Raw genomic sequence first — 60948 nt, 5'->3', positions numbered from 1 at the left:
AACTCAAAAAAGATTTCCACGTGAAATTCGAAGCGCCTAAGTAAGGCTTTCTTTTCTTTAAAAAATATAATTTTATTGAAGAAAATAAAGAATGCTGGGAAGTTGTGGGGACTTGGTCAAATAGGATTAGGGAGCTGATGAGATGAAAAGTGAAACAAGCCTTGGGAGGATATCCAAAATGGCCATCGGCCCCGCCCACCAACGTCAGGGGATGACGTTGTGAAAGGCCTCTATTACTTAGTATGGGAGGAGGTGGGGCGCGGGGGTGTTCCCACTACGCACGCGCCTGCCGTGATCGCCACTCCCAACATTCTTTGCTTTGACCCGTCGCCTAGACATGCGCAGTGGGCGTCCTTCGCCCATCTCCCTCCTTCCTTCACCAAGATGGCGGCCGAGAGCGGCGATTCCCTGGAGAGCGCCCTCCACCGGGAGCTGACCTGCTCCGTTTGCCTCGAGCTCTTCCGCGAGCCCGTGGCCCTCGGCTGCGGCCACAACTTCTGCCAGGGCTGCATCCTGCACGTGTGGGAGAGCCGCGAGCGGCAGCGGAGGGTGGCGGGAGGGGCCAGCCTCAGGGGACGGGGCACCCCCGGCCCAGAGGCAGAGGCTGGCAGCAGCTACTCCTGCCCCCAGTGCAGGCAGGTAGGTGTCACTCCCCATTTCCTGTCACGCCAACTTCCGGTCACACTGCCCTGTCACACCAACTTCCGGTCACTCTGCCCTGTCACACCAACTTCCGGTCACAGACTTAATGTCACGTCAACTTACGGTCATGCTGCCCTGTCACACCAACTTCCGGTCACTCTGCCCTGTCACACCAACCTCCAGTCATGCTGCCCTGTCACACCAACTTCCGGTCACAGAGACCCTGTCACACCAACTTCCGGTCATGCTGCCCTGTCACACCAACTTCCGGTCACAGACTTAATGTCACGTCAACTTACGGTCATGCTGCCCTGTCACACCAACTTCCGGTCACTTTGCTGCCCTGTCACACCAACCTCCGGTCATGCTGCCCTGTCACACCAACTTCCGGGCACTCTGCCCTGTCACACCAACTTCCGGTCACAGACTTAATGTCACGCCAACTTCCGGCCACAGACTTAATGTCACATCAAATTCCGGTCACGCTGCCCTGTCACACCAACTTCCGGTCACGCTGCCCTATCACACCAACTTTCTGTCACACCAACTTCCGGTCACAGGCTTAATGTCACGCCAACTTCCGGCCACAGACTTAATGTCACATCAAATTCCGGTCACGCTGCCCTGTCACACCAACTTCCGGTCACACTGCCCTGTCACACCAACTTCCGGTCACAGAGACCCTGTCACACCAACTTCCGGTCACACTGCCCTGTCACACCAACTTCCGGTCACAGAGACCCTGTCACACCAACTTCCGGTCATGCTGCCATGTCACACCAACTTCCGGGCACTCTGCCCTGTCACACCAACTTCCGGTCACAGACTTAATGTCACGTCAACTTCCGGTCATGCTGCCCTGTCACACCAACGTCCGGTCACTCTGCCCTGTCACACCAACTTCCGGTCCTGCTGCCCTGTCACACCAACTTCCGGGCACTCTGCCCTGTCACACCAACTTCCGGTCACAGACTTAATGTCACATCAAATTCCGGTCACGCTGCCCTGTCACACCAACTTCCGGTCACGCTGCCCTATCACACCAACTTTCTGTCACACCAACTTCCGGTCACAGGCTTAATGTCACGCCAACTTCCGGCCACAGACTTAATGTCACATCAAATTCCGGTCACGCTGCCCTGTCACACCAACTTCTGGTCACGCTGCCCTATCACACCAACTTTCTGTCACACCAACTTCCGGCCACAGACTTAATGTCACATCAAATTCCGGTCACGCTGCCCTATCACACCAACTTTCTGCCACACCAACTTCCGGTCACAGGCTTAATGTCACGCCAACTTCCGGTCACTCGGCCCTGTCACGCCAACTTCCGGTCACGCTGCCCTGTCGCACCAACTTCCGGCCACAGACTTCCTGTCACACCAACTTCTGGTCACAGACTTCCTATCACGACAACCTCCGGCCACAGACTTCCTGTCACACCAAATTCCGGTCATAGACTTCCTATCACGACAACCTCTGGTCACAGACTTTCTGTCACACCAACTTCCGGTCACAGGCTTAATGTCACGCCAACTTCCGGTCACTCGGCCCTGTCACGCCAACTTCCAGTCACGCTGCCCTGTCACACGGTCCCATCACCCCCAACTTCCTCCCCTACCGCCCTGTCTCATACGTACCTCCTGTCTACTATCGTCCTGTCACGCTTGCTTCATGTCGCACTGCTCTGTCACACGCATTTCCAGTCCGCTGACGCCCCGTCACGCTTGCTCCCTGTTAACTATTAACCCCATTGCACTTGCTTCCTCTCACACTGCCCGGCTGTGCACGCCACGCTCGTTTCCAGTCAACTACCATACTGTCATTCTTATTTCCTGTCACACCGCCCCGTCACACATACTTTCTGCCACATGGTTAACCTGTCACACCTTCAGCATGACATACGTTCCGTCACACCCTCATCTTGTCACACTTACCGGCATCACTTTCTCTCCCTGTCACTCCCAGCTTGCTTCCCTTTACCCGCTAGCCATCAGGCGTCACGTTGTGAGCAAATAGGACCGAGTTGCCTGGTTTTCCAGTGCTGCATCTGGCCTGTGGGATCCGAGGAGCCCCCAGTTTGAGAAGCTGCACTGTAAAGACAGTGTTGGAGTGACGGACAAATTGAGGGAAGCGAAAAAGAAGCAAGAAAAATGTGGAGTAAAAGGATTGCAGTGCAGGGAGTCACCAAGATTCAGCTTTACTGAAATCCCAGTATCGACCCGAAGCAGTGCCTACATAACTAGATTAGCGAAACACAACTTGTATGGAAATACAGACTTTAGCCTCACCAACACTCGAGTAAGTGCAGATCGTTTCTTTTCATTTTTGCTAATTTTCCGTCATCTTTGCGCGCAGGTTTTCCCAAATAAAAACTTCACCAAGAATTTCTTGGCAGCAAACCTGGTCGAGAAACTGCAGGAAGAGAAGTCCGTCTCCGGATCGCAAGGTCACTCGGCTCAGAGGAAGTGTGAGAAACATAAGAAGCCCATGACCATGTACTGCGCGACTGACCAGAAGATTCTCTGCGACTTATGTAGGGTGTCAAAAGCTCACAGGTAAAGGCAACTGATTAGCTATGGCATAGCGCCCTGGAACTTTGCGTTAAAATCTCAGCTGCCTGGGGCCCTAAGCTCTGGAATTCCCTCCCTAAACCTCTCCGCCTCTCTATCTCTCCTTCTTGAAAGGTGCCTTATAGGTGCAAGTTGTTGTAGTAAAAAGACCTCGAGGGAGGGAGTGGCCATTGAGTCAGTAGTGTTGTTCCCTCCCATTTCCTTGTCCCTCTCTCCTGCAAGTCCCTCTTTGAATCTCTCCAATGGGTTATCCATGGGCTTGCCTGCGGCCTTTGGCATGATTGACCACACCGTGTTTCTCTGCCAGGTCTCCTCTGGGAATAACCCGCGGCCAATTCAGGCAATACTTTGGGGGGGGGTGGGGGAGAAAATCTCTCCAACTTCCTAAGGTGGCTCAGTGGCCAACTCTCTCTCCTCTGAGGTTGTGGGTTCAGGACTCAAAGTACAAAGTCTAGGTGAACGCTCCTGTTGTAGCGCTGACAGAAAGGAAGTCTTGCATTTCTAAACGGCCTCAAAGTAGCGCCGTGGGATCTTCCACGTACCGCCTGAGCCTGCAGAAGGAGCCTCGGTTTTAACATCTCATGCAGAAGACGGCAGCTCTGACGGTGCAGCATTTCCTCTGTGCTGCACTGGAGCGTCAGCCTGGCTCGGGTGATCGGCAACCGGTGGCTCATTTGCAGCTCTCAACATTTTCCAGTTGGATCGCGCTAACATAAAAAGAAAAGTAAGACCCGTGTTTTTTATTGTGGGGATAACAAGCTAATTATTTTAACCAAAAAAAAAATCATTGAGCTGTAAATAAAGCTGTTTGAGTGGTTCTAGTTACATCATGGCTATAGATAAAGCTTTTGTTTGAGGAACAGCGTCTATGGTTTCTACCATCATTGTTTTTAATATCGCTGAGACAACAAATTATTCTGAATTTGCTTTTAGAAGCTAGTTACCACAATAATCGATAGCCAAAAGAATTGTCTTAATTCTACTCATCTTAAGTGATAGTTTCTTTTAAAGATGACTTTACCGACAAAATTATCGGGAAAAAAAGTCAAAAAAATGCAGTAATTAGAATTTTAGAATTAGAACATTACAGCGCAGTACAGGCCCTTCGGCCCTCGATGTTGCGCCGACCTGTGAAACCATCTAACCTACACTATTCCATTTTCATCCATATGTCTATCCAATGACCACTTAAATGCCCTTAAAGTTGGCGAGCCTACTACTGCAGCAGGCAGGGCGTTCCACGCCCCTACTACTCTCTGAGTAAAGAAACTACCTCTCACATCTGTCCTATATCTATCACCCCTCAACTTGAAGCTATGTCCCCTCGTGTTTGCCATCACCATCCGAGGAAAAAGACGCTCACTATCCACCCTATCTAACCCTCTGATTATCTTGTATGTCTCTATTAAGTCACCTCTCCTCCTCCTTCTCTCCAACGAAAACAACCTCAAGTCCCTCAGCCTTTCCTCGTAAGACCTTCCCTCCATACCAGGCAACATCCGAGTAAATCTCCTCTGCACCCTTTCCAAAGCTTCCACATCCTTCCTATAATGCGGTGACCAGAACTGCACGCAATACTCCAGGTGCGGTCTCACCAGAGTTTTGTACAGCTGCAGCATGACCTCGTGGCTCCGAAACTCGATCCCCCTACTAATAAAAGCTAACACACCATATGCCTTCTTAACAGCCCTATTAACCTGGGTAGCAACCTTCAGGGATTTATGCACCTGGACACCAAGATCTCTCTGTTCATCTACACTACCAAGAATCTTCCCATTAGCCCAGTACTCTGCATTGCTGTTACTCCTTCCAAAGTGAATCACCTCGCACTTTTCCGCATTAAACTCCATTTGCCATCTCTCAGCCCAGCTCTGCAGCCTATCTATGTCCCTCTGTACCCTACAACATCCTTCGGCACTATCCACAACTCCACCGACCTTAGTGTCATCTGCAAATTTACTAACCCACCCTTCTACACCCTCTTCCAGGTCATTTATAAAAATGACAAACAGCAGTGGCCCCAAAACAGATCCTTGCGGTACACCACTAGTAACTAAACTCCAGGATGAACATTTGCCATCAACCACCACCCTCTGTCTTCTTTCAGCTAGCCAATTTCTGATCCAAAGCTCTAAATCACCTTCAACCCCATACTTCCGTATTTTCTGCAATAGCCTACCGTGGGGAACCTTATCAAACGCCTTACTGAAATCCATATACACCACATCCACGGCTTTACCCTCATCCACCTGTTTGGTCACCTTCTCGAAAAAATGTGTTGGGTCTCTTTCAGTTTCAGTTTTTTCTTTTCTGTTGGTACATAAATTCAACGCATGTACTTTATTTATTATATGTGCAAATTATGCATTGCACCCTCCATTGCACCCATGGCAGCTTGCCAAGTATTTGGTTTGGAAATGCCGAAATTTTGTCTTCGGGCTCCCAATGGTTATCCCTCAACCAGCATCACTTAAAAAAAAAAAACCCAGAAGATCCTGGTCATTATCACATTGCTGTTTGTGGGATCTTGCTGTGTGTAAATGTGGCTGCCGGGTGTCCTGCACTACAACAGTGACCCACACTGCGCAAGTACTTCACTGGCTGCAAAGCGCTTCGGGACATCACGAGAAACTCAAGTTCTTTGTTTCTTAATCCCCTTTCAACCGGCCGAGCAAGACGCTCCCTTATTTTGGACAGGGTGGGAAATGCAGACAGGTCAGCATCACCTATACTGCCACAAACGAAAGCTTTAACCACAAAGTAGCAGCAGACAGAATTGATCTACTGTTGAGCGAATGTTTGACGTCTCTTATCTGTTGGTGTCTAGAACTTGCGATGTTCTTCTCGTTCATGAATTAACTGAAGAATTCCTGGTAAGCAGAACTGTCCGAAGTAGCCCTGGCTAATTTGTAATGTTTACCTGATAATAAGACATGCTGGTCGCTCCCAGCAATTGACTTGCCTGTCATCGACACTTTAGACGCGCTGTTAATTCAGACTTCCAGCTGCCCAGCCCGGTGTTTATGATTAATGTTGTGACAATTGCGAGGAGCTCTCCCACTATCCTGCTCAAACCTTCCTCCCATGCTGAACGCCCACTGGGGGGAAAAAAACAAAACCAGATTGACGGGGCGTTCATCTCCGTCTGGGTTTATGTGGTGCTGCTCATGCAAGAATGGCGTTCTGCGTTTGCCCACGTAACAGCAGTCACTTGGACTTCAGAAAGTTAATTCACTCAGCAAAGCACATTGAGAGGTTTGCATAAAGTAATAAAGGATTTTTGATGGGGGTCTAGACTGATGGGTTTGGACGGGGTCCAGACCAGGGATAGGCACCAACATGTTGCACCGCGGACGTTTGACAAAATTATTGACTCAGCCACAGACATGGGGATGATTAATCTGTCTATAGAGTGTATCGCCAACCTAATGCCATCAAAACACAGTCCGACTTAAACACATTTCTCCCTATTTAGTGAGATACCTGACATTGTTTTTGCTTGCACAAGTAGCTAATTTTGTCTTCCCGCACACCTGATGAACAATGCAGAGAATTCGGATCGATGTCCATCTGTCAAGAGTGATCTTAATCTCTCTCTCTCTGTCTCCCCATCCCGCTCCCCCTCTCCCCTCCTGCCTCTTTACCTCTCTCACCTCCTGCCCCTTCCCTCTCCCCCTGGGTTCGGACAGTGTCTAGACAGTGGGTCCTCTCCCCCCCCCCCCCACCCCCCCCCCACCACCTCCTCCCTGTCCCCCTTCTCTTTCCTTCTCTTCTACCCTCTCCCCCCTCACTCCCTTCCTCTCCCCCCATTTTCTTTCTCTCTCTCTCTCTCCACCCTCACCCCACACTCCCACACGCACTCTCTCCCTCTACCACTTCTCTCTCCCCCTATAACCCCCTCTCTCCCTCCTCTCCTTCTCTCCCCTTCTCTCTTCCCTCTGACTCTCCCCCGCTCTCTCTCTCTCTCCCCCTTCTCCCCCCCCCCCCCCCCCCTCTCTGTTTCCCTGTCTCTCTCGCTCCCCCACCCTGCACTGGAGGTGCAAACACATCGCTGCTCAGCACCAGCCCTGCACTCTGAGGGAAACCAGGGCCTTTGGAGAGCTGAGAACGTGGTTGGTCTTGCTGAAAGAAGTCTTGCCTTTCCAATTCTAGTGTTGCTTTCCTGTGTGCTATCCCATCTGTTCTACTCAACACCAGCACTCTCCAGGGCTGATTCCACAGGCTGGACAGGGGCAGGGAGCAGCTGATTGATGGCACCAGTCTTCCCAGCAAGTCCCGCCTCCCCCGCGCTCCGATTGGATTGAAGTCCGTGTACAGGCAAACCATTTGCGCTTTTGATTGGTGGATTGGCGGGCTGGATACAAAGCCTACAGGAACTAGCCTGACGCCCCAATCCTTTGCGATTACCTTTGCTCCTGATAATTATAAATGTCTTGCTCCAACGCTTTAAAGTTGTGTTTTTAGGACGCAAGTTGGCTTGGCGTGAGACTTTTAACATGACACGGAGCTCACAACTTTTTCCCACAGATGCTGGTGTCTGTGTACGGAGACGTTGCCAAGCCCTGGTTCAGATACATGGAGGTCGATGGGGTCGAGACGGACGGGTTTGGACGGGGTCTCAAAAGGGAACTCAGGAGATTGTTGGCAGAGAATGGGATAGAGGGGCTCGAGAGAGAGAGAGATTAGCATATGGCGTTCTTTCAAATATGGAACCTGAACAGATGGAGCAAATTGGTCCTGTTCCCGACACCCCACCAAACATACAACCAGCAACAATCCCTGGACCTTGAACTAGATAGATGATCAGCCAGAGTCCTACATCCCCCAAAAAGCCAACTGAGCTTCTCGAGAGTACAATGATTTGCCTCCATCAACTATTTCATAGAATGGTTACAGCACAGAAGGGGGCCATTCAGCCCATCGTACCCGTGTCAGCTCTCGGCAAGAGTAACTCTGCTAGTCCCCACTCCCCTCCCTTTTCCCGTAACCCAGCAATTTCTTTCTTTTCAGCTGCTCGTCCAGTTCCCTTTTGAAAGCCACGATTGAATCTCAGGGGGCAGTGCATTCCCGATCCTAACCAACCGCTGCGTAAAATAACATTTTTCCTCATGCCGCCTTTGGTCCCCTTTTGCCAATCACCTTAAATCGGTGCCCTCCGGTTCTTGACCCTTCCGGTTCTTGACCCGTCCGCCAATGGGGACAGTTTCTCCCCATCTACTCTGTCCAGAGTCCCTATGATGTTGAACAGCTCTGTCATACGTCCTCTCAACCTTCTCCTCTCTAAGGAGAACAGCCCCAACTTCTCCGATCTATTCATGGAACTGATGTCCCTCATTCTTGGGACCATTCTTGTAAATCTGTTCCGCACCCTCTCAAACCTTCACATCCTTCCTAAAGTGTGGTGCCCAGAATTGGACACAATACTCCAGTGGAGGCTGAACCAGTGTTTTATAGAGATGCACCGTAACTTCCTTGCTTATTTCTCTACTTATAAAGCACAGGATCCTGTATGCTTTCTTAACCACTTTCTTAACTAATCTATGTTGATAGAGGCACTTTCATTTCATTTTCTGCTACGTTTTACATGGACCTTAGGGACGATTCTTCCAAATAAAAGCTCGGCCCAATGTGTAGTTTGGTCCAGGAGCATTTCCTTTCGGGAAGGAAATCTGCTGGCCTACATGTGACTCCAGACCCACAGCAATGTGGTTGACTCTTACATGCCCTCTGAAATGGCCTAGCACGCCACTCAGTTGTACCTAACCGCTACCAAGTCATTAAAAAGGAATGAAACCGGACGGACCACCCGGCATCGACCTAGGCACCCAGAAACGACAACGGCAAACCCAGCCCTGTCGACCCTGCAAAGTCCTCCTTACTAACATCTGGGGGCTTGTGCCAAAGTTGGGAGAGCTGTCCCACAGACTAGTCAAGCAACAGCCTGACATAGTCATACTCACGGAATCATACCTGACAGACAATGTCCCAGACACTGCCATCACCATCCCCGGGTATGTCCTGTCCCACCGGCATCACAGACCCAGCAGAGGTGGCGGGACAGTGGTCTATAGTAGGGAGGGAGTTGCCCTGGGAGTCCTCAACATCGACTCTGGACCCCATGAAGTCTCATGGCATCAGGTCAAACATGGGCAAGGAAACCTCCTACTGATTACCACCTATCCCTCTCCCTCAGCTGATGAGTCAGTACTCCTCCATGTTGAACACCACTTGGAGGAAGCACTGATGGTGGCAAAGGCACAAAATGTACTCTGAGTGGGGGGACTTCAATGTCCATCACCAAGAGTGGCTCGATAGCACCACTACTGACCGAACTGGCCGAGTCCTAAAGGACATATCTGCTAGACTGGGTCTGCGGCATTTGGGGGAACCAACACGAGGGAAAAACATACTTGACCTTATCCTGACCAATCTACCTGCTGCAGATGCATCTGTCCATGACTGTATTGGTAGGAGTGACCACTGCACAGTCCTTGTGGAGACGAAGTCCCGCCTTCACATTGAGGATACCGTTCATCATGTTGTGTGGCACTATCACCGTGCTAAATGGGATAGATTTCGAACAGATCTAGCAATGCAAAACTGGGCATCCATGAGACGCTGTGGGCCATCAGCAGCAGCAGAATTGTGCTCAACCACAATCTGTAACCACATGGCCCGGCATATCCCCCACTCTACCATTACCATCAAGCCAGGAGACCAACCCTGGTTCAATGAAGAGTGCAGGAGGGCATGCCAGGAGCAGCACCAGGCATACCTCAAAATGAGGTGTCAACCTGGTGAAGCTACAACACAGGACTATCTGCGTGCCAAACTGCATAAGCAGCATGCGATAGACAGAGCTCAGAGATCCCACAGCCAACGGATCAGATCTAAGCTCTGCAGTCCTGCCACATCCAGCCGTGAATGGTGGTGGACAATTAAACAACTAACTGGAGGAGGTGGCTCCACAAATATCCCCATCCTCAATGATGGGGGAGCCCAGCACATCAGTGTGAAAGATAAGGCCGAAGCATTTTCAACAATCTTTAGCCAGAAGTGCCGAGTTGATGATCCATCTCGGCCCCCTCCTGAAGTCCCCAGCATCACAAATGCCAGTCTTCAGCCAATTCGATTCACTCCACATGATATCAAGAAATGATATCAAGCACTGGATACTGCAAAGGCTATGGGTCCTGACAATATTCCGGCAATAGTACTGAAGACCTGTGCTCCAGAACTTGCCGCACCCCCAGCCAAGCTGTTCCAGTACAGCTACAACACTGGCATCTACCCTGCAATGTGGAAAATTGCCCAGGTATGTCCTGTACACAAAAAGCAGGACAAGTCCAACCCGGCTAATTACAGCCCCATCAGTCTACTGTCAATCATCAGCAAAGTGATGGAAAGTGTCATCAACAGTGCCATCAAGCGGCACTTGCCTAGCAATAACCTGCTCAGTGATACCCAGTTTGGGTTCTGACAGGGCCGCTCAGCACCTCACCTCATTCCAGCCTTGATTCAAACCTGGACAAAAGAGCTGAACTCAAGAGGTGAGGTGAGAGTGACTGCTCTTGATATCAAGGCAGCATTTGACCGAGTATGGCATCAAGAAGCCCTAGCTAAACTGGAGTCAATGGCAGTCAGGGGGAAAACTCTCTGCTGGTTGGAGTCATACCTAGCACAATGGAAGATGGCTGTGGTTGTTGGAGGTCAATCATCTGAGCTCCAGGACATCACTGCAGGAGTTCCTCAAGGTAGTGTCCGAGGCCCAACCATCTTCAGCTGCTTCATCAATGACCTTCCTTCAATCATAAGGTCAGAAGTGGGGATGTTCACTGATGATTGCACAATGTTCAGCACCATTCGCGACTCCTAAAATACTGAAGCAGTCGTGTAGAAATGCAGCAAAACCTGGACAATATCCAGGCTTGGGCTGATAAGTGGCAAGTAACATTCACGCCACACAAGTGTCAGGCAATGACCATCTCCAACAAGAGAGAATCTAACCATCTCCCCTTGACATTCAATGGCATTACCATTGCTGAATCCCCCACTATCGACATCCTCGGGGTTACCATTGACCAGAAACTGAACTGGAGTAGCCATATAAATACCGTGGCTGCAAGAGCAGGTCAGAGGCTGGGAATCCTGTGGCAAGTAACTCACCTCCTGACTCCCCAAAGCCTGTCCACCATCTACAAGGTACAAGTCAGGAGTGTGATGGAATACTCTCCACTTGCCTGGATGGGTGCAGCTCCAACAACACTCAAGAAGCTCAACACCATCCAGGACAAAGCAGTCTGCTTGATTGGCACCCCATCCACAAACATTCACTCCCTCCACCACCGACGCACAGTGGCAGCAGTGTGTACCATCTACAAGATGCACTGCAGCAACTCACCAAGGCTCCTTCGACAGCACCTTCCAAACCCGTGACCTCTACCAACTAGAAGGCCAAGGGAAGCAGATGCATGGGAACACCACCACCTGCAAGTTCCCCTCCAAGTCACACACCATCCTGACTTGGAACTATATTGACCGTTCCTTCACTGTCGCTGGGTCAAAATCCTGGAACTCCCTCCCTAACAGCACTGTGGGTGTACCTACCCCACATGGACTGCAGCGGTTCAAGAAGGCAGCTCACCACCACCTTCTCAAGGACAATTAGGGATGGGCAATAAATGCTGGCCTAGCCAGTGAGGCCCACATCCCATGAATGAATAAAAAAAAAGTGAAAGAATCAGATTCTCATTTGTAGGCTATAGAAATGTAGAAATGTACCCTCTCCATTGCATTTTAAGCCCTGATATCCTTGCACCACACATTTGAAGCCTGGCTCTCGGCACAGACCTCTCTCTCTCTCTCTCTCTCTGTTTCCACAGCTCAGTTCTGTGACCCTTCAATGGCCCTGGTGGGGCTCCTCTCCTCCTCCGCCGACTTCCACCAGGAGCTGAAACTCTCCCTTCTCTGCACAGGTTAACTTGGTATTGGAGTCAAACTGTCCGAGGCTCCTCCGTGAGGCACCGAGTGACTCAACCTCTGGACCAAGAATCATCGAGTGACACAGCACAGAAGGAGGTCATTCGGCCCATCGTGCCTGTGCTGGCTCTTTGAAAGAGCTATCCAATTAGTCCCACTCCCCCCCCCCCACCGCTCTTTCCCCAATATCCCTGCAAATTTCTCCCCTTCCAGTATTTATCCAACTCCCCTTTTGAAAGTTACTATTGAATCTGCTTCCACCGCCCTTTCAGGCAGCGCGTTCCAGATCACAACAACTCGCTGCGTTAAAAATAAATTCTCCTCCTCTCCCCCCCTCTGGTTCTTTTACCAATTATCTTCAATCTGTGTCCCTCTGGTTACCGACCCTCCTGCCACTGGAAACAGTTTCTCCTTATTTACTCCATCAAAACCCTTCCTGATTTTGAACGCCCCGATTAAATCTCCCCCTTAACCTTCTCTGCTCTACGGAGAACAATCCCAGCTTCTCCCAGTCTCTCCACGCCACCGACGTCCCTCATTCCCGGCACTGTCCTGGTAAATATCACCTTCTCCCTCTCCGACAGCCTTCTCGTAAAAGCCTCAAGTTTGACCACCTGGTCTCCGCTGAGTCACTTGATCTTGGTCATGGTGGACCTCCGGATTACAGGGGAGGTGGGGGGGGTTGCCAGTTCAGATCTCTTATCCACCAGCTCCCAATACAAAGTGTGCATTCGGACAGTGGGTTGCAGACTCTTGGTCCTTGGTTGTGTTTGCGTCCTGCCCTCCCCCAGGGTCAAACAGGTCGACACTTGCTGCACACACTCTCAAGAAGGATGATGCTGGGACGTGTCCTTTGCTCTCGGCCCCTATAACCACACTGCAGGACCAGGTGACTCTGGAAGAGGTGCAGGGCAAGACGGTACGTGAAGCAGCCTGAACCGGTTTTTTTTTGTGATTGGCGGGGGGGATGGTGGTTCCTTAAGGTTAGGGAATAACTGCGTGTTATTATAAAACAGAAAATGCTGGAAATGCTCAGCAGGTCTGGCAGCACCTGTGGAGAGAGAAGCAGAGTTAACATTTCAGGACTGTAGCTTTGCGTCAGAACTGGAAATTGTTAAGCGATGCAACAGGTTTTTAAGTGAGTGCGGGGGGATGGGGAAGGGGAGGAAAGAGCTAAAGGGAAGGTCTGTGTTCGGGTGGGAGGCAGGAGAGATGAAAAGAAAGAAGGAGACAGTAATGAGACAAGTACAGAAAGAAAAGATGGGTCCAGGGGAGGTGTAAATGGGAATTGCAAAAAACATTACCAACAGCTGCTGGTTCTTCTCCTGTACTTCCCTCCCTCCTTTCCCTCCATCTGTACCTGCGTAAAACCCGGTACATCTCCAGTGTTTTCCAGTTCTGCTGTGAGGTAATCAGACTTGAAACGTTAACTCTGTTTCTCTCTCTCCGCAGATGCTGCCAGACCTGCTGAGTATTTCCAGCACTCTCTGTTCTTATTTCAGATTTTCACCGTCTGCGGCACTTTGCCTTTACATTAACTTTCTGTTTTGTTTCCTTTAAACCTTTCTCCCGCTCCCCACCCCCCCACCACCGCCCCCCCCCCGCAAACCAAATGACAGAAGAGGAAAGAGGAGCTAAAAGCAAAAGTTAGAGAAGAATTTGCAAGACTTATAGAGTTTCTAATTGAAGAAAGGGAGATTTTCTTAGTGCAATTGGATGATGAGGAGCAGGCAGCTGTAGAGGAAGTGGAGGCGAGTCGGGTGGACCTGGGAGCTACCATCTTGGAGCTGGAGCAGTCCATTGCCGACATCAAGAGCAAGTTAAACCGCTCCGTCCCGCTGGAGGTAAAGATGGGTTTGTGCGGGTGTGGGGGGGGGGGGGGGGTGGGGGGTGGAGGTGGTTGTCGGAGGAGGGATACTGGGTGGTGAGGTGGGACTGGGTGGTGATGCTGGGTGGTGAGGTGGGACTGGGTGGTGATGCTGGGTGGTGAGCTGACTTTTTACCTTTGGAGGGCTGGCGGTCTAGGTTTAAAACCCAGCCAGACAGGTGGAATGCACAGCCTCCTTTTCTGCCTTTGCCCACCAGCTGTACAAGTTCCGTGATTGTGCAGTCCTCGATGAGCACAGAGCAGCCTGTTGGCACTGAATGGGCAGTCAGCACCCTGCAGTAGGGCGATAACTTTGAGAACATGGTCCAGCAGGGGTCACCTGATGTTGAGGGGGCCTTTATTCCTCAGGCCCCTTTAAGATACATATCTTTAAAATAACTATATTAAAAACTGGATAAATAAACCAAAAACTCAAATTAAAATGCCATTCTCGGCGTCGACGATGCACTCCAGTCCCTGCGGTGCCCACCGGTCGCGGAAGGCCTCAAGCGTACCGGCGGACACCGCATGCTCCTTCTCCAGGGACATCCGGGTGCGAACGTAACCGCGGAAGAGGGGCAGGCAATCAGGGAGGACGGACCCCCCCCCTGCGACGGCCAGCAGCCTGGACCTGTGAATTACCACCTTGGCCAGGCCCAGGAGCAGACCGACGAGGAGATCCTCCTCCCGGCCCACGCCCCTCCGCAACGGGTGCCCAAAGATCAGGAGCGTGGGACTGAAGTGCAGCCAGAATTTGAGGAGCAGCCCCTTCAGATACTCAAAGAGGGGCTGCAACCTCGCACACTCCGTATAAATGTGGAACACGGACTCGTCCAGGCCGCAGAAAGAAAAGGCGGCCTGGGAGTCCGTGAACCTATTTAAGAGTCTATTGCACGGGACTGCTCTGTGCAGCACCCTCCAGCCCAGGTCCCCGATGTAAAGGGGGAGGACTCCCGCGTAGAGAAACCTCCATCGGGGTTTCCCCTCGCCACCAGATGGCAACGCGGACCGCCAGGGCGTGTCCGGCCGGCTGACGAGGGCGAGGAAGTGGAGAGTGTGCAGGAGCAGCCCGTGCAGGAAACCCCTCCGCGCTGATTGGAATGGCACGGAGGGCATTTCCGAGAGGCGGCTTAGGTTGTGCGGGACCGGCTCCCGAGGAGGGTTTCGGGGCCTGGGTCCGATGAGCAGTTCCGGCCGAGCGGGGGTCAGCTCGGCCGGGAGCGCTCTGCGCTCCCAAGCCCCCTCGCCACCTGCAGTGAGGGTCGTCCTGGGGGCTTCGGCTACTCATCCGCCCACCGGTCCGTCCCCAGAATCGGCCGCCCGGACAGCCGAGGCGCTCTCCTCCGCCGGCGGGGGAGCGCCCTGACTGGAGGCGACCATGTTCCAAACTCTGAATAGATCCTGGTAAAAGACAGGCAACTCCCTCAGAGAAGCGCGGCTAACGGACTCCACCGGGAGCTGCGTGTCGTCTTGAAGGCTGGTGGAAAAATACGTCGCCAGCGCACACCATCTGGGAGGACGCTTGACGTACAGGTATCTCTGCAGGGTCCGAAGGCGGAGAGTCGCAGCCTGGGTGCGGACACACACCAGCGACTGACCGCCCTCCTCGATCGGGAGACTCAGGACTGTGGCAGAGAGCCAGTGTTTCCTCTTGTCCCAGAAGAAATCGACGAGTTTCTTCTGGATCTTGGTGGCAAATACAGGGGGCGGGGCCAAAGTGACAAACCGGTACCACAACATGGAGGGCACCAGTTGGTTTATGACCAACGCTCGGCCCCTGTAGGAAAGCACTCGGAGCAGTCCTGTCCAACGCCCTAGCCGAGCGATGACTTTCGCCTCCAACTCCTGCCAGTTTGCCAGCCAGGCTTCCTCAGCGGGGCTAAGGTGGACTCCCAGATAGAGGAGGTGCATGGTGCTCCACGCAAAAGGTGTCAAGTCCTCCGGCAGGGAGTCCACCCGGCACTGACCCACCAGGAGACCAGAACATTTCTCCCAAAAAGAAAAGGTCTGCTGGCAGTCGCGCATCCTCCGCAAGTCAATGGGATCTGTGACCGCGAGGAGCATGTCATCGGCGTAAGCAGAGAGGACGACCCGCATGGCCGGCTCGCGCAGAGCCAATCCCATCAACCTCCTGTGAAGCAGGAAGGGCTCCACGCAGATGGTGTACAATTGGCCGGACATGGGGCATCCCTGACGCGCTCCTCTCCCAAAGCGAAGGGGCGCCGTCAAGGACCCGTTAACTTTGACTAGACACACTGCGGTGGCGTATAAAAGTCGGACCCGGGCCAAAAAATGTGGCCCGAGTCCGAAAGCACGCAGAGTCCCGAAAAGGTATTTGTGATCCACCCTGTTGAACGCCTTCTCCTGATCGAGGGAGAGAAAGGCGACCGACTGACCAGTCCTCTGGGAAAGATGGATCAGGTCCCAGACCTGATCAGGTGGATGTTGTCCTGGATGGACCGGTCCGTGACCGTGTAGGACTGGTTGGGGTGGATCATGTGGGCCAGCACGGAGCCCAGGCGGGTAGACATAGCCCGGGCAAAGATCTTATAATCCGTGCTGAGGAGGGAGACCGGACGCCAGTTTTTAAGCAGGCGGAGATCGCTCCTCTTCGGCAGCAGGACGATGACTGCCCTGCGCCACGAGAGGGGCATCTCCCCGGTCGCCAGGCTTTCCCCCAGGACCCGCGCGTAATCGTCCCCCAGGACGTCCCAGAACGCCCTGAGGAACTCCACGGTCAACACATCCAGCCCTGGGGATTTGCCCCTCGAGAGCTGGTGGAGGGCGCCGGTCAGCTCCGCCAACGTGAGCGGAGCCTCCAATCCTTCGGCGCCCTCCGGGCTGACCTGCGGCAGGTCCTCCCACAAAACTCTGCGCGCATCCTCGCTGGACGGATCCAGAGAGCATAACGCACTGTAATAAGTACGGACCAGGAGGCCCATTCCCTCTGGATCCGTGATGGAGGATCCGTCGTCGGCCAGCAGCTCAACGAGCTGCTTACGAACCCCCCGCCATTTTTCCAGTGAGTAGAAGAAGGGTGAGGCACGGTCTAAATCTTCCAGGATCTGGATCCGCAACCTCTTCTCTTTGTACGCCTGCCACAGGGCCGGGTCCCCGACGGCATGACCGAGGCGGGACTCCAAGTTGAGCACCTCCCCCTCTCGGTGCCCGATCTCGGCTTCCCACCTCTTGGTCAACCCCTTTGCGTACTCCTGACAGAAGACGCGGATGTGAGTCTTTCCCACATCCCACCAAAGCCTCAAGGAGGGGAAGCCCCCCCGCTTCCTTCTCCAGTCGTCCCAGAATCGATGGAGTGAGTCCCGAAATCGCCCGTCCTCCAGCAGCCGGTTGTTAAAGTGCCAGAACGCGGACCCCGCCCGCGTGTGGAGTGGAGTGAACTCCGCCCACACCAGGCGGTGGTCCGAGCACGGCACCAGCCGCATGGAGGCCGCCGAGACGCGGGAGATGTACGCCTGCGAAAAGTAGAGGCGGCGATTCGGGACCCCCCTCCTCCAGACCTCCACGTGAAGACGCTGGAGTCGGGGTGGAGATTCTGCCAGACGTCCACCAAGTTAAGGGAGCTGATCAGTCCCCTCAACTTCTCCACCGACACTTGGCCGCACTGGGGACCGGAGCGATCCCCCACCTCGAGGGTACAGTTAAAATCCCCCCCGAGGATGATGCACTCGCCGCTATCGATGGAGCTCAAGAGAGCGGAGACTTCTTCAAAGAAGCGCGCTTGCAACGCGCCGGGCCTGGGCGCGTACACATTCACAAAGTGGAGCGGCACGCTACCCAGGCGAACGGCGAGGTGGAGCAAGCGGCCCGGCACTCGCTCCTTGACCCCCAAGATCTCCGGCTGAAAAGTCGGGGCCAACAAGATAGCCACCCCACTAGAAATAGGGGTGAGGTGACTCATGTAGACCCCACCCTGCCACTCCAGGAGCCAGGAAGCTTTGTCTCCCGGAACGGTGTGGGTTTCCTGCAGAAAGCTCACCGCGTATCTCCCTTCCCTAAGGACTGAGAGATTGTGAAATCTGCGGTGAGACCCTCTGCTGCCGTTGATGTTGAGGCTGGCTATGGTTATCTTCATGTCAAAGGTACGTAAAACCCGTCACCAACAGCTCACTGTGAGGAGGGAGTGGAAGTGCACCTGGCCCTCCACTCCCCCAGCAACCCATTGAGGAACACATTAAATTGGCAGCACAGACGGACTAAATGATCAGCGCCAGACTCAACCAACGGCTGAGGGCCAGCTGAACTTTATTGCGGCAACCCTTGCATTCTGCGAGGAAATCCCGGAGTTCCTCCTTGGGGATGAGAGGAGACTCATGGGAAGCACGAGGGACTCCACCACCTGACTGGCGATGGAATCAAGGTCGTCCTCCGTGCCCCACACCGAATCCCCATCCTCCTCCGGGTCGTGACACCAGCGGCCGACACACCCGTCACACACTGTGGGGCTGACGTCCCGGCTGCACCAGCTGGTCCCGCCGCCATCACGATCCCACCCCCAGGATCGATGGCGGAAGAGTTCTCTCTGGGTTGTACTGTGAAACTGGAGCCGATGGGCGCCAACGGTTCTGGACCCTCCTCCACCTCCGTCCCCAGGCCAATGAGCGGTCCAGGGGAGACGGAAGTTCCTGACTACGGAAATCCAGCCGGAGCCGAGACCGGAGGTGGAGAGAGAAGGCCATCTCCCGCTCCGCCAGCACCCACAGGGACAGCATTTTCAGTTATAACCGGGTCGGGTGTCTCCTGGTTGTGAGTGGATTCTCGCTGGGAGGGCCGACCCATTGGGGCCTCGCCCTCCCCTCCACTCCACTCAGGACACCCGACCCAGTGGCAGAATGGGAGGCGTCCCCAGGCTCCCCCACCACAAGCAGGGCTCCACTGGCTTCCCCCGGAGGGGCCAAATGTACAGGGGTCTCCCCCTCCCCTCCATCCTGAGGGGTAGGGAGCTCCTGCTCAGGCTTTACAGTCTTGATGGTGGTGATGGCAGGGGGCACCTGAGGACCTGAAACAGGAGACAGCTCCCCTCCAACAGATGGACCCTGCACCTCAGGGCCCTGTGTTACCTCTGTGGAGGGGTGCCTTCTCCTCTTTTCCCACTAGGGTGCGGAGACTCAGCGACCTCCATGTCATTAGAGGCCTCCGCACCCTCCTTTTTTTTAGTCACCCTGGGCCTGGGCCTGAGCCCCAGCTCTGGGGCAGGTGGATTCCTTGGGAACGGGCCTTGGGCTGAGCTCAGGCTCGGGTTGTGTCACGGTGTCCAGGGGATGTGCCTCTCAGTGTTTATTTTTGCTCCGTGCCTTCCTCCCACTCGGACGGGCACTCCCCTCCCTGCCGGAGGCCGTGTAAACCACAGCCTCCGGAACCGACTGAGCGGTGTCTGTAGGTGTAGGGGGAGTGGGAGAATGTGCAGCAGCACCACCCTGGGCCGCCGAGATGGAGTTGACAGCCGGGAGGTTGGGGCAGTTCTTACGAACATGCCCCACCCCCTTGCAGGCACCGCACCACTCCCCGTCCGAGGTCCAGAAGACACCGTAGGTAGGCCGTCCCCTGGAACTCCACATTAAATTGGCCCTCCGAGACCTCCTCCCACACCAGCTGCATAAATAGCTGGCGGCAGAAGGAGTACACATGCTGGAGGCTGTTTTCCCGAAGACCGAGCGGGATTGGGGTGATTCCTGACCTCAGCTCCACCAGGTGGTGCAGGTGGGGGAGGAGGAGCTCACTGGGAATGAAGGGCGGGACATTGGACAACATTATCCGCTGCGCAGTGGCCCCCAGAAGGACCCCCCCCACAGTGAGCCCTTTATTCGGGGCCAGTGACACTGCCCGCTCGGTCTTCAGAGAAAACACAGCCATCCCTTACATCTTTGATGCTGCAACAATGGCCGAGGGGCCGACAACCTCGGTCATTGCCTTTACGCAGGCCTCAATGGACATGTTGGGGTGGGGATAGCTCTTCACCCCATGGCTGGATGTTAGCAATTTAAAGGGTGACAGGGCCGTGTGGGCAGCCACAGAGGCTGCAGCTGCATAGGTAGTAGAGGGCCCCGCCACCGGTGATGAAGGGCTTGCCATGGGTCTAAGAGTTAAACCCACCCCAAATTGTAGGCTTGCAATTCAAATAACGTGAAAGATTCACAAACAAACAAACAACAGGTTAGGGGAGAGGCTGAGGGAATAGAGGAGAGGGAAAGATAGGCTGTGAGGGATGACTTGCTCTCAGGAAGTGCTGCACACAGCACACTTAAAACAGTCTTTGCCAGCACACTTGGTCTTCTGGTCTTATGGTTTGGGGAGGTGTCTTCACCTGGGTCAGCTGAAGCTGCCCAGACACTATCTATCCCCTTCCGTCTCTTTAGCCGGGCAGCTTCGGCTGACCCAGGCTGGGCAATTGGGGTGGGGAGGGAGCTTCCCTGTGTGCTTGTTGCAGCAGCACAGATTCCTGCTGAATTGTATAGCCCCCACCCCTTGTTCTTCCGGCCTCTCCAACCTCTCCCAACTGTCCAAATAAAAATAAGTCTGGTGCTTGACACCCACCTTGAACTGCACCTCATTGAGGTACTCAGGGTTCCCAATCAGAGAGCAGCCAAACCTGTTTTTTTTCTTCTTTTTTTTGGGGAGCTTTACTCTGTATCTTACCCCCGTACTGTACCTGTCCTGGGAGTGTTTGATGGGGGACAGTGTAGAGGGAGCTTTACTCTGTATCTGACCCCCGTACTGTACCTGTCCTGGGAGTGTTTGATGGGGGACAGTGTAGAGGGAGCTTTACTCTGTATCTAACCCCGTGCCGTACCTATCCTGGGAGTGTTTGATGGGGACAGTGTAGAGGGAGCTTTACCCCTAATCTAACCCCGTGCTGTACCTGTCCTGGGGAGTGTTTGATGGGGACAGTGTAGAGGGAGCTTTACTCTGTATCTAACCCCCGTGCTGTACCTGTCCTGGGGAGTGTTTGATGGGGACAGTGTAGAGGGAGCTTTACTCTGTATCTAACCCCCGTGCTGTACCTGTCCTGGGGAGTGTTTGATGGGGACAGTGTAGAGGGAGCTTTACTCTGTATCTAACCCCCGTGCTGTACCTGTCCTGGGGAGTGTTTGATGGGGGACAGAGTAGAGGGAGCTTTACTCTGTATCTAAAAGTAGTACGAGTGACCCCGAAGTCACAAAAATTAGCCAGCGGGAGGGTGTGCCATCCTGTCAAGCCGGGAATGTGACCCACTTTCAGAAGATTGAGGTTGAAGCCCTCCAGCAGGGATGGGGAGGGGCCGGTAGAGGGTTTCCTTGTGTCTGGCTCTGTGGTAGTCTATAGCCCTTTAATTCAGGATACAACCCCAGCTATTGTAGCTTAAGATAGAATGATGCAAGACGGAAGGGGGCCATTCAGCCCATCGTGCCTGTGCAGGCTCTTCTCACAGGATTAAGCTTTGCAAGAGGTGGTGGCTGCGTTACTGAAAATGATATTTTCTCCCCCTTCTTTCGCAGGAGTTGCTGGATTCCATATCCAGGTAAGCCTGTGTTCCTGGTTGTTACTTTCCCGATATAAAATTCGGTCGCGTCCTGATCTGGGCCAACTCTTCGGAGAGCCCGTAGAGTTCAGCCGCTCACTTGAGGTCAAGGGCGGTGGGACTGGCAGATGAGTTTACTGTGGCGTCTCGCCTAGCAATAAAGCTGCCAGTTTAGGGTTGACAAAGGCCTTGCGTATAGTTTGCCTCTGTAGGGAAGAAGTGACATCTGGCCCCTTAAATGTGTCCATACTGATGGGCTGCCAGGGCTTCACAGCTCCAGCCACTTCCGAATGCAAGTTGTTTTATTATGGCCGATTTGCACACAGCAAGGTGCCTCAATGGTCAGTTAATCTGTCCCTGGCGGAGGGTTTGTTTTTGAGGGACGGACATTGGCCCAGAAATGCAGGAAGGCTTCCCTGCCGCTCTCTGAGTAGTGATCGCAGGATCCTTTAAAGTCCGCTCTCTGGGGCGGACAGAACCTGGGATTAAAGTCTCTTTGCAAAAGACGGCACCTTCCAATATGATAAAGGAGCGCCAGCGAAGGTTATGAGCTCAAATCCCAGAATGGGACTCGTACCCACGACTGTCTAACGCAGGAACATAAGATCGTAAGGAGCAGGAGTAGGCCATTCGGCCCCTCGAGCCTACTCTGCCATTCAATAGGATCATGGCTGATCTGATTGTGGCCTTAACTCCACTTTCATGCCTGGCCCCCGTAACCCTCGACTCCCTTGTAGATCGAAATTCTATCTGTTGGCCTTGAATATATTCAATGACCCAGCCTCCACTGCTCTCTGGGTAAAAGAATTCCAAAGATTAACGACCCTCTGAGAGAAGAAATTTCGTCTAATCTCCACCTTAAAAGGGAGACCCCTTATTCTGAAACTGTGCCCCCTAGTTCTAGACTCCCCCACCAGAGGAAACATCCTCTCAGCATCTACCCTGTCAGGCCCCCTCAGAATCTTATGTTTCAATAAGATCACCTCTCATTCTTCTAAACTCCAATGAGTACAGGCCCAACCTGCTCAAACCTTCCTCATAAGACAAACCCTTCATCCCAGGAATCAGCCAAGTGAACCTTCTCTGAACTGCTTCCAATGCAAGTATATCCCTCCTTACATAAGGAGACCAAAACTGTATGCAGTATTCTAGGTGCGGTCTCACCAATACCCGGTACAGTTGTAGCAAGACTTCCCTCCTTTTATACTCCATCCCCCTTGCAATAAAGGCCAACGTTTTATTTGCCTTCCTAATTACTTGCTGTACCTGCATGCTAACCTTTTGTGATTCTGACCCGGAGGCAAATTGGCCACTAATGCGTGCGGGGTTTACCTATTTCTAGTCTCATTGAGTTGACCTGCCCAACTCTAGAGCTGGCATTGGTGTATAAAATGTTTCTGCTCTTTTCTCCCGCTGCTTTTTGCAGGCCAATTCCTGAGTTGGAGAAACCCACCATTGCGAAGCTGGCTCCACGCTGGGAGTTGTTTGCCAGACCCATTCAGCTCATTGCCTGGAAAAGGATGCTGGATGTCGTCAATCCAGGTACCACATGCACTGCGTTCCTTAGCTTAAGGGGGGTTGCGGCAAACCCTCAGCCACCTGTTGGGAGTCGTAGAGTGATACTCGGGACACTGGTCAGCAGGGGGGTTGGACTTGTTGGTTGATCCCTGTGCCCTGGTGAGCAGAGGGTTGGAAATCAGCATGCTGGAAATGACAAGGGCTTGATTAACAGTTTCAATGACAGGCTTGGTTGAAGGAGGGAGGGAGATGAGTGATATTTCAATGGTAGATATCGGTATCTGACACACAGCATTTTCTACTGTCCTGGAGTGGAAATACATGAAGGGCAAGGCTTATCCAGGGATCACTCATATCCATCCACTGTCTGTTCAAAAGGAATTGAAAACATATTGCTGCTGTTTACATCTATGTATGAGAGAATGTGGATGTGCATGTGTGTGTGTGTGTGTTTTATGCATGTTTAGGTCTTTATGTTAGTGTTATGTGTGTTTTGTGTGTATTTACATATTTGTGTTTTGCGTGTGTTTGTCTGTTTGTGGTGTATTTGTGTGTTCGGTGTTTTGTGTGTGTGTGTGTTTTGAGTGTTTTTGTGTGGTGTATTTGTGTGTTGAGTGTTTCCTGTGTGTGTATTTGTGTGTTGAGTATTTTGTGTGGTGTGTATTTGTATGTTGAGGGTTTCGTGTGTGTTTATTTGTGTGTTGAGTGTTTGGTGTGTGTATTTGTGTGTTGTTTTGTGTGGTGTGTGTGTGTATTTGTGTGTTGAGTGTTTTGTGTGTGTTTATTTGCGAGTTGAGTGTTTCGTGTGTGTGTGTATTTGTGTGTTGAGTGTTTTGTGTGGTGTGTGTGTGTATTTGTGTGTTGAGTGTTTTGTGTGGTGTGTGTGTGTGTGTATTTGTGTGTTGAGTGTTTTGTGTGGTGTGTGTGTGTGTATTTGTGTGTTGAGTGTTTTGTGTGGTGTGTGTGTGTATTTGTGTGTTGAGTGTTTTGTGTGGTGTGTGTGTATTTGTGTGTTGAGTATTTTGTGTGGTGTGTTTGTCTTTGTGTGTTGAGTGTTTTGTGTGGTGTGTGTGTGTATTTGTTTGTTGAGTGTTTTGTGCGGTGTGTGTGTGTATTTGTGTGTTGAGTATTTTGTGTGGTGTGTATTTGTATATTGAGGGTTTCGTGTGTGTTTATTTGTGTGTTGAGTGTTTGGTGTGTGTATTTGTGTGTTGTTTTGTGTGGTGTGTGTGTGTGTATTTGTGTGTTGAGTGTTTTGTGTGTGTTTATTTGCGAGTTGAGTGTTTCGTGTGTGTGTGTGTATTTGTGTGTTGAGTGTTTTGTGTGGTGTGTGTGTGTATTTGTGTGTTGAGTGTTTTGTGTGGTGTGTGTGTGTGTGTATTTGTGTGTTGAGTGTTTTGTGTGGTGTGTGTGTGTATTTGTGTGTTGAGTGTTTTGTGTGGTGTGTGTGTATTTGTGTGTTGAGTATTTTGTGTGGTGTGTTTGTCTTTGTGTGTTGAGTGTTTTGTGTGGTGTGTGTGTGTATTTGTTTGTTGAGTGTTTTGTGCGGTGTGTGTGTGTATTTGTGTGTTGAGTATTTTGTGTAGTGTGTGTGTATTTGCGTGTGGAGTATTTTGTGTGGTGTGTGTGTGTGTGTGTATTTGTGTGTTGAGTATTTTGTGTGGTGTGTGTGTATTTGTGTGTTTTGTGTGGTGTGTGTGTGTATTTGTGTGTTGAGTATTTTGTGTGGTGTGTGTGTGTGTATTTGTGTGTTGAGTATTTTGTGTGCTGTGTGTGTGTATTTGTGTGTTGAGTGTTTTGTGTGGTGTGTGTGTATTTGTGAGTTGAGTATTTTGTATCGTGTGTGTGTATTTGCGTGTTGAGTATTTTGTGTGGTGTGTGTGAGTGTATTTGTGTGTTGAGTATTTTGTTTGGTGTGTTTGCGTGTTTTTGTGTGTTGAGTATTTTGTGTGATTTGTGTGTAATATTGTGTTGAGTATTTTGTGTGTGTGTGTGATTTTGTGTGTTGAGTATTTTGTGTAGTGTGCGTGTATTTATGTGTTGAGTATTTTGTGTAGTGTTTGTGTGTATTTGTGTGTTGAGTATTTTGTGTAGTGTTTGTGTGTTGAGTATTTTGTTTGGTGTGTTTGCGTGTTTTTGTGTGTTGAGTATTTTGTGTGGTGAAAATCCGGAGCGGAACCCCGTAGGTGGTCATGTGTCACCTTTGGCATGTTTCCGGCAGTTCCTGCAGCCATACTGGTGCCAAACGTCGTGTCCTGCACTCCTTTGGACCCCACCAGAAAGGCCGAGAGGGGGGTTTTGACGACTGGGCAACTCTCAACCTCCATAAATTTGCCCAGGCATGCGCCATGGAGAGGTCACTCCATAGTTGCCTCATAGCGACTAAAACAACACGGAAGGCAGCAGTTACGGGTTATAAGTCCAGATAAATTGGTGTAGAAACTGGGCGCCACGGGTTGCCTTTGTCGGTGGGAGAGGTCATTGCACCTCACTGGACAGCTACCGCCCGCCTCAAACCGGGCAGCCCCCGGTCAATAAGGTTCTGTCCCGCCACAGTCTGCCTGCTTCAATGGGTGCTTGGAGCTCAGGGTCATTGCCCGAAAGGTGGACTGATACACCGCACCAAACAACATGAAAAAAGGAAAGAAGGTACCAGCCCTTCGCTTTGCAAGCTGGAACGTCAGAACTATGTGTCCTGGCCTGTCGGAAGACCTTACACAAATCAACGATTCTCGGAAGACCGCCATCATTAACAACGAGCTCAGTAGATTCAATGTGGACATTGCAGCACTTCAGGAGACTCGCCTCCCCGCGAGTGGCTCTCTAGCAGAGCAAGACTACACCTTCTTCTGGCAGGGCAGGGATCCTGAAGAACCAAGACAGCATGGAGTGGGCTTCGCCATCAGAAACTCCTTGCTCAGCATGATAGAGCCCCCCTCAAATGGCTCGGAACACATACTGTCCATCCGACTGCTCACCACCTCTGGTCCAGTACACCTACTCAGCATCTATGCTCCAACACTCTGCTCCCCACCTGAAGCTAAAGACCAGTTCTATGAACAACTCCATAACATCATTAGCAGCATCCCCAACACCGAACACCTATTCCTGCTGGGGGACTTTAATGCCAGGGTTGGGGCCGACCATGACTCATGGCCCTCCTGCCTTGGGCGCTATGGCGTTGGAAGGATGAATGAGAACGGGCAGAGACTGCTTGAGTTGTGTACCTATCATAACCTCTGCATCACCAACTCGTTCTTTCACACTAAACCCTGTCACCAGGTTTCATGGAGGCACCCAAGATCACGCCGTTGGCACCAGCTAGACCTCATTGTCACAAGACGAGCCGCCTTAAACAGTGTTCAAATCACACGCAGCTTCCACAGTGCGGACTGCGACACCAACCACTCCCTGGTGTGCAGCAAGGTTAGACTCAGACCAAAGAAGTTGCATCATTCCAAGCAGAAGGGCCACCCGCGCATCAACACGAGCAGAATTTCTCACCCACAGCTGTTACAAAAATTTCTAAATTCACTTGTAACAGCCCTTCAAAACACTCCCACAGGGGATGCTGAGACCAAGTGGGCCCACATCAGAGACGCCATCTATGAGTCAGCTTTGACCACCTACGGCAAAAGTGCGAAGAGAAATGCAGACTGGTTTCAATCTCATAATGAAGAGCTGGAACCTGTCATAGCCGCTAAGCGCATTGCACTGTTGAACTACAAGAAAGCCCCCAGCGATTTAACATCCGCAGCACTTAAAGCAGCCAGAAGTACTGCACAAAGAACAGCTAGGCGTTGCGCAAACGACTACTGGCAACACCTATGCAGTCATATTCAGCTGGCCTCAGACACCGGAAACATCAGAGGAATGTATGATGGCATGAAGAGAGCTCTTGGGCCAACCATCAAGAAGATCGCCCCCCTCAAATCTAAATCAGGGGACATAATCACTGACCAACGCAAACAGATGGACCGCTGGGTTGAGCACTACCTAGAACTGTACTCCAGGGAAAATGCTGTCACTGAGACTGCCCTCAATGCAGCCCAGCCTCTACCAGTCATGGATGAGCTGGACATACAGCCAACCAAATCGGAACTCAGTGATGCCATTGATTCCCTAGCCAGCGGAAAAGCCCCTGGGAAGGACAGCATTACCCCTGAAATAATCAAGAGTGCCAAGCCTGCTATACTCTCAGCACTACATGAACTGCTATGCCTGTGCTGGGACGAGGGAGCAGTACCCCAGGTACACCCTCTATAAAAACAAAGGTGACCGTGGTGACTGCAACAACTACCGTGGAATCTCCCTGCTCAGCATAGTGGGGAAAGTCTTTGCTCGAGTCGCTCTGAACAGGCTCCAGAAGCTGGCCGAGCGCGTCTACCCTGAGGCACAGTGTGGCTTTCGTGCAGAGAGATCGACCATTGACATGCTGTTCTCCCTTCGTCAGATACAGGAGAAATGCCGTGAACAACAGATGCCCCTCTACATTGCTTTCATTGATCTCACCAAAGCCTTTGACCTCGTCAGCAGACGTGGTCTCTTCAGACTACTAGAAAAGATCGGATGTCCACCAAAGCTACTAAGTATCATCACCTCATTCCATGACAATATGAAAGGCAAAATTCAACATGGTGGCTCCTCATCAGAGCCCTTTCCTATCCTGAGTGGTGTGAAACAGGGCTGTGTTCTCGCACCCACACTTTTTGGGATTTTCTTCTCCCTGCTGCTTTCACATGCATTCAAATCCTCTGAAGAAGGAATTTTCCTCCACACAAGATCAGGGGGCAGGTTGTTCAACCTTGCCCGTCTAAGAGCGAAGTCCAAAGTACGGAAAGTCCTCATCAGAGAACTCCTCTTTGCTGACGATGCTGCTTTAACATCTCACACTGAAGAGTGCCTGCAGAGTCTCATCGACAGGTTTGCGTCTGACTGCAATGAATTTGGCCTAACCATCAGCCTCAAGAAAACGAACATCATGGGGCAGGATGTCAGAAATGCTCCATCCATCAAAATTGGCGACCACGCTCTGGAAGTGGTTCAAGAGTTCACCTACCTAGGCTCAACTATCACCAGTAACCTGTCTCTAGATGCAGAAATCAACAAGCGCATGGGAAAGGCTTCCACTGCTATGTCCAGACTGGCCAAGAGAGTGTGGGAAAATGGCGCACTGACACGGAACACAAAAGTCCGAGTGTATCAGGCCTGTGTCCTCAATACCTTGCTCTACGGCAGCGAGGCCTGGACAACGTATGCCAGCCAAGAGCGACGTCTCAATTCATTCCATCTTCGCTGCCTTCAGAGAATACTTGGCATCAGGTGGCAGGACTATATCTCCAACACAGAAGTCCTTGAAGCGGCCAACACCCCCAGCTTATACACACTACTGAGTCAGCAGCGCTTGAGATGGCTTGGCCATGTGAGCCGCATGGAAGATGGCAGGATCCCCAAAGACACATTGTACAGCGAGCTCGCCACTGGTATCAGACCCACCGGCCGTCCATGTCTCCGCTATAAAGACGTCTGCAAACGCGACATGAAATCGTGTGACATTGATCACAAGTCGTGGGAGTCAGTTGCCAGCATTCACCAGAGCTGGCGGGCAGCCATAAAGACAGGGCTAAAATGTGGCGAGTCGAAGAGACTTAGTAGTTGGCAGGAAAAAGACAGAGGCGCAAGGGGAGAGCCAACTGTGCAACAGCCCCGACAAACAAATTTCTCTGCAGCACCTGTGGAAGAGCCTGTTACTCCAGAATTGGCCTTTATAGCCACTCCAGGCGCTGCTTCACAAACCACTGACCACCTCCAGGCGCGTATCCATTGTCTCTCGAGATAAGGAGGCCCAAAAGAAGAAATTTTGTGCGGTGTGTGTGTGTATTTATGTGTTGAGTATTTTGTGTGGTGTGTGTGTATTTGTGTGTTGAGTATTTAGTGCATTGTGTGTGTGTATTTGTGTGTTGAGTATTTTGTGTGGTGTGTGTGTGTATTTGCGTGTTGAGTGTTTTGTGTGGTGTGTGTGTGTATTTGTGAGTGTATTTGCGTGTTGAGTATTTTGTTTGATATGTTTGCGTGTTTTTATGTGTTGAGTATTTTGTGTGGTGTGTGTGTGTATTTGTGTGTATGTATTTTGTGTGCTGTGTGTGTGTGTATTTGTGTGCTGAGTATTTTGTGTGCTGTGTGTGTGTATTTGTGTGTTGAGTATTTTGTGTGCTGTGTGTGTGTGTATTTGTGTGTTGAGTATTTTGTGTGCTGTGTGTGTGTATTTGTGTGTTGAGTATTTTGTGTGCTGTGTGTGTGTATTTGTGTGTTGAGTATTTTGTGTGCTGTGTGTGTGTATTTGTGTGTTGAGTATTTTGTGTGGTGTGTGTGTGTATTTGTGTGCTGAGTATTTTGTGTGGTGTGTGTGTGTATTTGTGTGTTGAGTATTTTGTGTGCTGTGTGTGTGTATTTGTGTGTTGAGTATTTTGTGTGCTGTGTGTGTGTGTATTTGTGTGCTGAGTATTTTGTGTGGTGTGTGTGCGTGTATTTGTGTGTTGAGTATTTTGTTTGGTGTGTTTGTGTGATTTTGTGTGTTGAGTATTTTGTGTAGTGTGTGTGTGTGTATTTGTGTGTTGAGTATTTTGTGTGCTGTGTGTGTGTATTTGTGTGTTGAGTATTTTGTGTGGTGTGTGTGTGTATTTGTGTGTTGAGTATTTTGTGTGCTGTGTGTGTGTATTTGTGTGTTGAGTATTTTGTGTGCTGTGTGTGTGTATTTGTGTGTTGAGTATTTTGTGTGGTGTGTGTGTGTATTTGTGTGTTGAGTATTTTGTGTGCTGTGTGTGTGTATTTGTGTGTTGAGTATTTTTTGTGGTGTGTGTGTGTATTTGTGTGTTGAGTATTTTGTGTGGTGTGTGTGTGTATTTGTGTGTTGAGTATTTTGTGTGCTGTGTGTGTGTATTTGTGTGTTGAGTATTTTGTGTGGTGTGTGTGTGTATTTGTGTGTTGAGTATTTTGTGTGCTGTGTGTGTGTATTTGTGTGTTGAGTATTTTGTGTGCTGTGTGTGTGTATTTGTGTGTTGAGTATTTTGTGTGCTGTGTGTGTGTATTTGTGTGTTGAGTATTTTGTGTAGTGTGTGTGTGTATTTGTGTGTTGAGTATTTTGTGTGCTGTGTGTGTGTATTTGTGTGTTGAGTATTTTGTGTGGTGTGTGTGTGTATTTGTGTGTTGAGTATTTTGTGTGGTGTGTGTGTGTATTTGTGTGTTGAGTATTTTGTGTGCTGTGTGTGTGTATTTGTGTGTTGAGTATTTTGTGTGCTGTGTGTATGTGTTTGTGTGTTGAGTATTTTGTGTGGTGTGTGTATGTATTTGTGTGTTGAGTATTTTGTGTGGTGTGTGTGTGTATTTGTGTGTTGAGTATTTTGTGTGCTGTGTGTGTGTATTTGTGTGTTGAGTATTTTGTGTGGTGTGTGTGTGTATTTGTGTGTTGAGTATTTTGTGTGCTGTGTGTGTGTATTTGTGTGTTGAGTATTTTGTGTGCTGTGTGTGTGTGTATTTGTGTGTTGAGTATTTTGTGTGGTGTGTGTGTGTATTTGTGTGTTGAGTATTTTGTGTGGTGTGTGTGTGTATTTGTGTGTTGAGTATTTTGTGTGGTGTGTGTGTGTATTTGTGTGTTGAGTATTTTGTGTGCTGTGTGTGTGTATTTGTGTGTTGAGTATTTTGTGTGCTGTGTGTGTGTGTATTTGTGTGTTGAGTATTTTGTGTGGTGTGTGTGTGTATTTGTGTGTTGAGTATTTTGTGTGCTGTGTGTGTGTGTATTTGTGTGTTGAGTATTTTGTGTGCTGTGTGTGTGTATTTGTGTGTTGAGTATTTTGTGTGCTGTGTGTATGTATTTGTGTCTGGAGTATTTTGTGTGCTGTGTGTGTATAATAATGTAATGTCAGCCAAGAGCGACGTCTCAATTCATTCCATCTTCGCTGCCTCCGGAGAATACTTGGCATCAGGTGGCAGGGCCGTATCTCCAACACAGAAGTCCTCGAGGCGGCCAACATCCCCAGCTTGTACACACTACTGAGCCAGCGGTGCTTGAGATGGCTTGGGCCGTGGTGAGCCGCATGGAAGATGGCAGGATCCCCAAAGACACATTGTACAGCGAGCTCGCCACTGGTATCAGACCCACCGTCCGTCCATGTCTCCGCTATAAAGACGTCTGCAAACGCGACATGAAATCGTGTGACATTGATCACAAGTCGTGGGAGTCAGTTGCCAGCGTTCGCCAGAGCTGGCGGGCAGCCACAAAGACGGGGCTAAAATGTGGCGAGTCGAAGAGACTTAGTAGTTGGCAGGAAAAAAGACAGAGGCGCAAGGGGAGAGCCAACTGTGCAACAGCCCCGACAAACAAATTTCTCTGCAGCACCTGTGGAAAAGCATGTCACTCTAGAATTGGCCTTTATAGCCACTCCAGGCGCTGCTTCACAAACCACTGACCACCTCCAGGCGCGTATCCATTGTCTCTCGAGATAAGGAGGCCCAAAAGAAAAAAGACATTTTGTGTAGTGTGTGTGTGTATTTGTGTGTTGAGTATTTTGTGTAGTGTGTGTGTATTTGTGTGTTGCGTGTTTTGTGTGGTGTGTGTGTGTGTATTTGTGTGTTGAGTGTTTTGTGTGGTGTGTGTGTGTATTTGTGTGTTGAGTGTTTTGTGTGGTGTGTGTGTGTATTTGTGTGTTGAGTGTTTTGTGTGGTGTGTGCGTGTATTTGTGTGTTGAGTGTTTTGTGTGGTGTGTGCGTGTATTTGTGTGTTGAGTATTTTGTGTGGTGTGTGTGGTGTGTGTGTGTATTTGTGTGTTGCGTGTTTTGTGTGGTGTGTATGTGTATTTGTGTGTTGAGTGTTTCGAGTCTGTGTATTTGTGTGTTGAGTGTTTTGTGTGGTGTGTGCGTGTATTTGTGTGTTGAGTGTTTCGAGTCTGTGTATTTGTGTGTTGAGTGTTTTGTGTGGTGTGTGCGTGTATTTGTGTGTTGAGTGTTTCGAGTCTGTGTATTTGTGTGTTGAGTGTTTTGTGTGGTGTGTGTGTGTATTTGTGTGTTGAGTGTTTTGTGTGGTGTGTGCGTGTATTTGTGTGTTGAGTGTTTCGAATCTGTGTATTTGTGTGTTGAGTGTTTTGTGTGGTGTGTGCGTGTATTTGTGTGTTGAGTGTTTCGAGTCTGTGTATTTGTGTGTTGAGTGTTTTGTGTGGTGTGTGTGTGTATTTGTGTGTTGAGTGTTTTGTGTGGTGTGTGCGTGTATTTGTGTGTTGAGTGTTTCGAGTCTGTGTATTTGTGTGTTGAGTGTTTTGTGTGGTGTGTGGTGTGTGTGTGTATTTGTGTGTTGCGTGTTTTGTGTGGTGTGTGCGTGTATTTATGTGTTGAGTGTTTCGAGTCTGTGTATTTGTGTGTTGAGTGTTTTGTGTGGTGTGTGTGTGTATTTGTGTGTTGAGTGTTTTGTGTGGTGTGTGCGTGTATTTGTGTGTTGAGTGTTTCGAGTCTGTGTATTTGTGTGTTGAGTGTTTTGTGTGGTGTGTGCTTGTATTTGTGTGTTGAGTGTTTTGTGTGGTGTGTGTGTGTATTTGTGTGTTGCGTGTTTTGTGTGGTGTCTATGTGTCGATAATTTTTATCTCCTGCAGCTCCTCACTTGAACATTTGGTGGGGCTATTCCCTCTGGGTCAGAGCGAGTGGTTTAACTGAGTGCAGGAGGGAGAGTGAAGGTCGATGTGATGGGTTTGTCAGAGGCGGGGGAATGGAACTGGTCTGTCTCGCACTTCATTTTCTGTGCTCCCCCATTGACTCAGTGGGCTCGTACCTACCCCCCCCCCCTCCCCTCCCCTCCCCTCCTCACCCCGATGGTGGTGTTAAAGCCATCAGAAGGTTTGATCCCTAGTCTGTACAGAGCCAGCTGATCTGGACTGTGCCACAATGATCATGGCCTGCCTCAGTCTGTCTCACGCTGTCATATGAGGAATTGGATGAGATACAGCCTGCGGTGCTTCTATTCCTTTCTCCCTCATGCATTTATCCAGCTTCCCCTTAAATGTATCTCTGCTATTCCCCTCAACCACTCCCTGTGGTAGCGAGTTCCACATTCTTACCACTCTCTGGGGAAAGAAGTTTCTCCTGAATTCCCCATTGGATTTATTAGTGACTGTCTTATATTGATGGGCTTTGCATTGGGATATGGTGGGGGATGAGAGGGGAACGTAATTCTGATCCTTGCTACTTCCCAGGGCCGGAGAACCTGTACTTCGATCCACTCACCGCTCACCCCAACCTGTGCTTCAATAGCGACTACACGGCAGTGGAATTCTGCGGATCGCGGTCCGCCGACCCCGCCCTGGCCCCCAACAGCCCCGAGAGGTTCAACTGCTTCCAGGCCGTGCTGGCCACCGCCCACTTCACGTCAGGCCGGCGCTACTGGGAGGTGGACGTGGGCGACTCGGTGGCCTGGTACCTGGGTGTGACCTGTGTCCACAGCGCCCGCAAGGGCTACATCAAGCTGGTCCCCGCCAACGGCTACTGGAGCATCTGTCGGCTGCTGGACTACTGGATGAACAACGACCGACGGCGGCCGCTGGAGGTGGACTCTGAGCTGTCCAAAGTGGGCGTCTACCTGGACTTTGACGCAGGACAGGTCTCCTTCTACGACGCCTGCTGCATGGCCCTCCTGTGCACCTTCAAGACCACCTTTCGGTGCCCAGTGGTCCCCTTCTTCAGCCCCAGCAGAAGAACGGACGGCGTTCTCAGGCTTTGCCACTTCTAACAGAAGTTTATTATCTCTCACCAGAAAACACCACCACTCCCCCAGTCCCTCCACGCCCACCCCCCCCCCCCACCCCCCACCCCACCCACTACTTACATCCTCAACCCACCAAGAGAGCTGTCTTGTAGTCATTTAGTAAACACAATAAGGTATTGTACAGGTTGTTAGTCTTGCTATTTACTAAGAACTTCCACACCCATTTTCCACTCAGTGACGTCTCCTTGGAATCGATAACGCCTTTTGCTTAAAAAAAAAAGTGAATTTCTAAGGCGCCTTTCACGGCCTCCAGACGTCCCAAATGCGCTTTACAGCCAATCATGTGCTTGAGAAGGCGCAGCCACTGTTGTCATGTAGGAAATGCAGCAGCCAATTTGCACAGAGCAAGATCCCACAAACAGCAGTGGGATCATGACCTGATAATCTGTTTCAGTGACATTGCTCGAGGGTTAAATATTAGCCCAGCACACAGAGGAGATCGCCCTGTGCTTCTCTTCCAGTCCTCGCCGTGGGAACTTTTTGCATTCGCTCAAGAGGGCTGACGGGGCCCATTTGAAAGGCAGCATCAGGATTGTCAGCCCAGATTTGGTGCTCTGGAGTAGGACTGGAACCCACCGTTCACCAGACTCGCAGGCAAGAGTGTGATCCACTGAGCCACGCGTGACGCATTTTGTATTGCTGGGCGTGTAAGTGCAGTCACTTCTGATTGCGCGTTTTTCTGCCAGGCTGCATCCTTCAACACCCCTCAGGCGTAGCTCGTGTGCTACATGACAGTCAAGGTCACACTTCCATTCACCTCAAAGTAACACCTCTTGTACAATCCATCATGCAAATCGCTACCATCGCTGCTTCCACCCCTCGACACAGACCTGTACCTACCAGCCCTTTACCCAAGTGTTACAAAGACCATAGTTTTCTCGCTAAACATTTCTCGCTCGGACATCTAGAATTGTACTTCTGGGAGTTTGTCACAGTTTTGGCTAGTACCTCTCAGACTTTGGTGAGTGACTCGCCCCAGTGAATGCTACATGTGTTTATATAATTATACTAGTAAAGCTGATGAATACATATATAAGATGGCGGCAGAATTGGGAGAGAGTCTTCAGAAACTCACTCCACCTCGCCACCTGCTGGCTAGAGCCTGTCACTGTATTGTGACAGACAACTATTTACATACAGTATCTCCATTCCAAAAGTTTACATAGGCAGTCTTAGTTCTGGTGGAAAAGCGTGATTACAAATCATGGCATCAGGAAATTGATGAGTTTAAAAACGCATTTATTTATTAATTAATTAAAGTATTGAATTCTGATGGTTGTTGACCTCTCAGTTCAATGTATGTTATTTGTGTGTGGTTAGAATTTTTCCTGCGATGCTGATTTAATAATCATAGAGTGAATACCTCCCCCCCTGTTTGGATTAAGAAAGAATTTGCATTAATGTAGTGCCTTTCACATCCAGGGTGTCCCAGTGTTGCTTAACAGCCATTGCCTCATGGCCAATTATCGCCCCCTCAGCCAACAGCCAATCAGCAGCAAAGTGATGAAAGGTGTCTTCGACAGTGTTATCGAGCAGCACTTACCTGATAAGTGGCCAGTAACATTTTTTTTTTATTCATTCCTGGGCTGTGGGCATTTATTGCCCCATCCCTAATTGCCCCTTGAGAAGGTGGTGGTGAGCTGCCATCTTGAACCGCTGCGGTCCATGTGGGGTAGGTGCACCCACAGTGCTGTTAGGGAGGGAGTTCCAGGATTTTGACCCAGTGAGAGCGAAGGAACGGCCGATATAGTTCCAAGTCAGGGTGGTGTGCGGTTTCCACTTGCAGGTGGTGGTGTTCCCATGCATCTGCTGCCCTTGTCCTTCTAGGTGGTAGAGGTCGCGGGTTTGGAAGGTGCTGTCTAAGGAGTCTTGGTGAGTTGCTGCAGTGCATCTTGTAGATGGTACACGCTGCTGCCACTGTACGTCGGTGGTGGAGGGAGTGAATGTTTGTGGATGGGGTGCCAATCAAGCGGGCTGCTTTGTCCTGGATGGTGTGGAGCTTCTTGAGTGTTGTTGGAGCTGCACCCATCCAGGAAAGTGGAGAGTATTCCATCACACTCCTAACTTGTGCCTTGTAGATGGTGGACAGGCTTTGGGGAGTCAGGAAGTGAGTTATTCGCTGCAGGAGTCCTAGCCTCTGACCTGCTCTTGTAGCCACGGTATTTATATGGCTACTCCAGTTCAGTTTCTGGTTAATGGTAACCCCCAGGATGTTGATAGTGGGGGATTCAGCGATGGTAATGCCATTGAATGTCAAGGGGAGATGGTTAGATTCTCTCTTGTTGGAGATGGTCATTGCCTGGCACTTGTGTGGTGCGAATGTTACTTGCTACTTATCAGCCCAAGCCTGGATATTTCCAGGTCTTGCTACATTTCTACACGGACTGCTTCAGTATCTGAGGAGTCGCGAATGTTGCTGAACATTGTGCAATCATTGTGGATAGGTTGGAGAAGCTGGGTCTGTTCTCCTTGGAGAAGAGAAGATTAAGAGGAGATTTAATAGAGGTGTTCAAAACCATGGGAGGTTTGGACAGAGTAGATAGGGAGAAACTGTTCCCATTGGTCGTAGGATCCAGAACCAGAGGGCACTGACTTAAGGTGATTGGCAAAAGAATCAGAGGCGACATCAGGAAAAACTTTTTTACGCAGCGAGTGGTTCAGATCTCGAATGCTCTGGCTGAGTGTGTGGTGGAGGCAAATTCAATTGAGGCCTTCAAAAGAGAATGGGACAAATACCTGAAGAGAAAGGATTTGCGCCACACAAGTGCCAAGCAATGACCATCTCCAACAAGAGAGAATCTAACCATATCCCCTTGACATTGCCATCACTGAATCCCCCATTATCAACATCCTAGGGGTTACCATTGACCAGAAACTGAACTGGACCAGCCACATAAATGTTGTGGCTACAAGAGCAGATCAGACACTGGAAATCCTGCAGCAAGTAACTCACCTTCTGACTCCCCAAAGCCTGTCCACCATCTATAAGGCACAAGTCAGGAGTGTGATGGAATACTCTCCACTTGCCTGGATGGGTGCAGCTCCAACAACACTCAAGAAGCTCAACACCATCCAGGACAAAACAGCCCGCTTGATCAGCACCCCATCCACCACCTTCAACATTCACTCCCTCCACCATCGATGCACAGTGGTAGCAGTGTGTACCATATCTGCGGCAACTCACCATGCCTCCTTCGAAAGCACCTTCCAAACCCCTGACCTCTTCCACCTCGAAGGACAAGGGCAGCAGACGCGTGGGAACACCACCACCTGCAAGCTCCCCTCCAAGTCACACACCATCCTGACTTGGAACTATATCGGCCGTTCCTTCGCTGTCGCCGGGTCAAAATCCTGGAACTCCCTCCCTGACAGCACTGTGGGGTGTACCTACCCCACACGGACTGCAGCGGATCAAGAAGGCAGCTCACCGCCACCTTCTCGAGGGGCAATTAGGGATAGGCAACAAATGCCGGCCTGGCCAGCGACGTCTACATCCCCTGAAACGAATAAAATAAACCTGCTCACCAATGCTCCGTTTGGATTCCGCCAGGGGCACTTGGCACAAACCTCATTACAGTCTCGGTCCAAACATGGACAGAAGAGCTGAATGCCAGAGGTGAAGTGAGACTGACTGTCCTTGACATCAAGGCAGCATCCGACTGAGTGTGGCGATGAGGACCCCTTGCGAAACTGAATTCACTGGGGATCAGTGGGAAAACTTTATCGTGGCTGGAGTCGTAACTTGGCACAAAGGAAGATGGTTGACGTTGTTGGAGGCCCAGCATCTCAGCCCCAGGACATTGCTGCGGGGGTTCCTCAGGACAGTGTCCGAGGCCCAACCATCTTCAGCTGCTTCATTTCAGGGTGTGCGTGGTGGCTCAGTGGGTCGCACCCTCGCCTCTGAGGCAGGAGGTCCTGTCTTCAAGTCCCACATCGGAGATTTGAGCTCATAATCCAGACCGACACTGCGAGTCCAGTACTGACGGAGTGCAGCAAGTTGGAGGAGCCGTCTTTCAGGTGGAGCGTGAAACCGAGGTCCCGTCTGTCCTCTCAGGTGGACGTAAATGAACCCACGGCCACTATTTCGAAGAGGAACAGGGGGGAGTCCTCGACCAACTTACTCTCTCAACCCACATCGCAAAATAGAAATGATCTGGTCATTAAATTAATGCTGATTGTGGGAGCTTGCTGCTGTGTTTCCTGCATTGCAACAGTGACTGAAAGTGCTCCACGGGCTGTGAAGCGCACTATATAAATGCAAGACCTGGCTTGTGGAGGTTCCCTAACCGGACACAGCCCAGTCATTGACTGGGTGAGCGACTCAGTGCAGTAGTCCCACTCTGAATCTTCAAACAACTACATCCGACGTCGCACTCTGTCCCCGCTTCCCCTGCTCTCACAGCAACATTGGTTTCCCCCATCTTGCATGGTTGCGTGTACCCTGTAGAGGCTAACTGAGGAGGCATGGGATAACCATTCATAGACAGTGGGCTGAACTGATCATTCACACCATACGAGTGGGTTCTGGCCTGGAAAAGAGTGATATAGAATTGATAAGATAGGAAGTCTCTTTATAAGCCTCGGAATGTCCCAAAGTGCTTTACAGCCAATATGACGCCAACTTTTGAAGTTGGAACGTCAGCCGAGATTTTGGGAAGTATCTGTGGGTCTTGAACCCGTGACCTTCTGGCTGCAAGGCCCCAGCTGACCGTGACTCAAAGCCATTGAACCGCTTAACAAAATGCTGGGACATAGACGTCAGAAGAGTGAAACAGAGGCTACAGATTGCTGTGATCTGGAACGCGCTGCCTGAAAGGGCGGCGGAAGCAGATTCGATAGTAACTTTCAAAAGGAAATTTGATAAATACTTAAAAAGGAAAGATTTGTGTGGTTGTAGGATAAGAGGTGGGGGGGGGGGGGTGGTGGGTGGCGGTGGATTGCTCTCAGAGATGGGCTGAATGGCATCTTCTGTGCTGTATGGTTCTCTGTGTAGATTAAGCATGCAGCATCCTGTGTCAAACGGAGGGCCACGATTCTCCTTTATATGTGTGAAAGATTGTGGTTTGGTGGTTAGTGCGAGGCACAAAAGAGAATTAAAATCACCGTCTGAATAAGGAGATCAGTATCATAAGCAGAGAGAGAGGACATGTTATTAAAAGGAGATCACAATCTCAGAAGAAAGTAAATTTCAGAGACGAGTACTTTGTTCCAGTAATAATATATATATATTTTTAAACGTTGACAGCTGAAAGAAACACACAAACACACAATATTACAGTAAGAGAGAGCTGGGGAGGCGGCTGCTGACTGCTGATAATTTAAGCAGCTTTCAATTCACGTGTGGGAAACAGAAAAAGCAGACTTTCAGCTGTCAGTAATCGGCTGCCCAAGGGGTAACTGTGACGTTTCATTCCTCGCTCTTCCCACAGTTGCTTGGTGGTTCTGTGGGGTTGTGGGGTGAAGAAGGGGGCTTCCCTTTCTGTCATTCAGCAAACACTGGAATAACTGACTCAGTCGCAGACACAGGCAGGCAGCTTTAGGTGTGCGGCAGACATCTGGAGCTCAAGTCTGTTCTGGTAGAACTTGATTTTTTAAGGTTGCACGAGAAAGAAAAACTTGCAATAAAAACAAGAAAATGCTGGAACCACTCAGCAGGTCTGGCAGCATCTGTGGAAAGAGAAGCAGAGTTAACGTTTCGGGTCAGTGACCCTTCTTCGGAACTGAAACTTGAAACAATAAAAAACCTGCATTGCCCTGGCGCCTTTCACTGCCTCTGGCCATGCCAAAGCGCCTGACAGGCAGTGGCGTACCTTCGCGTTGTAATCGTAGTAAATGTGGCAGCTGATAGCGCACAGAAAGATCTTGCCAACAGAAATGTGATATTGACCAGATCGTCTATTTTTAGTGATGTTTGTTGAGGGATAAATGCTGGCCAAGAAACATTTTTTTTTATGAAACCGCGCCGGGGGGATTTTTTTTACGGCCACCCCAGAAAGCCAGACGGGGGCCCCCTGGTTGAACGTCTCACCCAAATAAATGTCAGTTCCATTAGTGCAGCACTTCCTCAGTGCTGTACTCGGATCATGGGCTCAAGTCTCCGGGGCAGGGTTTGAATCTCTGACCTCCGAATTCAGGGCCAAGATGACGTGCAGACTGCTGATACTAAATTGGTGCTCTGATTTAGAACTAAGAACAACATCTTTGCAAACCCCCTAGCCTCAAAAGAACAGGAGTATGCGCAGTAAATTGAACTGGGTTGCCTTGTCTCCACAGGCCAGATAAAGCAGGGCTCTCGGACAGTAAGTGGCTCACCTCAACCTGCATTGGCTCCCTGTCCGTCAGTGCTTCAGTTTTAAAATTCTCATCCTTGTCTTCAAATCCCCTCCGTGGTCTCTCTCCCCCCAACTCCAACTGTGTCACCTCCTCCAGCCCCCTACAACCCTCCGAGATCTCTGCGCTCCTCCAATTCCGGCCTCTTGCCCATCCCCCGATTCCCATGGCTCCACCATTGGCGGCCGTGCCTTCAGCTGCCTGGGGGGCCCTAAGCTCTGGAATTCCCTCCCTAAACCTCTCCGCCTCTCTCTCTCCTCCTTTAAGACGCTCCTTAAAACCGACCTCTTTGACCGAGCTTTTGGTCGCCCGTCCCCTTAGTATCTCCTTGTGTGGCTCGGGGGTCAGAATTTGATGTGAAGCACCTTGGGACGTTTTTATGCCATTAAAGGCGCTAGATAAATGCAAGTTGTTGTCGTGACCGCTCCCAGCGAGATACAAAGTGGAGCCGCTGGTTATCTAAGATTTCGCCATTCACAAAGAGACAACCCTGCCACTTCTCCTATCCATCCTCTGTCGCAAAATTCCCGAGAACGTCTCATCAGTGAGCGTCCTCCACATAATCCTGTGTTCATTGTGTATTCAAAATCATGAAGGGTCAATAGGATAAACAAACTTCAAATAATTGATAAAAGTACCCGAGGGGGAGATGAGGAGAATTTTTTTTTTAACGCAGCGAGTTGTTGTGATCTGGAACGCGCTGCCTGAAAGGGAGGTGGAAGCAGATTCAATAGTAACTTTCAAAAGGGCAATTGGAGAAATACCGGAAGGGGAAAAGATTAGAGGGAATGAACAGTATCGCAGAACCAATTGGATGACTTTTAGAAAGCGACGACACAGAATGATGGACCAAATGACCGCCTTTAGTGTTGTATGAATGTTTCAGGTAATGAATAGTGTCCCAGGATGACCTAATCCTCTCACTCGAAACCTACGAGCAGATTGCAGTCATCAAATTTCCTCTGTCCGTCTTTTGTTACTTTTTTCTTTATTCATTCTTGGGATGCAAGGTTCACTGGCAAGCCCAACATTTATTGCCCAACCCTGCTCGTCCTTGAGAAGGTGGTGGTGAGCCGCCACCTTGAACCGCTTGCAGCCTATGTGGTGTCGGTACACCCAGCGACAGTGAAGGAACGGCCGATATCGTTCCAAGTCAGGATGGTGTGTGGCTTGGAGGGGAACTTGCAGGTGGTGGTGTTCCCATGCGTCTGCTGCCCTTGTCCTTCGAGGTGGTAGAGGTCGCGGGTTTGGAAGGTGCTGTCGAAGGAGCCTTAGTGCGTTGCTGCAGTGCATCTTGTAGATGGTACACACTGCTGCCACTGTGCGTCGGTGGTGGAGGGAGTGAATGTTTGTGGATGGGGTGCCAATCAAGCGGGCTGCTTTGTCCTGGATGGTGTCGAGCTTCCCGAGTGTTGTTGGTTTTATTAACTTTATTTTTATTGTTGTACCCTGATAAACAAAAAGAATGTTACTGCAATGATGTGGCCAGTTTTCTGTCGGGTATGTGATATTGGTTTTTTCTGGAGTTAGGACTGTGAGTGTCAGTATTTGTAGCTTGGCCCCTGTGACTGTGGCACTATTTGCAGGGTGTCTCTGCGAGTATGTCAATATTTGCAGGGATTAAAAAAAGAAAGACTTGCATTTCTTTAGCGCCTTTCACCACTTCAGGATGTGCCAAAGTGCCTAACAGCCAATGAAGTACTTTCGAAGTGTAGTCATTGTTGTAATGCAGGAAACACGGCAGCCAATTCGCACACAGCAAGATCCCACAGTCAGTAATGTGATAATGACCCTGATCATCTGTTTTTTATGATGACGATTGAGGGATAATTGGGGTTACTGGGAGTGTGTGGGTATTTAAAGGGAATCCCAGGGAGTTTGTCAGTATTTACAAGGGGTCACTGGGAATGTGTCAGTATTTAAAGGGCATCCCTGCCAGTATTTGCAGCAGTTCCTGGGAGTGTGTCAGTATTTACAAGGAATCCCTGGGAGTGTGTCAGTATTTACAGGGGGGTCCCCTGGGAGTGTGTCAGTACTTGCAGGGGGTCCCTGGGGAGTGTGTCAGTATTTACAAGGAATCCCTGGGAGTGTGTCAGTATTTACAGGGGGGTCCCCTGGGAGTGTGTCAGTACTTGCAGGGGGTCCCTGGGGAGTGTGTCAGTATTTACAAGGAATCCCTGGGAGTGTGTCAGTATTTACAAGGAATCCCTGGGAGTGTGTCAGTATTTACAGGGGTGCCTGGGGAGAGTGTGTCAGTATTTACAGGGGTGCCTGGGGAGAGTGTCAGTATTTACAGGGGTGCCTGGGGAATGTGTCAGTATTTACAGAGAATCCCAGGAGTGTGTCAGTATTTACAGGGGTCCCTGGGGAGTGTGTCAGTATTTACAGAGAATCCCAGGAGTGTGTCAGTATTTACAGGGGTGCCTGGGGAGAATGTCAGTATTTACAGGGGTGCCTGGGGAGTGTGTCAGTATTTACAGAGAATCCCAGGAGTGTGTCAGTATTTACAGGGGTACCTGGGGAGAGTGTCAGTATTTACAGGGGTGCCTGGGGAGTGTGTCGGTATTTACAGGGGTCCCTGGGGAGTGTGTCAGTATTTACAGAGAATCCCTGGAGTGTGTCAGTATTTACAGGGGTGCCTGGGGAGAGTGTCAGTATTTACAGGGGTGCCTGGGGAGTGTGTCGGTATTTACAGGGGTCCCTGGGGAGTGTGTCAGTATTTACAGAGAATCCCAGGAGTGTGTCAGTATTTACAGGGGTGCCTGGGGAGAGTGTCGGTATTTACAGAGAATCCCTGGAGTGTGTCGGTATTTACAGGGGTCCCTGGGGAGTGTGTCAGTATTTACAGGGGTCCCTGGGGAGAGTGTCAGTATTGACAGAGAATCCCTGGAGTGTGTCAGTATTTACAGGGGGTCCCTGGGGAGTGTGTCAGTATTTACAGGGGTCCCTGGGTAGTGTGTCAGTATTTACAGGGGTCCCTGGGGAGAGTGTCAGTATTTACAGAGAATCCCTGGAGTGTGTCAGTATTTACAGGGGGTCCCTGGGAGTGTGTCAGTATTTACAGGGGTTCCTGGGGAGTGTGTCGGTATTTACAGGGGTCCCTGGGGAGAGTGTCAGTATTTACAGAGAATCCCTGGAGTGTGTCAGTATTTACAGGGGGTCCCTGGGAGTGTGTCAGTATTTACAGGGAGGTCCCCGGGGAGTGTGTCAGTATTTACAGGGGTCCCCGGGGAGTGTGTCCGTATTTACAGGGAGGTCCCCGGGGAGTGTGTCAGTATTTACAGGGGTCCCCGGGGAGTGTGTCAGTATTTACAGGGAATCCCTGGGGAGTGTGTCAGTATTTACAGGGGCCCCCGGGGAGTGTGTCAGTATTTCCAGGGAGGTCCCTGGGGAGAGTGTCAGTATTTACAGGGGTCCCCGGGGAGTGTGTCAGTATTTACAGGGAGGTCCCCGGGGAGTGTGTCAGTATTTACAGGGGGTCCTAGGGAGTGTGTCAGTATTTACAGGGAGGTCCCCGGGGAGTGTGTCATTATTTACAGGGAGGTCCCCAGTGAGTGTGTCAGTATTTACAGGGGTTCCCGGGGAGTGTGTCAGTATTTACAGGGAGGTCCTCGGGGAGTGTGTCAGTATATACAGGGGGGGTCCCCGTGGAGTGTGTCAGTATTTACAGGGGGTCCTGGGGAGTGTGTCAGTATTTACAGGGAGGTCCCCGGGGAGTGTGTCAGTATTTACAGGGGTTCCCGGGGAGTGTGTCAGTATTTACAGGGAGGTCCCTGGGGTGTGTGTCAGTATTTACAGGGAGGTCCCCGGGGAGTGTGTCAGTATTTACAGGGGTCCCTGGGAGTGTGTCAGGATTTACAGGGGTACCTGGGCAGTGTGTCAGTATTTACAGGGGTCCCTGGGAGTGTGTCAGTATTTACAGGGGTACCTGGGCACTGTGTCAGTATTTACAGGGGTCCCTGGGAGTGTGTCAGTATTTGCAGGGGTCCCTGGGGAGTGTGTCAGTATTTACAGGGGTCCCTGTGTGTGTGTCAGTATTTACAGGGGTACCTGGGCACTGTGTCAGTATTTACAGGGGTCCCTGGGAGTGTGTCAGTATTTGCAGGGGTCCCTGGGGAGTGTGTCAGTATTTACAGGGGTCCCTGGGAGTGTGTCAGTATTTGCAGGGGTCCCTGGGGAGTGTGTCAGTATTTACAGGGGTCCCTGTGTGTGTGTCAGTATTTACAGGGGTCCCTGGGGAGTGTGTCAGTATTTACAGGGGTCCCCGGGGAGTGTGTCAGTATTTACAGGGGTCCCTGTGTGTGTGTCAGTATTTACAGGGGTCCCTGTGTGTGTGTCAGTATTTACAGGGGTCCCTGTGGAGTGTGTCAGTATTTACAGGGGTCCCTGTGTGTGTGTCAGTATTTACAGGGAGGTCCCCGGGGAGTGTGTCAGTATTTACAGGGAGGTCCCAGGGGAGTGTGTCAGTATTTACAGGGAATCCTTGGGGAGTGTGTCAGTATTTACAGGGAGGTCCCCGGGGAGTGTGTCATTATTTACAGGGAGGTCCCCAGTGAGTGTGTCAGTATTTACAGGGGTTCCCGGGGAGTGTGTCAGTATTTACAGGGAGGTCCTCGGGGAGTGTGTCAGTATATACAGGGGGGGTCCCCGTGGAGTGTGTCAGTATTTACAGGGGGTCCTGGGGAGTGTGTCAGTATTTACAGGGAGGTCCCCGGGGAGTGTGTCAGTATTTACAGGGGTTCCCGGGGAGTGTGTCAGTATTTACAGGGAGGTCCCTGGGGTGTGTGTCAGTATTTACAGGGAGGTCCCCGGGGAGTGTGTCAGTATTTACAGGGGTCCCTGGGAGTGTGTCAGGATTTACAGGGGTACCTGGGCAGTGTGTCAGTATTTACAGGGGTCCCTGGGAGTGTGTCAGTATTTACAGGGGTACCTGGGCACTGTGTCAGTATTTACAGGGGTCCCTGGGAGTGTGTCAGTATTTACAGGGGTACCTGGGCACTGTGTCAGTATTTACAGGGGTCCCTGGGAATGTGTCAGTATTTACAGGGGTAACTGGGCACTGTGTCAGTATTTACAGGGGTCCCTGGGAGTGTGTCAGTATTTACAGGGGTCCCTGGGGAGTGTGTCAGTATTTACAGGGGTCCCTGTGTGTGTGTCAGTATTTACAGGGGTCCCTGTGTGTGTGTCAGTATTTACAGGGGTCCCTGTGTGTGTGTCAGTATTTACAGGGAGGTCCCCGGGGAGTGTGTCAGTATTTACAGGGGAGGTCCCAGGGGAGTGTGTCAGTATTTACAGGGAATCCTTGGGGAGTGTGTCAGTATTTACAGGGAGGTCCCCGGGGAGTGTGTCAGTATTTACAGGGGTCCCTGGGGAGTGTGTCAGTATTTACAGGGAGGTCCCTGGAGAGTGTGTCAGTATTTACAGGGGTCCCTGGGAGTGTGTCAGTATTTACAGGGGTCCCCGGGGAGTGTGTCAGTATTTACAGGGGTCCCTGTGTGTGTGTCAGTATTTACAGGGAGGTCCCCGGGGAGTGTGTCAGTATTTACAGGGGAGGTCCCAGGGGAGTGTGTCAGTATTTACAGGGAATCCTTGGGGAGTGTGTCAGTATTTACAGGGAGGTCCCCGGGGAGTGTGTCAGTATTTACAGGGGAGGTCCCAGGGGAGTGTGTCAGTATTTACAGGGAATCCTTGGGGAGTGTGTCAGTATTTACAGGGAGGTCCCCGGGGAGTGTGTCAGTATTTACAGGGGTCCCTGTGTGTGTGTCAGTATTTACAGGGAGGTCCCCGGGGAGTGTGTCAGTATTTACAGGGGAGGTCCCAGGGGAGTGTGTCAGTATTTACAGGGAATCCTTGGGGAGTGTGTCAGTATTTACAGGGAGGTCCCCGGGGAGTGTGTCAGTATTTACAGGGGTCCCTGGGGAGTGTGTCAGTATTTACAGGGGGTCCCCTGGGAGTGTGTCAGTATTTACAGGGGGTCCCCTGGGAGTGTGTCAGTATTTACAGGGAGGTCCCTGGGGAGTGTGTCAGTATTTACAGGGGTCCCTGGGGAGAGTGTCAGTATTTACAGGGGGTCCCTGGGGAGTGTGTCAGTATTTACAGGGAGGTCCCTGGGGAGTGTGTCAGTATTTACAGGGGGGCCCCGGGGAGTGTGTCAGTATTTACAGGGGGTCCCTGGGGAGTGTGTCAGTATTTACAGGGGTCCCTGGGGAGTGTGTCAGTATTTACAGGGGTCCCTGGGGAGTGTGTCAGTATTTACAGGGGGTCCCCGGGGAGTGTGTCAGTATTTACAGGGGGTCCCTGGGGAGTGTGTCAGTATTTACAGGGGGTCCCCGGGGAGTGTGTCAGTATTTACAGGGGGTCCCTGGGGAGTGTGTCAGTATTTACAGGGGGGGTCCCTGGGGAGTGTGTCAGTATTTACAGGGGTCCCTGGGGAGTGTGTCAGTATTTACAGGGGTCCCTGGGGAGTGTGTCAGTATTTACAGGGGGTCCCCGGGGAGTGTGTCAGTATTTACAGGGGTCCCTGGGGAGTGTGTCAGTATTTACAGGGGGGGTCCCTGGGGAGTGTGTCAGTATTTACAGGGGTCCCTGGGGAGTGTGTCAGTATTTACAGGGGTCCCTGGGGAGTGTGTCAGTATTGACAGGGAGGTCCCCGGGGAGTGTGTCAGTATTTACAGGGGTGCCTGGGGAGTGTGTCAGTATTTACAGGGGTCCCTGGGGAGTGTGTCAGTATTTACAGGGGGTCCCTGGGGAGTGTGTCAGTATTTACAGGGGGTCCCCGGGGAGTGTGTCAGTATTTACAGGGGTGCCTGGGGAGTGTGTCAGTATTTACAGGGGTCCCTGGGGAGTGTGTCAGTATTTACAGGGGTGCCTGGGGAGTGTGTCAGTATTTACAGGGGTGCCTGGGGAGTGTGTCAGTATTTACAGGGGTCCCTGGGGAGTGTGTCAGTATTTACAGGGGGGGTCCCCGGGGAGTGTGTCAGTATTTACAGGGTGTCCCTGGGGAGTGTGTCAGTATTTACAGGGGTCCCTGGGGAGTGTGTCAGTATTTACAGGGGTGCCTGGGGAGTGTGTCAGTATTTACAGGGGTCCCTGGGGAGTGTGTCAGTATTTACAGGGGTCCCTGGGGAGTGTGTCAGTATTTACAGGGGGTCCCTGGGGAGTGTGTCAGTATTTACAGGGGGTCCCTGGGGAGTGTGTCAGTATTTACAGGGGTCCCTGGGGAGAGTGTCAGTATTTACAGGGGTCCCTGGGGAGTGTGTCAGTATTTACAGGGGTCCCTGGGGAGAGTGTCAGTATTTACAGGGGGTCCCTGGGGAGTGTGTCAGTATTTACAGGGGTCCCTGGGGAGTGTGTCAGTATTTACAGGGAGGTCCCCTGGGTGTGTGTCAGTATTTACAGGGGTCCCTGGGGAGTGTGTCAGTATTTACAGGGGTCCCTGGGGAGTGTGTCAGTATTTACAAGGGCTCCCTGGAGAGTGTGTCAGTATTTACAGGGGCTCCCTGGGGAGTTGTCAGTATTTACAGGGGCTCCCTGGGGAGTGTGTCAGTATTTACAGCGAGTCCCTGGGAGTGTGTCAGTATTTGCAGGGGTCCCTGAGAGTGTGTCAGTATTTACAGGGGTCCCTGAGAGTGTGCCAGTATTTACAGGGGGTCCCCGGGGAGTGTGTCAGTATTTACAGGGGTCACTGGGGAGTGTGTCGGTATTTACAGGGGCTCCCTGGGGAGTGTGTCGGTATTTACAGAGAGTCCCTGGAGTGTGTCAGTATTTACAGAGAATCCCTGGGAGTGTGTCGGTATTTACAGGGGCTCCTTGGGGAGTGTGTCGGTATTTACAGGGGGTCCCCGGGGAGTGTGTCAGTATTTACAGGGGTCACTGGGGAGTGTGTCAGTATTTACAGGGGCTCCCTGGGGAGTGTGTCGGTATTTACAGAGAGTCCCTGGAGTGTGTCAGTATTTACAGAGAATCCCTGGGAGTGTGTCGGTATTTACAGGGGCTCCTTGGGGAGTGTGTCGGTATTTACAGAGAGTCCCTGGACTGTGTCGGTATTTACAGGGAGTCCCTGGGCAGTGTGTCGGTATTTACAGGGAATCCTTGGGGAGTGTGTCAGTATTTACAGGGAATCCTTGGGGAGTGTGTCAGTATTTACAGGGATCCCTGTGGAGTGTGTCAGTATTTACAGGGAATCCCCGGGGAGTGTGTCAGTATTTACAGGGATCCCTGTGGAGTGTGTCAGTATTTACAGGGAGGTCCCTGGGGAGTGTGTCAGTATTTACAGGGAATCCTTGGGGAGTGTGTCAGTATTTACAGGGATCCCTGTGGAGTGTGTCAGTATTTACAGGGAATCCCTGGGTTGTGTGTCAGTATTTACAGGGGCTCCATGGGAGTGTGTCAGTATTTACAGGGGGGGTCCCCGGGGAGTGTGTCAGTATTTACAGGGAATCCCTGGGTTGTGTGTCAGTATTTACAGGGGCTCCATGGGAGTGTGTCAGTATTTACAGGGATCCCTGTGGAGTGTGTCAGTATTTACAGGGAATCCCTGTGGAGTGTGTCGGTATTTACAGGGAATCCTTGGGGAGTGTGTCAGTATTTACAGGGATCCCTGTGGAGTGTGTCAGTATTTACAGGTGGTCCCCGGGGAGTGTGTCAGTATTTACAGGGAATCCTTGGGGAGTGTGTCAGTATTTACAGGGAGGTCCCTGGGGAGTGTGTCAGTATTTACAGGGAATCCTTGGGGAGTGTGTCAGTATTTACAGGGATCCCTGTGGAGTGTGTCAGTATTTACAGGGAATCCCTGGGTTGTGTGTCAGTATTTACAGGGGCTCCATGGGAGTGTGTCAGTATTTACAGGGATCCCTGTGGAGTGTGTCAGTATTTACAGGGAATCCTTGGGGAGTGTGTCAGTATTTACAGGGATCCCTGTGGAGTGTGTCAGTATTTACAGGGAATCCCTGTGGAGTGTGTCAGTATTTACAGGGAATCCTTGGGGAGTGTGTCAGTATTTACAGGGAATCCCTGTGGAGTGTGTCAGTATTTACAGGGAATCCTTGGGGAGTGTGTCAGTATTTACAGGGATCCCTGTGGAGTGTGTCAGTATTTACAGGGAATCCCTGTGGAGTGTGTCAGTATTTACAGGGAATCCCTGTGGAGTGTGTCAGTATTTACAGGGAATCCCTGGAGTGTGTCAGTATTTACAGGGGTCCCTGGGAGTGTGTCAGTATTTACAGGGGTCCCTGGGGAGTGTGTCAGTATTTACAGGGGTCCCTGGGGAGTGTGTCAGTATTTACAGGGGTGCCTGGGGAGTGTGTCAGTATTTACAGGGGTCCCTGGGGAGTGTGTCAGTATTTACAGGGGTCCCTGGGGAGTGTGTCAGTATTTACAGGGGTGCCTGGGGAGTGTGTCAGTATTTACAGGGGTCCCTGGGGAGTGTGTCAGTATTTACAGGGGTGCCTGGGGAGTGTGTCAGTATTTACAGGAGGTCCCTGGGAGTGTGTCAGTATTTACAGGGGTCCCTGGGGAGTGTGTCAGTATTTACAGGGGTCCCTGGGGAGTGTGTCAGTATTTACAGGGGTGCCTGGGGAGTGTGTCAGTATTTACAGGGGTCCCTGGGGAGTGTGTCAGTATTTACAGGGGTGCCTGGGGAGTGTGTCAGTATTTACAGGAGGTCCCTGGGAGTGTGTCAGTATTTACAGGGGTCCCTGGGGAGTGTGTCAGTATTTACAGGGGTGCCTGGGTTGTGTGTCAGTATTTACAGGGGCTCCATGGGAGTGTGTCAGTATTTACAGGGATCCCTGTGGAGTGTGTCAGTATTTACAGGGAATCCCTGGAGTGTGACAGTATTTACAGGCGGTCCCTGGGGAGTGTGTCAGTATTTACAGGGGGTCCCTGGGGAGTGTGTCAGTATTTACAGGGGGTCCCTGGGGAGTGTGTCAGTATTTACAGGGGGTCCCTGGGAGTGTGTCAGTATTTACAGGAGGTCCCTGGGAGTGTGTCAGTATTTACAGGGGTCCCTGGGGAGTGTGTCAGTATTTACAGGGGTGCCTGGGGAGTGTGTCAGTATTTACAGGCGGTCCCTGTGGAGTGTGTCAGTATTTACAGGGGTCCCTGTGGAGTGTGTCAGTATTTACAGGGGGTCCCCAGGGAGTGTGTCAGTATTTACAGGCGGTCCCTGTGGAGTGTGTCAGTATTTACAGGGGGGGTCCCTGTGGAGTGTGTCAGTATTTACAGGGAGGTCCCTGGGGAGTGTGTCAGTATTTACAGGGAGGTCCCTGGGGAGTGTGTCAGTATTTACAGGGGTCCCTGGGGAGTGTGTCAGTATTTACAGGGGTGCCTGGGGAGTGTGTCAGTATTTACAGGCGGTCCCTGTGGAGTGTGTCAGTATTTACAGGGGGGGTCCCTGTGGAGTGTGTCAGTATTTACAGGGGGTCCCCGGGGAGTGTGTCAGTATTTACAGGGGGTCCCCGGGGAGTGTGTCAGTATTTACAGGGTGTCCCCGGGGAGTGTGTCAGTATTTACAGGGGGTCCCTGGGGAGTGTGTCAGTATTTACAGGGGGGGGTCCCTGGGGAGTGTGTCAGTATTTACAGGGGGGTCCCTGGGGAGTGTGTCAGTATTTACAGGGGTCCCTGGGGAGTGTGTCAGTATTTACAGGGAGGTCCCTGGGGAGTGTGTCAGTATTTACAGAGAATCCTTGGGGAGTGTGTCAGTATTTACAGGGAGGTCCCCGGGGAGTGTGTCAGTATTTACAGGGGGGTCCCTGGGGAGTGTGTCAGTATTTACAGGGGGGTCCCTGGGGAGTGTGTCAGTATTTACAGTCGGGGTCCCTGGGGAGTGTGTCAGTATTTACAGGGAGGTCCCTGGGGAGTGTGTCAGTATTTACAGGGGGGTCCCTGGGGAGTGTGTCAGTATTTACAGTGGGGGTCCACGGGGAGCGTGTCAGTATTTACAGGGAGGTCCCTGGGGAGTGTGTCAGTATTTACAGGGAGGTCCCCGGGGAGTGTGTCAGTATTTACAGGGGGTCCTGGGGAGTGTGTCAGTATTTACAGGGAGGTCCCTGGGGAGTGTGTCAGTATTTACAGTGGGTCCTGGGGAGTGTGTCAGTATTTACAGGGAGGTCCCTGGGGAGTGTGTCAGTATTTACAGAGAATCCTTGGGGAGTGTGTCAGTATTTACAGGGGGTCCTGGGGAGTGTGTCAGTATTTACAGAGAATCCTTGGGGAGTGTGTCAGTATTTACAGGGGGTCCTGGGGAGTGTGTCAGTATTTACAGGGGTCCCTGGGGAGTGTGTCAGTATTTACAGGGGGTCCTGGGGAGTGTGTCAGTATTTACAGGGGTCCCTGGGGAGTGTGTCAGTATTTACAGGGGGTCCTGGGGAGTGTGTCAGTATTTACAGGGGTCCCTGGGGAGTGTGTCAGTATTTACAGAGAATCCTTGGGGAGTGTGTCAGTATTTACAGGGGGTCCTGGGGAGTGTGTCAGTATTTACAGGGAGGTCCCTGGGGAGTGTGTCAGTATTTACAGAGAATCCTTGGGGAGTGTGTCAGTATTTCCAGGGAGGTCCCCGGGGAGTGTGTCAGTATTTACAGGGGTTCCCGGGGAGTGTGTCAGTATTTACAGGGGTTCCCGGGGAGTGTGTCAGTATTTACAGGGGTCCCTGGGGAGTGTGTCAGTATTTACAGAGAATCCTTGGGGAGTGTGTCAGTATTTCCAGGGAGGTCCCCGGGGAGTGTGTCAGTATTTACAGGGGTTCCCGGGGAGTGTGTCAGTATTTACAGGGAGGTCCCTGGGGAGTGTGTCAGTATTTACAGGGGTTCCCGGGGAGTGTGTCAGTATTTCCAGGGAGGTCCCCGGGGAGTGTGTCAGTATTTACAGGGGTTCCCGGGGAGTGTGTCAGTATTTACAGGGGGTCCTGGGGAGTGTGTCAGTATTTACAGGGAATCCTTGGGGAGTGTGTCAGTATTTCCAGGGAGGTCCCCGGGGAGTGTGTCAGTATTTACAGGGGTTCCCGGGGAGTGTGTCAGTATTTACAGGGGTCCCTGGGGAGTGTGTCAGTATTTACAGGGGTCCCTGGGGAGTGTGTCAGTATTTACAGGGGTCCCTGGGGAGTGTGTCAGTATTTACAGGGAATCCTTGGGGAGTGTGTCAGTATTTCCAGGGAGGTCCCTGGGGAGTGTGTCAGTATTTACAGGGAATCCTTGGGGAGTGTGTCGGTATTTACAGGGAGGTCCCCGGGGAGTGTGTCAGTATTTGCAGGGAATCCCTGGGGAGTGTGTCAGTATTTACAGGGAGGTCCCTGGGGAGTGTGTCAGTATTTACAGGGAATCCTTGGGGAGTGTGTCAGTATTTCCAGGGAGGTCCCCGGGGAGTGTGTCAGTATTTACAGGGGTTCCCGGGGAGTGTGTCAGTATTTACAGGGAGGTCCCCGGGGAGTGTGTCAGTATTTACAGGGAGGTCCCTGGGGAGTGTGTCAGTATTTACAGAGAATCCTTGGGGAGTGTGTCAGTATTTCCAGGGAGGTCCCCGGGGAGTGTGTCAGTATTTACAGGGGTTCCCGGGGAGTGTGTCAGTATTTACAGGGGGTCCTGGGGAGTGTGTCAGTATTTACAGGGAATCCTTGGGGAGTGTGTCAGTATTTACAGGGGTTCCCGGGGAGTGTGTCAGTATTTACAGAGAATCCTTGGGGAGTGTGTCAGTATTTCCAGGGAGGTCCCCGGGGAGTGTGTCAGTATTTACAGGGGTTCCCGGGGAGTGTGTCAGTATTTACAGGGAGGTCCCTGGGGAGTGTGTCAGTATTTACAGAGAATCCTTGGGGAGTGTGTCAGTATTTCCAGGGAGGTCCCCGGGGAGTGTGTCAGTATTTACAGGGGTTCCCGGGGAGTGTGTCAGTATTTACAGGGGTCCTGGGGAGTGTGTCAGTATTTACAGGGAATCCTTGGGGAGTGTGTCAGTATTTCCAGGGAGGTCCCCGGGGAGTGTGTCAGTATTTACAGGGGTTCCCGGGGAGTGTGTCAGTATTTACAGGGGTCCCTGGGGAGTGTGTCAGTATTTACAGGGGTCCCTGGGGAGTGTGTCAGTATTTACAGGGAGGTCCCTGGGGAGTGTGTCAGTATTTACAGGGAGGTCCCTGGGGAGTGTGTCAGTATTTACAGGGAATCCTTGGGGAGTGTGTCAGTATTTACAGGGAGGTTCCCGGGGAGTGTGTCAGTATTTACAGGGGTTCCCGGGGAGTGTGTCAGTATTTACAGGGAGGTCCCTGGGGAGTGTGTCAGTATTTACAGGGAATCCTTGGGGAGTGTGTCAGTATTTACAGGGGTTCCCGGGGAGTGTGTCAGTATTTACAGGGAGGTCCCTGGGGAGTGTGTCAGTATTTACAGGGGGGTCCCTGGGGAGTGTGTCAGTATTTACAGGGAATCCTTGGGGAGTGTGTCAGTATTTACAGGGGGTCCCTGGGGAGTGTGTCAGTATTTACAGGGAGGTCCCTGGGGAGTGTGTCAGTATTTACAGGGAATCCTTGGGGAGTGTGTCAGTATTTACAGGGAGGTCCCCGGGGAGTGTGTCAGTATTTACAGGGGTTCCCGGGGAGTGTGTCAGTATTTACAGGGGTTCCCGGGGAGTGTGTCAGTATTTACAGGGGTTCCCGGGGAGTGTGTCAGTATTTACAGGGGTCCCTGGGGAGTGTGTCAGTATTTACAGGGGTCCCTGGGGAGTGTGTCAGTATTTACAGGGGTTCCCGGGGAGTGTGTCAGTATTTACAGGGGTCCCTGGGGAGTGTGTCAGTATTTACAGGGGTCCCTGGGGAGTGTGTCAGTATTTACAGGGAGGTCCCTGGGGAGTGTGCTAGTATTTACAGGGTGTCCCTGGGGAGTGTGTCAGTATTTACAGGGGGGTCCCTGGGGAGTGTGTCAATATTTACAGGGTGTCCCTGGGGAGTGTGTCAGTATTTACAGGGTGTCCCTGGGGAGTGTGTCAGTATTTACAGGGAATCCTTGGGGAGTGTGTCAGTATTTACAGGGAGGTCCCTGGGGAGTGTGTCAGTATTTACAGGGTGTCCCTGGGGAGTGTGTCAGTATTTACAGGGAATCCTTGGGGAGTGTGTCAGTATTTACAGGGAGGTCCCTGGGGAGTGTGTCAGTATTTACAGGGAATCCTTGGGGAGTGTGTCAGTATTTACAGGGAGGTCCCCGGGGAGTGTGTCAGTATTTACAGGGGTTCCCGGGGAGTGTGTCAGTATTTACAGGGGTTCCCGGGGAGTGTGTCAGTATTTACAGGGGTCCCTGGGGAGTGTGTCAGTATTTACAGGGGTCCCTGGGAGTGTGTCAGTATTTACAGGGAGGTCCCTGGGGAGTGTGCTAGTATTTACAGGGTGTCCCTGGGGAGTGTGTCAGTATTTACAGGGGGGTCCCTGGGGAGTGTGTCAATATTTACAGGGTGTCCCTGGGGAGTGTGTCAGTATTTACAGGGAATCCTTGGGGAGTGTGTCAGTATTTACATAGGGAGGTCCCCGGGGAGTGTGTCAGTATTTACAGGGAGGTCCCTGGGGAGTGTGTCAGTATTTACAGGGAGGTCCCTGGGGAGTGTGTCAGTATTTACAGGGAATCCTTGGGGAGTGTGTCAGTATTTACAGGGAGGTCCCCGGGGAGTGTGTCAGTATTTACAGGGGTTCCCGGGGAGTGTGTCAGTATTTACAGGGGTCCCTGGGGAGTGTGTCAGTATTTACAGGGAGGTCCCTGGGGAGTGTGTCAGTATTTACAGGGAATCCTTGGGGAGTGTGTCAGTATTTACAGGGAGGTCCCCGGGGAGTGTGTCAGTATTTACAGGGGTTCCCGGGGAGTGTGTCAGTATTTACAGGGGTTCCCGGGGAGTGTGTCAGTATTTACAGGGGTCCCTGGGGAGTGTGTCAGTATTTGCAGGGAATCCTTGGAGAGTGTGTCAGTATTTACAGGGAGGTCCCCGGGGAGTGTGTCAGTATTTACAGGGAATCCTTGGGGAGTGTGTCAGTATTTACAGGGAGGTCCCCGGGGAGTGTGTCAGTATTTACAGGGGTCCCCGGGGAGTGTGTCAGTATTTACAGGGAGGTCCCCGGGGAGTGTGTCAGTATTTACAGGGGTCCCCGGGGAGTGTGTCAGTATTTACAGGGAGGTCCCCGGGGAGTGTGTCAGTATTTACAGGGAGGTCCCCGGGGAGTGTGTCAGTATTTACAGGGAGGTCCCCGGGGAGTGTGTCAGTGTTTACAGGGGTTCCCGGGGAGTGTGTCAGTATTTACAGGGAGGTTCCCGGGGAGTGTGTCAGTATTTACAAGGAAGTTCCCGGGGAGTGTGTCAGTATTTACAGCGAGTCCCCGGGGAGTGTGTCAGTATTTACAGGGATCCCCGGGGAGTGTGTCAGTATTTACAGGGAGGTCCCCGGGGAGTGTGTCACTATTTACAGGGGTCCCCGGGGAGTGTGTCAGTATTTACAGGGATCCCTGGGGAGTGTGTCAGTATTTACAGGGGGTCCCGGGAGTGTGTCAGTATTTACAGGGGTCCCTGGGGAGTGTGTCAGTATTTACAGGGGGTCCCGGGGAGTGTGTCAGTATCTACAGGAGGTCCCCGGGGTTTGTGTCAGTATTTACAGGGGGTCCCCGGGGAGTGTGTCAGTATTTACAGGAGGTCCCCGGGGAGTGTGTCAGTATTTACAGGGGGTCCCCGGGGAGTGTGTCAGTATTTACAGGAGGTCCCCGGGGAGTGTGTCAGTATTTACAGGAGTTCCCAGGGAGTGTGTCAGTATTTACAGTGGGGGTCCCTGGGGAGTGTGTCAGTATTTACAGGAGGTCCCCGGGGTTTGTGTCAGTATTTACAGGGGGTCCCCGGGGAGTGTGTCAGTATTTACAGGGGTCCCCGGGGAGTGTGTCAGTATTTACAGGGATCCCTGGGGAGTGTGTCAGTATTTACAGGGATCCCCGGGGAGTGTGTCAGTATTTGCAGGGAGGTCCCCGGGGAGTGTGTCAGTATTTACAGGGGTCCCCGGGGAGTGTGTCAGTATTTACAGGGATCCCTGGGGAGTGTGTCAGTATTTACAGGGGGTCCCGGGAGTGTGTCAGTATTTACAGGGATCCCTGGGGAGTGTGTCAGTATTTACAGGGGGTCCCCCGGGGAGTGTGTCAGTATTTACAGGGGGTCCCGGGAGTGTGTCAGTATTTACAGGGATCCCTGGGGAGTGTGTCAGTATTTGCAGGGAGGTCCCCGGGGAGTGTGTCAGTATTTGCAGGGAGGTCCCCGGGGAGTGTGTCAGTATTTACAGGGGTCCCCGGGGAGTGTGTCAGTATTTACAGGGATCCCTGGGGAGTGTGTCAGTATTTACAGGGGGTCCCGGGAGTGTGTCAGTATTTACAGGGATCCCTGGGGAGTGTGTCAGTATTTACAGGGGGTCCCCCGGGGAGTGTGTCAGTATTTACAGGGGGTCCCCGGGGAGTGTGTCAGTATTTACAGGGGGTCCCGGGGAGTGTGTCAGTATTTACAGGGAGGTCCCTGGGGAGTGTGTCAGTATTTACAGGGGGTCCACGGGGAGTGTGTCAGTATTTACAGGGAGGTCCCCGGGGGGTGTGTCAGTATTTACAGGGGATCCCCGGGAGTGTGTCAGTATTTACAGGGAGGTCCCCGGGGAGTGTGTCAGTATTTACAGGGAGGTCCCCGGGGGGTGTGTCAGTATTTACAGGGAGGTCCCCGGGGAGTGTGTCAGTATTTACAGGGAGGTCCCCGGGGAGTGTGTCAGTATTTACAGGGAGGTCCCCGGGGAGTGTGTCAGTATTTACAGGGAGGTCCCCGGGGAGTGTGTCAGTATTTACACGGAGGTCCCCGGGGAATGTGTCAGTATTTACAGGGAGGTCCCTGGGGAGTGTGCTAGTATTTACAGGGAGGTCCCCGGGGAGTGTGTCAGTATTTACAGGGGGTTCCCCGGGGAGTGTGTCAGTATTTACAGGGAGGTCCCCGGGGAGTGTGTCAGTATTTACAGGGAGGTCCCCGGGGAGTGTGTCAGTATTTACAGGGAGGTCCCCGGGGAATGTGTCAGTATTTACAGGGAGGTCCCCGGGGAGTGTGTCAGTATTTACAGGGAGGTCCCCGGGGAGTGTGTCAGTATTTACAGGGAGGTCCCCGGGGAGTGTGTCAGTATTTACAGGGGGTCCACGGGGAGTGTGTCAGTATTTACAGGGGGTCCACGGGGAGTGTGTCAGTATTTACAGGGGGTCCACGGGGAATGTGTCAGTATTTACAGGGGGTCCACGGGGAGCGTGTCAGTATTTACAGGGAGGTCCCCGGGGGGTGTGTCAGTATTTACAGGGGGGTCCCCGGGGGGTGTGTCAGTATTTACAGGGAGGTCCCCGGGGGGTGTGTCAGTATTTACAGGGAGGTCCCCGGGGAGTGTGTCAGTATTTACAGGGGGTCCACGGGGGGTGTGTCAGTATTTACAGGGGGTCCCCGGGGGGTGTGTCGGTATTTACAGGGAGGTCCCCGGGGAGTGTGTCAGTATTTACAGGGAGGTCCCCGGGGAGTGTGTCAGTATTTACCGCGAGTCCCTGGCAGTGTGTAAAATAAAGAAGTTGCATTTCCATGGTGCCCTTCACGACCTTAGCACCTCCCAAAATGCTTTCCAGCCAATGCAGTCCTTTTGAATCATAGTCACTGTTGTGATATAGGGACACAGCATCCAATTTTCAACCAGCAAACTCCCAGAAGCAGCAATGAGTTCGTGACCCGGTCATCTGTTTTAGTGATGTTGGTTGAAGGATAAATATTGGCCCAGGAGAGCATTCTGCTTCGATATAGTGACCTTGGGATCCTTTGCGCCCCACCTGAGAGACGGGGAGCCTCGGTTTAACGTCTCCTCCAAAAGTCGGCACCTCCGGCAGTGCAGCTCTCCCTCAGTCCTGGCACTGGGAGGAGGGTTCTGCAGAGGAAGTCGGGTGGTGAACCCGAGATGCGGGCTGCAGGAGCGACGAACCATCCGCAAGGTGGGGGCGCGGAAGATATATTTTCTCAAATGAAAGCAGGCAGGCTAGCAAAAGTGGAACTGCTCGCTGTGATTGGTACGTGCTGGGCCAGGCGTGACTCGGGTGCAGGGCCAGTTACCTAACCGAGTGGTCAGACTCTGCAGGAATGCTGGTTCGGCATTTTTTATTTTGACATATCCGTGACACTTTTAGATAACAACCATTTTAAAGGTCAAAGCACTGTGATTAGTGAATGGAAAGATTGTTTCCTCTCTGTGTAAATCACTGGTGTCAACAGTTTATTGTCTACCTTTCTGGTAAATTTTGAACCGTTTCCCCTCAGGATGCCTCTGATGTCACATTGGGCGATGACTGTTTTGAATCTGAAACTCATATCGAGGCCTCCCATGGGATTAAAAGTTGTGCGTTTCTGCACCACTTTTCAGGCTTCTCGGAACATCGGAGCCAACGCATTGCTTCTGAAGGGCAATGCCCGCTGCTTTGCAGGCAAACGCAGCCACAAATTTGCAGACAGCAAGATCCCACGGGCAGCAGCAAGGTAAAATGCCAGCTGTGGCTCAGTGGGTAGCACTCTCGCCTCTGAGTCAGTAGGTCGTGGGTTCGAATCCCGCTCCAGAGGCTTAAAATCAAACCTCGATGCTGAGGGAGTGCGGCACCGCTTGCTGTGCAACTAAGTTGTTGTATCTTAGCAAAGGTTGTTTGAGGGATAAACATTGGCCAGGACACTGGGGAGAACTTCCCCCTCCCCTCCCCTCTGCCGTTCTTCAAACGAGCGGCTGTGGTATCTTTTACACATCCACCTGAGAGGGCAGACGGGGCCTCGGTTTAACCACTCTCCCGAGAGACAGGTAAACTTTTTTTTTTTGAATAGTCAGTGACAGCTTTCGAGAGAGCTACTAGAATATTTTTATATCTCGGGCCACGGGTTTGGTGGCCCTCACATTTGATTGTGTAAGCAGATTCTGACCACTTACCTAACCAAAACCACATTATGATGAAGTGGTCAATCTTTTTTTTTCCGATTGCTCGGCCCCGGCATACAGTTACCCTCGAGGGAGCTCGAGGACCTAAATTGAACCCACTCTCACCAGCTCACATTTTGATCAGCTTGCATTTATCTGCTTCTGAAACCCTCATCCATGCCTTTGTCAACCGCAGGCTAAAAATATTCCAACGCTCTCCTGGCCGGCCGCACACCTTCCACCCTCCGTAAGATTGATGTCATCTAAAACCCTGTGTGCACACACCCACCCCCCCCCCGCCCCACCCCATATCCTAACTTGCACCAAGTCCCGTTCACCCGTCATCCCCTGTACTTGCTGACCTACATTGGCCCCCCCCCCTCGGTCCTCCAACGCCTGGATTTTAAAACTCTCGTCCTTGTTTTCCAATCCCTCTGCGGCCTCCTCGCCCTCCCTCCCCCTCCGCCCCTCCCTATCTCTGTGAACGTCTTCAACCCTACAACCCTCCAAATTCTCTGAGCTCCTCCAATTTTGGCCACTTGTACATCCCCAATTCTCATCACCACCACTGGTGGCCATGTCTTCAACTGCATACAGCGAGATTGATCGACTAGGTTTTCGTTTGATTATTCCCCTGTGAACCACCGTGGGGCTGTTTTAATGTTAAAGCCGCTGCATAAGAACAACAAATTACATTTACATAGTGCCTTTGACATCCCAAGGCGCTTCACAGGAGCGTTGGCAGACATAATTTGACACCGAGCCACATAAGGAGACATTTAGGACAGGTGACCAAAAGCTGGGTCAAAGAGGTAGATTTTAAGGAGGAAAGACTTGGAGAGCGGGGAGTATTAAAGGGGGAATTCCGGAGCTTAGGACCCCCAGGCAGCTGAGGGCATGGCCGCCAATGGTGGAGCGACGGGAATCGGGAATGTGCGAGAAACCAAAATCGGAGGAGTGCGAGATCTCGGAGGATCGTAGGACTGGAGGAGGTTACAGGGATTAGGAAAGGTCATGGAGGGATTTGAAAACGAGGGCGAGAATTTTTTAGTTGAGGCGAGCACAGGGGGGCGATGGGGGAACGGGGCTTGGTGTGAGTTAGGATACAGGACTGCAGAGTTTCGGATGACCTCAAGTTTACGGAGAGTTTACAGAGTGTTGAAATGTTTGGAGTCTGGAGCAAACAAAGGCATGGACGAGGGTGTCAGCAGCAGATAAATGAAAATTGAAGGTTGCTTCCACAGCACGTCTTGGCAGAAGTGGGACAGAGTTTCCCGTTGACTACATCTCAAAAGTACTTAATTGGCTGTAAAGTGCACGATGTTGTGAAAAGTCCTTTCATTTCAGTCACATCTGCAGGATATCCCAAAGTGCTTTACAGCCAATGAATTACCGTTGAAGGGTGGGCAAAGGCAGTTCCCAGTTTGGACATGGCAAGGACTCACAAATAGCATCGTGATAAAGGGCCAACTAAGCTGCTCTCTCAAAATATTACATAATATTTGCACCACAGGAACAGGTCATTAGACCCATCTGCTCTGTTCCAGTGTTTAAGCTCCGTACGATCCTCCTCCCACCCCCTCTTCATCTCACCCTATCAACATATCCTTCCATTCCTTTCTCCCTCATATGTTTATCCAGCTTCCCCTTAAACGTATCTCTGCTATTCCCCTCAACCACTCCCTGTGGTAGCGAGTTCCACATTCTCACCACTCTCTGGGGAAAGAAGTTTCTCCTGAATTCCCCATTGGTTTTATTAGTGACTGTCTTATAT

The 60948-nt window shown here is 51.4% G+C and overlaps 1 protein-coding gene across 1 annotated transcript; it reads left to right on the top strand.

Moving 5' to 3' along the window:
• The first annotated feature begins 384 nt into the window (after positions 1-384).
• LOC137356972 (zinc-binding protein A33-like) lies at positions 385-35265 on the top strand. The gene is made up of 7 exons (XM_068022872.1): positions 385-639; positions 3004-3203; positions 6046-6091; positions 13817-14041; positions 21558-21580; positions 23007-23122; positions 33334-35265. Exons 1-7 carry the CDS (start codon positions 385-387, stop codon positions 33864-33866), a joined length of 1398 nt encoding a protein of 465 aa, XP_067878973.1. The 3' UTR covers positions 33867-35265.
• The last annotated feature ends 25683 nt before the right edge of the window (positions 35266-60948 follow it).

This window comes from Heterodontus francisci, chromosome 46 (genome assembly GCF_036365525.1).
Source record: "Heterodontus francisci isolate sHetFra1 chromosome 46, sHetFra1.hap1, whole genome shotgun sequence".
Classification (NCBI taxonomy): domain Eukaryota; kingdom Metazoa; phylum Chordata; class Chondrichthyes; order Heterodontiformes; family Heterodontidae; genus Heterodontus; species Heterodontus francisci.
Note: the sequence above shows the minus strand (reverse complement) of the source record. Positions and strands in the feature narration are given on the sequence as shown.

Bases quoted from the DNA above. Each gene is read 5' to 3' on its own strand.
- LOC137356972 (XM_068022872.1), top strand. From the start codon at position 385: ATGGCGGCCGAGAGCGGCGATTCCCTGGAGAGCGCCCTCCACCGGGAG. The intron at 640-3,003 runs GTAGGTGTCACT...CTTTGCGCGCAG, and splicing joins CCTGCCCCCAGTGCAGGCAG to GTTTTCCCAAATAAAAACTT. The intron at 3,204-6,045 runs GTAAAGGCAACT...GTTGGTGTCTAG, and splicing joins AGGGTGTCAAAAGCTCACAG to AACTTGCGATGTTCTTCTCG.